Source organism: Lactuca saligna, chromosome 9 (assembly GCF_052625555.1).
Source record: "Lactuca saligna cultivar CGN05327 chromosome 9, ASM5262555v1, whole genome shotgun sequence".
Classification (NCBI taxonomy): Eukaryota; Viridiplantae; Streptophyta; class Magnoliopsida; order Asterales; family Asteraceae; genus Lactuca; species Lactuca saligna.
In genome coordinates, this window is record NC_136425.1 from 9,228,339 (window position 1) to 9,300,427 (window position 72,089).

Here is a 72,089-nt window from a genome sequence, read left to right on the forward strand (position 1 = left end):
TAAAATGATATTGCTTTTAATTCGAGAATATACCAATTTAGTTATTGGCTTAGACACATTAATCCAACAAATGATGGATTGATACTAGAGCCGAGAGACTAAATTACCTGATATTGATGACTAGATGACATGGTAGCCATTAGTTGTTCTTGATGGCTAGACGGCATGAGAGTCGTTAGTCGTCGTTGTTCTGGTGGATCGGCACTGGAGCGAGAGCCTTTGTTTATATGCATTGTATGTGTATTGCAATATGTGGTATTTTGGAAACTCACTAAGTTTTGTGCTTACAATTATTGATTAAAAGTTTTTAAAGTAGTTTCTCTAATCATGAGAATGCTCTAGTTTGACTATCCCTTACGCGCATTGCTTTTGATTTAAGACATAGGCTTCTGATGTTTTATGATGATTTTATACATTTTGATGCTATGGTCTGATGATCTTCGAAACAATTTTCTACTTGATTTCTTATAAAAATATTTTGGATGTTTTACATCTATTTTTTTATAAAACGGTTTGAAAATTGATACGTTACACACCACTGGCAAAGTTAAGGGGCACTACTTCTTAGTATGATAGCAACATAACAATTTGTAGCTTGATGTTTTTACTATCTTCCAACTACATGTCACTAAATCGTTAAGCGGTTTAGGGACATATGTTTCAACTTTCACGTCATTAGCCTACAACACCTACACAACCATCCTCTTCGTCAGATGGAAACTCTTGGTTTGATAAGAACCAAGACATGAAAATTTTGCTTTTAATCATTCCACATTTTGTACTTCGTAATATATATATATATATATATATATATATATATATATTATAAAGCTAGTATTTTTCCTTTCACTACATTCATTTGATATATATATATATATATATATATATATATATATATATATATATATATATATATATATATATATATATATATATATATATATATTATGAAGCTAGCATTTTCCTTTTACCACATTCATTTGAAACTTCTATGCATTTTTCCTTTCACCACATTCATTTGAAACTCCAAATGACTTTTCAATTTCTTGTAATAATGGTTATAAGTTGGTTATAGGGTGGTTAATAAGATTAAATAAATATCAAACATAAAGTGTAATCATATACAAACTAAATTTCAATATTAAAATAATATCTTTACTTCTACTTATAAAGTTTCGTTTTTTTTAACTTCTAACATATTATACTTGATTTATTAGTTTTAATATATTGTTAGGTGTAAACTATTATCATTTTAAAGCTACAAATTTTGAATAATTTGTATAAAATACTTAAATTATAAATTTAAATATAACATTACAGGATCAACTTAAATATAAATTTTAGTTTAACTTAAATAAACTAAATAATATTTTGTAAATAGTTAAAAATGATAAATTGTAGTGTCTTTGTAAAAATGATTATAAGTTAGTTAATAAGGTTAAATAAATATCAAACCAAAAGTGTAATCATAAATAAACTAAATCTCAATATTAAAATAACATCTTACTTTACTTATAAAGTTATGTCTTTAATTTTTTAACAGATTATACTTAATTTATTAGATTAAGTTGTTGTTGTATGTAACTATTATCAGTTTAAAGCTACAATTTTTGAACAGTTTGGACAAAATACTTAAATTGTTAATTTAAATGTAACATTACAATGTCAACTTAAATATAAATTTCAGTTCCACTTAAAAAACCCAATGAATATTTTTCGAATAGTTAAAAATGATAAATTGTAGTGTTAAATGCAAAAACTGAATTATAATCTCAATTTAACTAAAATATTTCCTAAAGATATTTGTATAATCGTTAAAAAAATTCAAATAAGTAGCTTAAAATAACCTACAATAACAATAGTTAAATATAACTCTATATAAATGATTATATTATTACCTTTAAAATCAAAAAACAATGTTTGATGTTTTAAATAATTATAATGACAGAAATTAAAATATTTTAACAAATAAATTTGAAAAATAAATTGACAATAACAATAACTATATATAACATTAAATTATATATTATATTTAATTTTATTCATAAGTAACTCGCGGTTAGAAGTCATTCAGACGGTTGAGATTATGCAGTTATAATAGATGTATATATTATAATATAATTTAAAATAATCAATATATTATATCAATTTACTATACAAATTATTATATCAAATTTAACAAAACGTTATTGTTATATATTTAAAAAAAAAAACACATATTTGTAAAAATTTTAACTATATAGGTTTTTCCGTACAATGCGCAGACATTCGCTTAGTATGTGTGTGTGTGTGTATATATATATATATATATATATATATATATATATATATATATATATATATATATATATATATATATATATATATATATATATATATATATATATATATATATATATATATATATATGGCATCCCACATGGATATATTATCTTCCACACAATATAGGAACAATTTATGAGATTTTGCAAATGGTACGATAAAAACAACAATAAATAGACCCTAGCGAAACATTTGAATTAAAAAACTATCTATCTAATTCGAAATACTAAAAACATTTGTTTTGAAGGAAAAACATCTTTAATACTTATAATAGAGTTTGAAATCCAAGCTGTTATCACGAACAAGTTGAGTAATTGTTTTTCCTAACAAAAATCATGTGGGCAAGGCTAAGTTTGTAACTTGAGCAGTTTTAACTTTTGATCGGAACTTATTGTATTTGTTTATGAAAAATGATTGGTTATTATCCCTACAAATAATCACATTTATAGCTAAATTGTTCGAAATAAAAAACCTTATTTATAACCGTACCTATAGCTAAAATTGACATGTAAAATCGATATAAGTGAAAACAGAAAGTCAATGGTGGCCTCCTCTCCGATGATAAAATGAACGAATGAGAGAGAGAGAGAGAGAGAGAGAGAGAGCACCTTATCTTCTTCCTTCGTGTTGAGCTGCAAACAACTCCCACCCAAGAAAATAGCTTCATGTCCTTTCTGTACTTCAATAACTTCTGAAGCTTTTACAGGTGCAAGTCAAAGTCGGATAGTTGTTGAGATTTATGTGAAGGTTGTTCATGGTCCTAAGCTTTAAATCCAATACTGTTACAGGAACAAGATCAGAAGACTTGTTTAGTTTTGGTGTTCGCAAAGTATCGTTAGACTGAGTTATTTTGTGTTGATTATAGATTTATAATACAAGCTCAATTGAGTTTGTATTTTGTTTTTCGATTTTTGATTAACGCCGGCGTTTCAGAGGATGAATCATTGTGTTCCTGATTTCGAAGTGGACGAAGATTACTTGCTTCCGGCTTCTTCAAGTTTAAAAAGGCACAAGAAATCAGCAATGTAATTTCATTTGTTCGATTCGAATTTCGAATTATGATTTCTTTGTTCATGGTGATTTGAAATTGAAATAAGGATTCTGTATGAATTAAAGGTTGATTTAAAATTTGAATTGTAGGGGCGATGAAGATATAATGGAGTTGCTATGGCAAAACGGTCAGGTCGTAATGCAGAGCCAAAACCAGAGATCCATCGTCGGCAACAAAAAGTCGGAAACGATGCCGTCTGGCGCCACTCGAGAGATCAGATCCGGTGTTATCGAGGAAGAACCGACGCCGTGCAATCTGTTCATGCAAGAAGACGAGATGGTCTCTTGGCTTCATTACCCAACCGATGACAACTCTTTAGACCTCTACCTTCATAATAACGAGATCATGTATCCTGTTCTTCCTTCGTCGGCTCCGGTCACCACCGCGTCTACCTCCTTACCACCGCCGCCACCGGTAGTTACTATTCCATCATCTCGGCCTCCGATTCCTCCGTTGAAACGCGTGGAAGAGGAACCAAGCCAACCTAAGTTTGCAAATTTCTTGCATTTCTCGAGGCCTAGTAAAGGAAATTTAACCGGATCAGCTCCATCGAGTTCGAACAAGATATCGCAGGCGACGGTTGTGGAGTCAAACAATCGGCCGGCGGCTGAAGCTCTCCAATCTAAGGCTTCACACGTAACGGAGAGTGCCGCGTATGTCTCCGGCGCGAACGTAGGGTGCCGCGGTTTTGGTGGTGCAGCAGGTACATCGATCGCCGGACAGGAACCAGAGACGTGTGATCTCAGCGAGTCCTCATCTCCGGTTACAGGCGGCTCAGGAGCAAGTGCGAGCGTGGAGCCGTCGTCTCGGAAGCCACCGCCGGCGACGGATAATCGGAAACGCAAGGGCAGAGACACCGACGACACAGAATGCTACAGCGAGGTAAACGACAATTACCCTTGTGCAATCATAGACTTGTACATTATTAGCATTAATGATGCAATCTCTAACAGTAACTAATATCTATCTGTTGCTATAGATTTAACAATCAAACAAATAAAATTAGTTGTTCCCATACATAAAATCAGTTATAATTAATTTTTTCTTTGATATTAAATTTATATATTAACCTTCAAACATTAATTTTAAATTTTATTTTTTTATTTTTCGAGTTCAAATAGACACATACGACTTTAGATAGTATTTAACCAATAAATTTGATTAGTAAAAAGTGCTTAGAATATTTATAAATATAAAATAAGAGATTTTAAGTCAACTAACGTCTATCAGTATCTTCTAATAATTATCAATGATTGAAGATCTAATTATGCATTAAAATCTTACTTAAAATAGAAAACAGTTTTGCTAACTTTTTTTTGGAGAAGATCGAATAAGTCGAACTTGTTAATCATTTATCAAGTGAAAACATGGGTTTCTTTAATTCCAAACAAAATTAACTATCAGATACTAAAATTAAACTATGTTAAATAAAAATAGCAATTTTTTTTTCTTTGGAAAGAAAGAAAATTTAAATAAGCTATCACTATACTTTGCTAAATGACGCTTTACATAAGTTTTGCTCAACAATCAACATCTCACTTCTTTGATCTCTATAAATTATGTTGCAGAAAGCATAAAGAATTGCATCATTTCCGATATATGCTTGTCACCCGAGTGTTACGAATTAAAGTAATTTACCATATTTGGTTAGGCCAATAAAATTCCGGTTCGCGTAATTTGAATTTCTTGTTGTTGCGTCGTTTAGCAACAGCACTCAGTCGAACCCATGGAATGCAAGTTTCGATGCACCTTCGGGCTGCTGCAAAATAACGCCGTCTTCACACGTGGTTTTTAATATTGACACGTGTGCCATGTGGGCCACCACAAACTTTAAATCACTTTCATACATTTTTTAGAGATAACATGAATCACGATCTTTTATTTTCATCCATAAAAATTTTCTGCACTATGTGTAAGAATTTTTCCCCATTTAACTGTTGTTTTTATTTATAAAAAAATAAAATAAATAAAAGATGCGTTTTACAGACTATTAAAAAAGTCCATGACGCATTATTTTGTTTCGTTTATTTGGCTTATCTATTTTAGGCATGAACAATTATATGTTCTACAACATAAAAAAAACATTCAGCAGTGGCTGTTTGTTTCTTTACAATAATTGCTACAACATACAAGCATGATCATTATCATCTTACATCATCATATATCTTTTTTTATACATAACTTTTTATGGTTAATTAAATTATATCATTAATGTTTAAAACGAACAATGCAATAGTCTTTCTTTATTACTTACCATACGCATAATCATTTTTTCACTTCACGCACATATTATGGAAATGTATAGTACAAGTTCTGCATGTACAGGTTGTACGTTTCTAATTATGGAAATGTATAGTACAAGTTCTGCATGTTTTAACATTCTAGTCTTACGAGTACCATGTACTTGAGTACATACATGCTTAATTTATAGTTCGATCCTTTTTGTCCTCAGTGCTATTATGCATGTTCAATTTTGTATGCTTGAATTTGGGATCTTGAATGTCAAGTCACCTTTTTCAGATTAAGATGCACGATTCACACACACTTGATTTCTCCATCTTGTTGCTGCATATATATATATATATATATATATATATATATATATATATATATATATATATATATATATATATATACAGCAGGTGAGTAATTAAAGTGTGTTTTGGTGGTAATTTTATTTGCAGGATGCGGAGTTTGAGTATCATGATACAAAGAAGCAGTCACGTGGATCAAATATGTCTACCAAGAGGTCACGTGCTGCGGAAGTACACAATCTCTCAGAAAGGGTTTGTAATTGTGTTTCTGTTAGTTGCATTTTAGAGTCTCTCTCGTTTGTTAATTCATGGTATTTTACGTGAGCAAATTCTTTAAAAATATAGAGACGTCGAGATAGAATTAATGAAAAGATGAAGGCCTTGCAAGAACTTATACCCCGCTGCAACAAGGTACCCACCCTAAGCTAGCTTATATACACATGTTTTCTTTGAGTTTAATTAATGTCTATCAAATACTGGTTAATTTTGTTAGTTTTTTACTTTGACAAAAACAAGCTTTTAGCTTATAAGCCATCTCAAATAGCCTATCAAAAAGCTATTTTTGGTGTCTCAACAAACACTAAGTTGCAATAGGCTACAAAAATTAATTAAGGTCCAAACACAGCCTTAATCTGACTTAATCTAAAATATTGTTTAATCTTGTACACATGACACATCGACTGACCTATATAATACTTGTTTATCATTTCTGAATGCTAGTCTGATAAAGCTTCAATGTTGGATGAGGCCATCGAGTATCTGAAATCACTTCAAATGCAAGTGCAGGTATGTATATAAAAAGATTCCATTTGTTTTTTTTTTTTTTTTCCTTCCATCATATATATTATTGGCTCCATTTTTCCTTTCATACTATACTTACAATCTATTTCTGTGAAAGTTCCAATTTTTTATAATCTATATCTGTATTTACAAATAATTTTCATATAGGATAGATGACATAAAATTATATATAATGCAGATGATGTCGATGGGATACAACATGGTTCCAATGATGTTCCCAGGTGTGCAGCGATACATGCCAACAATGGCCCCCATGGGAATGGGAATGGGAATGGGAATGGGAATGGGAATCGGAATGGGAATGGATCAAGCCCAAGTCGGAATGAACCGCCCCATGATTCCATGTCCAACAATGCCACCAAATCAAGGTGCAGCAGCAGCAGCAGGGGTTCATATGGGTGGTCCACGTTTTCCGGTTCCACCACGAGGGTTTCAAATGCTACAGCAGGTCCCTGTCCCTGTCATGGGTCCCACAGCTGCAAGATCAAGTCAAATGGCTAACGTTAACCCCATCATGAACTCGTTTCCTCCAAACCAACCACGCTTTCCATTCCCTGTAGATCCATATCAACAATACATTGGTCTCCCCCAAACACAATTACCACAACCTCCTCAGGTACAATTACAAATACGATTACAATTCAATCAAAATAAAACGTGTAACTGTAATTCATCCACACCAAATTACACAAATAACATTACCACTTTCACCCACTTAACCAAACGGCTTCTTAACCTCTTTCAAACCGTTAATGGTTTAATCACTTTAAAAAATAGTCAAATAGGTTTAGCTAAAACAATAAAATATTAGTTGAGCAAAGGGTACTGTTTGTGCAGAATCTTACATGCACGCCAAACAGCAACAAAGATGTTAGGGAGCCGAGCCGTCAGTGAAGCGGTAATTAAGAAGCCGATGAGCCTTTTGTGGTGTAAGATTGCCATTTGAAGATGAAAGACGTATGTACGTGGGCTATTTTGCCTAATTAGTGGAGAGGTCAGTTTGGGAAATCACAGGCTCTAGTTAGCCGACTAAATTTTGTAGTTAATTAAAAAGGCCAGATGATGCATGCATATTAATGCATATATATGATATATGATACGTGATATATATGTAACATATATAGTTGACGTGTAAATTATACGATGATAGACATGTTTTTTCTGTTCTATCTAGTATATGCATCAAGGAACCAATCAGAGTGATTCCCCACTTCCAACAATTGAGTCATTGAGATAGATTCAATAAGACCAATTTCTCTAAGAAGAACATTGTGTATATTTATATTATTCATGATGGAAGAAACGTTTTGAAATGCTCTAATTATTTAACTACTCTCTTTTGATTTTAGTAATTTTTTAACAGGAATCCGTAAGCCAAGAACAACGTACTGATAGATGATTTTACACGATTTTTCTTGGAATAAAAATAATCAGATTTCTCATGTAAATGAAAAAGCTGATTTCCAAGGCCTAAATGAAGGAATTTGGGTATGAACTCCGTCTTTAGGGTTTGCCGTAACCTTTCGGTTCATCAATAAACCAAAAAGCTTAACAAACCTCTAATACAATAAAATAAAAATAAAAATTTCAATGCTTGTTTATGGTTATACTAATATCAATTTATAGAGTAAATGAACAAAATCGTATGGAAAAAAAAAAAAAAAAAAAAAAAAAAAAAAAAAAAAAAAAAACTTTATCTGTTAAGCTTGTAAATTTACAAACAATGTGAAAAAGCTTTTTTTTTTTTTTGGAAAAGAATCTTCCCTAACGAGGGTTTCCGGACCAGCTTTCGCGCACTGACTAATCCCCCGCTGCAAACATAAAACTTTGCTTCATGCCCTGGAGTCACTGCAGGCGAACCTCCGTGGCCACAAGGGCTGAGTGGTGCCAGGATTTGAACATGGGTCAATAGGTTATCCACCATATCTTCCACATGCCTTACCAAGTCACCACAACCCAAGTGGTGACTTGTAAAAAGCTTTGAATTAAATGAAAAAGCATACACAAGAACTTATTTTGACTTTATATAGTTTATTTGTGTAAATAAGTTGTTGAAAATGCTTATATTGTGGATGCTATTAATAGATTAAAAGTTAGATTCTAATGAGGTTCGATTGCTCTTTTACATTCAATTTTGTTGTCTATTCCTGTGAAAGACGACTTCTTTGTTCTTAAGAATGTAGCCTTTTTTCTTGTGGGTGGTATTACATGCATGTGATTTAAGAATCTGTGTTCACTTTTAATCCCGGAATATATCCCTTTTATATCATTCGATAGCGAAGGTGTACTAGCAAGTTGACAACTTGATTTGGACCTAGGACTACCCATTTTGGGTTAAGAAGATCTAAATGTGATAGATAGCAAACTTTAAACAATAAACATGTTTTAGATTTGTAAATATACACACCAAGTGTGAAAAATAATAAAAACATCGTTCCAAAAAAAATAACATTATTATGTTTTAAATAAAGGGTTACTATTGTTCTTCATCTTCATCGAAGTGTGCTTTTACTTTTTTATAGGGACAACTAATATTTTAAAGTTTAAAATTAAACAAAATAACTTTAAAAGTAATCATGAAAATAGGATTACAAGAAATTGAGAACTACAAAGAAATAGCCTAATTTTTTTGGGATTTACGAAATGATCACTATTTCCAAATATTTCAGATTTAGATAACATAGTTTTTTTTTTTTTTTTTTTTTTTTTTTTTTTTTTTTTTTTTTTTTTTTTTACCAACCACTTATTAAAACAAACAAAAGTTACCACCTCAAATCTAAAATGTTCAATATCAGCGTTTCTCCAACTAAATGACATATTTTATATTCTTGTATTCATAATTTATTTTACTTTTCTTATGTTCTTTAACTTTTCGTCAAATTTTAGTAAAAAAAAAAAACATTTTCTCGACACTTCGAATGTTGGTCACCATTTTCGGATATGTTTTTGAAATTTTTGATTAACTTTTTTTATGTCCGAAATCCAATATCTACAATCCGAACTTGAATCTGAAATATATTTATTTATAGAAAAATGTTATTAGTGAGTAGTGATATAAAGTTGGTATGAAATTAGTCTAAAATGTTCCATTTCAAGCACATTTTAACAAATCCAAAAAAATGATATATTTTCACATGGTGTCAAATTTCATACGGAAATTATTATTATTATTATTATTATTATTATTATTATTATTATTATTATTATTATTATTATTATATGAGTTCCAGAAAACTTAGAATCATGTTTTTTACCTATAATTAAAAATAGCTAAATATTAGAAATCTTAAGAGCCAAAAATGTTGGAAACAGAGTCAAACTAAAGAATTTGAGCTTGACTATTTAGCCAAAATGACATAGCTTGTTGATTATTTGTCAAGACATTGCGATAAATAGGGGTGACAATTTATTACACAACAAAATAAAATTGGGACAAAATTGAAATTTAATCGTATTCGGTGCAAAATCCGACACGAAATTGATACAATTTAACATTTGTTTGTTATGTTTTTCGTGTTGTGTATGATTGATTATCAATTAAATAAACTAATTATTATGTTATGTTATCTTTGTGGTGTCATGTTATGTTTATCATTTTTTAATTGATTCATTTTTATTTTAGTAAAAAAAAAACATGACATCGTGTTGTGTTGTGTTGTGTTCGGGTTACGTAATATATTGACTTGTCGTGTCTTGTCAGACAAAAACACGACATGACTGTCCGATTTATCACCCCTAGTGCTAAGAGACTAAGGCTTTAAATGCCTATGCTTTCTATTTATGCTCGTGAACAAGTACAAGAACACATGGAGAAAAAAGTGAAAAAAAGAAAATCGGAGTGAGAACTAAAATGACAGAGACAAAACATATCTAAGGGTGGAGTGTATACTTTCTATCAACCCACTACTACATTAGTTTTTTTATTTTCTCTCTCTTCCATTTTTCCCAACCCAAACCATATATTTTTTAACTCACTCAATCCATTTGATACATCATTAATTTTTTATTTAATTAAATTAGAAAATATAAAACAAAATAAAAGATAATATTTTTTCTTTAAAAATAAATTTTTGCTATTTTAAAAAAATAAAAAATATATAAAATAACATTATGTAGAAGAAAACTAAACTTCACATGACTAACTACTAAACAATCGATGACTAAAGCGGGTGCGAACTAATAAAAAAAATCAAATGCCTTTTTAGGGGTTGTACATTTGTAACATCCGGTCTCCCATGTATATTATTTATTTATTTACTTTTGAGATCTATTGAGCAACTCGACGAGTTGGTGCCTCAACTCGTCGAGTAGAGACTTATTGACCACATGGGTTTAATAACTTTAACGCCCGTAGATCCGAGCTAGTCAATTTAGAGATAATAGGGGTCGAAAATGACTTTTCGAAAAAAGATTATGTAGAATAAATAATTTTAACCAAGTTGTAGAATATATCTCAAAGGTTCTGTACCATATAAAGAACATCAAAATCCGAGTTATAACGAAGAAGTTATGACCCGTCGAAGTTTCGCGACGGAACCGGCACGATACCGGGAAACGTAAATAGTAAATTTAAGATAGAGCGAGATTTAGCCTTAGCGATCTAAATGAATGTCGTAGAACACGTTAAACCGAAAGCGTCCATAAAAAAGAACGCCCAAATCTGACTTCGTATGAGTAAGTTATGATTTTTCGAAGTTTCAGATTAGGAGTGTACAGTCCGAAATTCGAATATTAGATCGAGCGGTTTTTAGCCGACACAACCTAAACGAGAATCGAAGATCTCGTTATTAGTAGCATAACGATAAAAGGACAGATGAAAATGGACATCGGATGAAGAAGTTATGAGATTTTAACGGACAAATCTTGTCTCGGCATGTTAAAAATATAACTTTAAAAATAAAGTCAAAATTAGCCGACGGAGTGTAAACGAAAGTTGTAAAGTACGTCTTCACCTACGCGTGGATATAAATAACATCAAAAACGGAGTTCGGATGAACGAGTTACAAATTATAATAGCATATTTACGTATTAAAATAAAGTATAAATCACACACACACACACACACACACACACACACACATATATATATATATATATATATATATATATATATATATATATATATATATACACACACACACTAGCCGTTTACCCGCGCAAAGCGGCGGACGACAAATAGTTTGTTTCGACATTTAATTTCTTTTCGATGAAGAATGATTATTTTCAATTCAATGATTAGTTTGTTTTAGGAAACATATCATATTAAAAATAAAAAAATAAAAAATCATGAAATGACCAAATTATAGGGTGTTGAGTATTTATTTGGATGAAAAAAGATCTGGTCAAAACCTTGGAAGAGAAGATTTATAGGAGTTTGTTTAAATTTTAATATTATTTTATTAGTGATTAGTTGTATAATTAGCTTAATCATTTGGACGTCTTAAAAAAATATTATTATTTTATTCAATCTATTTTTAGAAATAGTGGGATTTGTTTTATAAGATAGTATATATATATATATATATATATATATATATATATATATATATATATATATATATATATATATATATATATATCATTAGAAAGGTATCGACGATGCGGTCATTATAAGACTAATGTTGAGTTCTTTCGACATTAGTTTAGTATAAATATCGTTAAATCGATTTAAAATAGTATTATAAAGGGGTGTTTAGTTGTTTATATAACTAAAAGTCATTAAGTAATTATGGAGGGTAGTTTTTGAAAATTTAATTAGTATAAATAAGAGCCTTGGGCTCTCATATTTTTTGCACCATTCTCTTGATTCAATAGTCTTTCTCTTCTTATCCCCCGAGCATTTCGGTCCCTCGTGATTCGACTTCTCTTTCTGTAGTTTTAGTATAGTAAGGTGAGCGTTGAAGCGCTACATGAATCTTTCTTAGAAAGATTCAGCGACGAAGTTCTGCCCCTGCAAAGTCCGACTCCTAGCTAAAATCCCCTTGTAAGTAAGCTATAAAATTAGTATTGTTATTATAAATTTATAATAAATATTTGAGCTATTATTATGAATTATATAAGTGTCGTTATAGTATCTTTTTAACTACTCACGGTACGGGGAATTAAGTTTAAAGGGCCGCATAGGGTTGTTAGATTTCAGAAGTGTTATACGCCAAAATGGTCCTGCCCTCCGGTGTTTTATGTCTGGCCCCTATCTGTACATAGTGGTTGGAAAGTATTGTTTAAACGCTTATATAATAATAATAAGACTAATAATTAGTCTCGGTAAATATTAGTCTAAAATCTAGTGGTAATAATAGTAGGTTTCATCGAAGAAAATTATTTTAAAGTAAACGAAGCGCTGTCCGAGTACCGAGTCACCACCTTCTCAGGTGAGTGCATAGTTACGCTCATCTTACACATAGATATGAAGTATTTTATATAAACTACGTGTTATGTGTGCATATTATCTTAATACTTGTTGTCTATGTTGGATGAACGTTTTTTATATATATGTTTTATATGATTTGAACTGTATATGTATTTTAAATATACAAGTATGTTGGGTATGAGATGGTTAGATGAATGATGAGAGATAAAAGATGATGTGAGTAAACATTGGCAGCTATAGACTTAGTGCCTAACAAATAACATCGGCAGCTATGGACTTAGTGTCTATTGGACAAACACTGGTAGCTATGGACTTAGTACTTGTTAGGAATTGGTAGCTATGGACTTAGTACCTATTAGATAAACACTGGTAGCTATGGATTTAGTACCCAACAGCTATGGAATTAGTGCTTTACGAACAAGCATTGGCAGTTATGGATTTAGTGTCAGTGATATAACTCTGGAAGCAAAGGACTTCAGAATGAACGAATGCAGGATAGATGACTCTTAGGATAGATCCTTAAGAGTAAAGAAGATAATAAGGATGGGTAATTGGGTCGATTGTTTGATTGTTTAAACATAATAATATATTATTGTGGGTTGAAAACCCTATGTACTCACCAAGTTTCCCAACCTGACCCACTCAGTTTATTTATATTACAGGTGTTGAGATGAAGTCACATTACACTGAGAGATTAAAGAGATGTAGATCACTAGTGTAAATAAATGTAAGTTCTGTTTATACTTATGTTTCTGTACTGACGATGACATCCCAAATGTTTTAAAACGAAGTAAAAATACTTTTCTTCGAAAATGATTTGATAACGTATTTATCATGTTTTACTGGGAACAAATTCCGCAACATTTTTATTAAAATAGGTACTCTGATTTTTATAAAGCATAAACAAAATCGGTCTTTCATGGCCGTGAAAATGGGGATGTCACAATAACCGACTTGACGAGTCAGGGAGCAGACTCACTGAGTAGGCATTATGAGATGAAACCCTAAATCCCCAGGTTTGGGGCCTATTTAAGGAAACTTATGTCCTCATTTCCGCCTCACCAGTTGCCCAACTCCCCTGATTGAAAGCCTAATCGGCCATTGAGCTAAGAGAGAGTGTTTGAGCTAATATTGAGTGTTTTGGTGGATCTTTTGGAAGGAAATGAGTAAGATACAAGCCAGGAACGAGGAGAGGCTGTAGGATCTAGCATTTCTTCATGTGGAGCTTCTACGGAAGGTAAAAAGCTTACACCTTTCTCATCTTATTAGTTAGATCTCATGAGTATGGAAGTTAAGGCTTTTACCACCTTTTGTTGGGATAATGAGTGCACGGAGTCTATTAGGAGGTCTAGACTTCAGATCTGGACCTTGTGAAGTCTAGAGAGTCCAAAGGTTCCATCTTTATTCATCCATATAAGAGTTATTGTGCTTAAACACCTTCTTAGAGTTGTATTGGCATTTTGGAGCAAAATATGCCATGCATGAACGTAAAGATCGAAGCTTTACGTGACATTCTAGCCTTAGGAGCCTAGATCTAGAGTTTGGAGTGGTAGATTTGCATTAAAATGTCTGAATGAGAAACAGACTTAAGGGACTCGAAAAGTCAAAGAGTTGACTCAACAAGTCGGCTAGGGTTTTCCCCGATGAGTCTGGATATGGGTAACTCAACGAGTTGATGAGACAACTAGACGAGTTAATTTGGATTTTCGCGATATTTTCAGAAGAAACAAGAGGACTCAACGAGTCAGGTAGATGCACTCGGCGAGTCAGGTCAACTTGGATTGTTGACTTGAGTGTTGAATTTATGGTTTGGTCAAGACAGGGATTATGGGGACAAGGGAGGGGTAAAATGGTCTTTTGCCCATCTTAAGAGTTAGAGAGAGAGAGAGAGAGTAACCTTCAGTTTATTTTGAGTATGAATAGAGTATTGATTAGAGATCATTATCCTATGTGTTAGGCAGAGGCTAGTTCGAAATTCGTGTACGAGGTTGTTACTTGCTTGCTTATGAGGTGAGTCTTCTCACTATACTTACCTAGCATGGTAATCTAAGTTGTGTGATCAGAGGGTCTTATGTGCTTACATTGAGTATTATGATATCTTGCATTATGTCTATGTGATTTATGTTGTGTTACTCTGAGCTTACTGAGTTAGGACCGGAGAGTCCATCTGAGTTGTGGGATTGGAGGGTCCCACTGAGACACATTGACCGGAGTGTCTTATTTGAGTATAGCCATGAGAGGCTAATGAGATGTGTGTGGTATTTTGGGGAACTCACTAAGTGTGACACCCTGTTATTTTCTATCATGTAAAAGTCAATAAAAGTCAACTCAAGTCAAACATATCAAATTAAAGTCAAACTTATTGATTTGTTAATTTAATAAAGTTAAATTAATGTTTTGATACATTTAAACACTTAGTAAAAGTTTTGTTTAATTAGAAGTGAAAATCTAAGAAGAACTGAGGATTCTCGCTAGGACCAAAAACCTTCGCATGCTTTTCCTTCTTTCTTTCCTCGGATCGGAAACCGTTCGCAGCCGCAAATGGTTTGCAGTCACAAATGGCTTTCGATCGTAAACCATTTGGACCACAATCTACGAGGCGGTTTCTAGAAGGCTTATCTCCTCAGTTTCTGCAGCCATATCTTCTCGGGATGAGTTTACGGCCGAGAACACTCGCCTCGGTTTGAGTTCCCAACCGCAAACCTTGCCTCAGGCTGTGTTTATAGCCGAAAACCAATCCCTATATATATATATATATATATATATATATATATATATATATATATATATATATATATATATATATATATATATAAAGTCCGAAATTATCCCTCATTTCTTGACATTCAGCCGAAAACTCTAACTTTTCTCTCAACTTCAGCCGAAAACTCCCCCCTCTCTCCTCAAGAACATGTGAAGCCTCCCCTCTCCTCTTAAGAACATACGAAAATCACTTGATTCTTATTAGAATCTTCCAATTATCCTTCCTTGATCTTGTAAATAGTTCACAAACACCTTCTAATCATCTTATATTGGGCCGAAAACACATAAAAACACTAGTTTTCACGAAAAACGCGAAGAACATGAAAAAAACACAATTAATATTCCAAGTATTATTGTAAGTCTTCTTACGATAATTAAGCGTTGTTTAACACGTTAAACATTATTATAACATTTAATTTATACTTAATTTTGATATTAATATAAATTAAGATTCGAGTTTTGTCACAAGTGCTAACTTGTGGATTTAACTCTACTGCACCGTATCATCAACTGGAAATTCACAAAAGGTGAGTTCATACCCCTATATTTTTATGATTTTTAAATTGTTTTAATAGGAGGGGGATACAAGTAAAACACAAGAAATCTTGTGTTTTAAAATACAAATTGTTTATTATATTTTGCTATAATAAAGTATTGTTAAACATGAAATTTACTAAATACATGAAATTATCGTACTATTGGATTTACAAAACATGTTAAAACACAACATTTTTCACAATGACACGGAAACAAACTGGTAAAGTATAATAGGTATAGTTTATGGAACAACGATACTAGTTTACCAAGTTCAGGATAAACAAACTGATAAAGTATAGTTTACGGAACAGAAAGAACTATTTTACAAAGTACAAATTTAACAGATAAACAAAAAGGGTTTTCAATTATTACTCGTAAAAACGTTGAAGCAAGTTGTGACGTGTAATTATCTAAGTATAGGTAAAAATCTTGATTTATAACCAGAATCTCTTGTAGGGAGAGCGAGATATTTGTATATAGATCTATTCGGGACTTAGAATCTCATATCCCGACTGTTAGCTACAGTCAGGTCGGCAGGCCTGGGGTGACAAATGTTGTTAACATTCCAACGCCTGAAGAATGTTGCGATTAGGTAGTTTGGGTCAGTATGGTTATAAAACTCACAATGAGAAAACAATGACATATTTACATATAATACAATATCAAATAATCTTATTTGATTATAAACTTTATATACGGATTTCATAGCAAATGTACCTTTAATGTTTTATTTAAATGGTGAAACAATATTACATTATTTGCTAGTACAAAATTTCCGGATTTACATATAGTCACATGGAAAGTAAAACATCATATTATTCACTAACATGATACGAACAGAGATCTAGTAAACATACATCGAGTTTCCAATTATTTAAGTTTATGATTACCTACTGTATTCGACAGTATTATATATAATAAAGATCTGATAGATAGTAGAGTGTTGACTTCCGCCTCATTTTGTATTCATTTTTTGGTTGTGGGCTTAGGGCATAATCATTCAGTTGATTGTTTGTTCAATTTTAATTTTATATAGTTAGTATACATTAAACATAACAAACTATCAGAACCTTGAGTCACAAGAGTTTTAAACATAAGAAACTAATACTTTTAGTACCATTACAGTTAACTCTGTAAGTATTTAGTGAATACGGTAGGTTTATTTACAATAAGAATTTGACATGCTGTGGAATGTGTGGCTTTCCGCCTCATTTTTGTTGGATTAGTATCTAAGTCCATAACTATTTTGGTATGTACGTGACCCGATTATGATCATGGTCCTTTTGGGTTGCTTTCACCATAGCAATATGTAGGATGAATTAAGGAGAGAAATGATCAATTATGATTTATTAATATATTATAATAATAATATATTAAAGGATAAATCATAATGTTTAATTAATATTAGTCAAGAATTAATTAAGAATTAATTTTGTGGCTAAAAGAGATTAATTAAACTGAGGGGACTGGAATTGTAATTATGAGATAATTGCAATTGGGTTATGCATTGCCTTGGAATAATAGGTTGGACGAATTCTATGGAGAAGCCCATTAGAAATCGTCCAAGGCAGGTTCCAGAAGGGGTCCATGGGCTGCTTAGGGCTTAAGCAGTCAAGTTAGGGTTTTCTTGTTTGATAACCCTAATTGCCCAAGTATATAAGGAACCCTTGGGCACCAAAACATGGCTAACACTTCCTTTAGGGTTTCCAGTCATTTTTGGTGCCTCCCCTCTCTTCCCTCTTCATCCAAGTTGCTTAATGGTGTTTGTGACTCTATTAGAGGTGCAGCACTTGAGGCACTAAGCTTTCTGAAGCCAAGGATTGATTAATTGAATGAGAAACTGACTTAAGGGACTCGACGAGTCAAAGAGCTAACTCGACGAGTCGGCTAAGGTTTTCCCCGATGAGTTTGGACATGGGTAACTCGGCGAGTTGATGAGACAACTCGACGAGTTAATTTGGATTTTCGCGATATTTTCAAAAGAAACAAAGGGGACTCGACGAGTCACATAGATGCACTCGGTGAGTCAGGTCAACATGGACTGTTGACTTTAGGGTTTGGTCAAGATAGGGATTATGGGGACAAGGGATGGGTAAAATGATATTTTACCCATCTTAAGAGTTAGAAAGAGAGAGAAAGAGAGAGAGAGAGAGAGAGAGAGAGAGACAGAGACAGAGTAACCTTCGGTTTATTTTGAGTATGAATAGAGTATTAATTAGAGATCATTATCCTGTTAGGTGGAGGCTAGTTCGAAATTTGTGTATGAGGTTGTTACTTGCTTGCTTATGAGGTGAGTATTCTCACTATACTTACCTAGCGTGGTAATCTGAGTTGTGTAACCAGAGGGTCTTATGTGCATACATTGAGTATTGTGATATACTGCATTATGTCTATGTTATTTATGTTGTGTTATTTTGAGCTTACATAGTTACGACCAGAGGGTCCATCTGAGTTGTGGGACCGGAGGGTCCCACTGAGACACATTTATCGGATTGTCTTATTTGAGTATAGCCATGAGAGGCTAATGAGATGTGTATGATATTTTGGGGAACTACTAAGCTTCGTGCTTACCATATTATGTGTTATGTGTTTCAGGTTCCTTTCAGAATCATGGGAAGACACCGGCTTGATAGTACACACTGGCAAGAGATTATTTTTATGATTTTGGGATAGTAATTTTTATATGTGGATTTGTTGACATTTGAGATACTTATGGTTTTTGAGAAAATATAATGAGTTTTATTGTGTTTTAAAATGAAAATTTTCTTTGAAAATTTACGGTGTTACACACATTAATGGATCTACTCAACTCAATTTTAACAAGGTTTATAGACATCGGTATGTGGCAAATCTGTCGCTAAAAATATAACCATGAGATTACCAACAGATTATTAAGGAATTACCAATAGATTCACCATTAAATTTACATTTAACAAATTTTTTTGAAAGGTAGTACGTGCTACCATAATATCTATATTAGGTCCACCTGGCCTACAGGCTACAACCTCTCCCGATCTTATGGTTAACAGTCACAAGCTAGCTAACGAAGAATGGTCAAATTTAAGCTATTGGTTGCCTATCATCACATATTCAAGCTTGTTTGATATGGCTGATTTGAAAATGACTTTAAAAAGTCTACCCAACCAACAATTTATGTATAAAAGAAAGTTGGTTGGTCTTTTAAGGAAATATGCCTAATATTGAAAAACACTAATCTATCTCTCTCTCTCTCTCTCTTGGTTGGTCTTTTAAGGAAATATGCCTAATACTGAAAAACACTAATCTCTCTCTCTCTCTCTCTCTCTCTCTCTCTCTCTCAAAATCGACACATACAATCTCTCCCCACCTTGTTATCGACGGTCATAAGCAATCCAAAAGAGAATGACCAGCTTTTGTGTGTTGGTTATCGAGTAACAATTATTTCAGCTTTGTAGATACCCATAGAAATAGTCGATCCTAATTATTGTTGTTCGACATCAAAGGACCCCTACAGTTGAGGTAAAGGATTCCACCAACTTATGGTCGGTTGTTGATTATCTTAGTTCGAACTGGATCCAACTGTACGGGTAACAAAATTTTAAAACTATTATTTGATCACATTAGTATAATTATTTTGACTCTTCTTGACAACGTTGTTCGTGTTCTTGGTTATAGTTAAAATACTCCAGTTTGAAAAAAATATGAATTTTCTTAAAAGTTTTTGTGATTTAAGTAACTTACTTTCTTGAAAAGTATCATTCTCGTCCACACTTGTATGGCCTTTGAAGAGGCTGCGTTTCTTTTTTTTAGAGGCTAATATCAGTAGGGGTCAAAATAGTTTACAAAAGGTTAGAGAATGGTATTTTCAAAACACTTATATAAGTTGAATCAATGATGGGCCAAAAAAAACACAGCCATTTTAGACATGTCATCAAGCCAATGTGGCTGCAAAACCTGGGAAACGGGTTAATCCATGGTATTTTAAAAACAAAACTCAAAGTACATTACCTTCATATACTATATTTTTAGTAGATTGGTATATATGAATAAAACTATAGAATATATATAGTTTGTTATCGTATTATGTCATTATACCTTTGTGTATATTATGATGGAAGAAATGTCTTGAAATGTTCTAATTGTTTAACCAATCTTATTTTGGTTTTAGTAATTGTTTCAGTTATTTATCAAACCAAAATAACCACCAAGTTGCCACCTGAAATATCATGTCAATGATAGACGATTTTAAGCAATTTACTCATGGAACAGAAATAAATAAAATAAAAACGCCCAATTCAAAGTCCTAAATGAAAAAAATACGGGTCCATGTCAAGACTTATAATTACTACCAAAAATATTATATGATGGGTTGAAACTACAAGACCAAAAAAAGATTACATAAATCAACATGTTTAAGCTAACGAGTCAAAGTTCCTATCATACACCTATAGCCGTTGATCCCCGGATCGATTTACCATTGACAAAATCTAGCAATAGAGAACAACAAGAAACATATTAATTCTAAAACAAAAACATATTCGCACCATTTTATCGATTTACCTACTGAACTATTATTTATTTATCGATTTAGCTACTTCATAATTATTAAGATAAGAATCATAGAAAAAATAATAGTTCAGTGGCTAAATCGATAGAATGATGAATTTTCAAAATACAAGGACCTTTTTTTGTATTATTTTTTCCTTAAACTAAACGATGATAAAAGATGATACCTTTTCAGTGAACAGGCGAAACACTTCTTGTTCCATTGCTTTATCAAGTTCCTAAAAGATTTGAAAAACAACAATCAGTGTTGCTTTGATTCCTTGTGTTGTTAATATATATCACTTACAGTTCGAGCGTCTGCAGAAAAATCTATGTTGCGTATGAGTTTCTGCAGATCTTCATCTTTCAGAGCATCACGGATTTCAGTACAAGAAGCTGAAGTAAAAAATCTTATCTTTTTAAGCAATGTATCAATTAGTGGAATTAATAAAGTTAATATGCAATCGAATTTAGAGAGATGTAAACTGACACCGAGTAACATGGTCAACTTTCCAGTCAAAATATACAGAAGAAAGCATGCATACCTATGCACTCTAGTTGGGATTGTGGTAGAACATCATCATCAACATCAACATAACATGGTCTATCCACATCAATTGGAGAAGTACTTGTGCCTATATTTATAAATACAGGGTGGAGAATTGTAACTACCAAATTGCTACTATGTGCAAAGATATGTAAGTGCATTGTTACAATGGGTAAAGAAAATTGAAGTATGTTGCTATGGTGGCTAAAGAAATGTAACTGTGTAAATACATTGCTACTATGAGTAAAAGAAGAGTGCAGTATATTGCTATTTACTGCACTTTGCCCTTTTTAAATTCTACATATCTGAAGGATGAGTTGCAAGATTCGTTTTTAAACTTGCATTTACATGCACACAAATATGTTTATAGAGTTTAGATAATTGTGTGTGTTACTAAATCGAGTAAAGAAAATACAAGTAGCAATGTAACCATACTTGTATCGGTCTCAGGAGTAGGAACTTGTTTAACACATGGAGTTTCTGCAAAAAAAAAAAAAAAAAAAAAACTTCAGAACCTAAACAATAACTGATTTGGCGAGAAAATAAGTTTGATACTAAACACTAGAACAATCCAGAAATGAAGGGGATCGCAATTGGCAGGTAGAAGAGACCGAGTACCTTTGTGTTTCTTAAAACAGACGAGAGAACAACTGTAAAAGAAATCAGTATCAGTGAGAGAATATGATCGAATACGCATAAAAACCCTAAATCGTAGGAACATAAAGTTGAAGTTGAATGTAAGGATGAACTTACTAGGGAATGAGACAGGAAGGACACTTGTATTTGGATACTGCTTTCTCACATACTTTACAGCTTCTTTTAGGTGGTGTACCCGACTCTTTAGGTGAAGGTCCTTTCTTTGGCTTCCCCATTCCGATCAGACCTAAGCAGATGACGTTATATCTATTCTATATCGATAGTCCGGACTCCGGCAGTGGTAGCGGCAGTTGGTGCAAGGCAAACCAGGGGGGGAATGAGATATAGTAGTAGGCGCGGCCGATGGAGCCGGGAACATGTATATGAAGAACAGAAGGGTTGTCTGCGGTTTTAGCGTTTTTAGGATAAATAATAATTACGAATAATATAAAAAGATAACGAATAATATAAAAAGATAATGTTTAACAGAAGGTAACTTGAGTTTGTTTGTGTTATACTTACGAACTTTTTTTTTTTTTTTTTTTTTCATCGTAACCTTTTTGATCGGTTATATACATAACAAGTTCAATGATATATTAGATAACAAAAAAAAAAAAAAACCAAATATCAACGGTTGGTTGAGTCATTTTTCCTACAGAAAATCTCATGATTATCTTTCTAAGTCATTTTCACTTTACTTAATTACATAAAATATCATGTCATCTTCCACTCATATTAATGATTTTTTTAAAAAATCATTCTTGTTTTTCTTTAAAATATAACACATAAAAAGAGCATTATTTATACATGTACAATTTAATAATGCACGTACATATTTATTTGAGAAATCTTGATTGAGCAAGTGCATTTCATGAATATATTTATATTTCCAATCAAATAATTAATTTATCATATCATGGATACTAAATAGGTCTACAAACAAATTGAATCACAAGTACTACGATTTTTGAGCTTACTTGGATTTAAGATCAAATTCATGGGATAAGATACAATATCAATATGTATAAGATCATGCAGTTTTTGCAAACATAACACCATAATATATAATGAGCTAAACGTTTATGTTAATAAAGATACTCCCATACACAGTAATATTCTTTTTGTAGAGAGTTGTTGACCACTTATTTTCATTTAGTTTTTGTGTGTTTTTATTAACCATTCAGATATATATTAAGTGGACAATATACTATAAAGCTTTGGACATCTAGCCCTTTAGATTTTTTGTCATATTTTATTTTTATCCCTTAATTATATTTTAGTTTTAAATATTTTTTATTTCTACAACTACATAATTATTTATTGCATAGTTTTTCATTTATGATATGTTTATATATTAATGACTTAATTTAAAATATTTATATTAAGATATAATATGTTCAAAAAACAACTAATTAAATGAAAATGTTTTATGCAACATTTTTAATAGATTATAATCAATAAAAAGACTATTGAAAAAGTTTAACTATTGGGATTATTAAAATAGTGAGGTGCCAAAAATATAATGTGATAGTATATTTTTACTATTGGAGATGCTTTAAAATCAACCAACTAATTTTAAAAAACCAACAAAATTTAAAAGTCAACTGCTTCAAAAAAAAAACCTAAGAAAGATTAAAAATCAACTAGTTAAAAAAAAAACTAAAAAAGATTTAAGTTAAACTAGTTGATGGATTTTGGGTTTAAACCCATGGATTTAGGTCGGTTTTCAACAATTGGTCCGGTTCTTAATGAGCAAACCGAACCCAAACAACCCAAAACCACCTGTTTGGATTCGGTTTCGTTTTTATCAGTTTTAGCCCCTAGGTTTTTATAATGATCAAATAATATACATAGAGCAACGAAATACAAAAACAATTATTAAGCGAGATAGGCTGTAACGAGAGTAATATGAGTTATCATCGAATAAACATAAACAATCAAAAAAGAATATGGTGTCGAGCATTTTTCACATATATAATCCTTCAGGTACACCCTCTTTCTTCTTGAACATAACCTTATCCTTCGCCTTCTTAAAATCCCCATGTGTCACCTAATTTAACCAAAACACCACCACAAATTTAGTCCATATAAAAACATACCATTTTAAACCCATTCACACTAACCTTCATTCTACGTTCTCTTAAAGCAAGCAATCCAGCCTCAGTACATATAGCCTTGATATCTGCTCCCGAGAACTCATCTTTCGTCATAACAAATTCTTCCAAATTTACATCATCCGCCAAAGTCATTCTTGATGTGTGTATCTAAAGTAACAAAATCATTAATACACATAAACTAAAATATATATATATATATATATATATATATATATATATATATATATATATATATATATATATTAAAACACACGATTATCGTTCAGATTTACCTGAAAAATTCGTCTCCTGGTTTTAGTGTCGGGAAGGGGAAACTCTATCTTTCGATCAATCCGACCCGGCCTAAGCAAAGCCGGGTCAAGGCTTTCGATTTTATTAGTCGCCAAAATCACTTTAACATCACCTCTTGAATCAAAACCATCCAATTGGTTCAATAATTCCAACATTGTCCTTTGGATTTCACGTTCCCCTCCAGAGTGTGCATCATACCTGCATAACAAACCAACCATGGTTACACAGGTTGCACTGTGTTTGACTGAGACTGATGTCAATAGGACAAAACTCTTGTCTATGTAAAAGACATGAATGCCCTCCTGGTCATTGAAAATAACCCTAGAAAGTTTGTTAAATACCTTTTTGTACCAACGGCATCAATTTCATCGATGAATACGATAGATGGGGAGAGATCGTCCGCAACTCGGAAGAGTTCTCTCACCAATTTAGGACCTTCTCCAAGGTACTTTTGAATCAATTCGCTTCCAACAACACGCAAGAAAGTTGCTGACGTGGAGTTTGCCACTGCCTAAAAAAAAAACAATTAGTGCTTACTGGATTAAGATGTAAGTAAAAAAGAAACGGTATCTTAGATTGACACAATAAGATAAGTTGAAGAGCAAACCTTTGCAAGCAAAGTCTTGCCTGTTCCAGGCTCGCCATACAATATAACCCCTTTAGGAGGTTTGATTCCAATGTCTTCATATAGTTCTGGGTGAGTCAATGGGAGCTCTACTGCCTCCTTTATTTCTTGTATCTGGGCATCTAATCCACCAATATCGGCATATGATTCCAAAGGAGCCTTTTCAACCTTCATCACTGACACCATGGGGTCAACATCATCTTGTAGGAGCCCAACAACAGAAAGAACCTGAAAATGTATAAAAAGACCCCATTACCACATTCATATAGCTTAATTTGCTTTGGGGAAATCACAGGTAACTGAAAGATCCTTTCGTTCCATTTCCATATATGGGATCGCAATCAATCATGGAATGTAATCGTTTCATTATCAAACGCTATAGTAAAAATTACTTATACACTCTTTCAATTACCAATATTTGATCTATTACTTCTCATCAGAACACTATTCCTGTTGCGGTCACATTAATCGCTTTCAATTCCAAGCAACTCAAACCCAATTCAATTATAAATGAAGGCTGTATATAACTGGAATCAATTGAAAAGCTAATGTGAAGGCTAAAATAATCTCAATGCAATTGAAAAGAAGAATGTTACCTTATTGTGCATCAAAATCGCACATCCAGGCTCCAATTGATCCTTGTCAACAAACGATAAAATACCAACGTAATACTCCGGTCCGACCGACGATGACACGATGGCGTGATTCTCATCAATAAGCTCCTCTAGATTACCAACGCTCATTGGTGTTCCACGAAGATCATCAACCTTAGACCTGTCTTCTTCAGTCTTCTCTTCCTGAGGCTTCAACCTCTCCTGATTGGCCACGAACTCCTCTTCCATTAGCAGATAATCTTTGATTCGCTCGAGCTTTAAGAGCCGTAGCCTACATTTTGAATGTGGCGTAACCGTCGGTAACCGAGCGGCTGCCTCAGGTCCCTTCTGCTTACGTTGTTTCCGGCCAACTCGAGCAGGCGGCGCTGCCGGTTCGAATTTCTTCTCCTTTTTGTCGCTTTCGTTCTTGCGATCACCTGGCAAGCCTTGTCGGTTTAAACCGCCTGGAGTTCCTTGACCCATGGTGGTTTGCTCGTCACCGATAGGGAAATACGGATCGGAAATTGGGTTTCTGAAGGTTCTGCAACGTCTTTCTTTGCAAGAAAGCACAGAGAATGGGAAATCACCGTCTAATGGAATATGTAGATCCAGTCACGAGTGACGATTGTGTAAAATTCGGGTCGGTTTACATCCTACCGAATATTTTTCGAGTTGTGGGCTTTCATTTCGAAACACTTGCTTCTATTCCAGGCCTTCCAGGCTTATTGAACCGTTTTTTTTTTTGGTAAGAAAAAGAGTGGTAACATATTTTTTTTCATTGAATTTATTTAGACCGTTTAATTTGTTTTTTTATACACGTTCATACCAGCTCTTCAAGTCAAACAAAAAATAATAATAATAATAATAACAGTGTAATATAATTTTCAGTTTGTATACGTTTAATCCTTAATGTTTTTATATACATTCAGTCTTTATGAACATATTCTTCAAATTATGCTCACATATAACATGAGACAATCATTAATAGAGTGTTCTCATACGTGATTCATCTTCTACTTATATCAGTAACCTAATTTACAAATCGGTCAAATAATATTGTATTTTAAGAGCTGACATATTTATAATTATAGAAACCATAGTTATCTAAATTATAAATTAGTCTTTTGTAAAAATATCAATATGTGGATCTAAATGTCATAAGTTGGATTATTCGGGGGTTAAAGTATTAATTCGAGATTTAGTTTGTAAAGATTTTAGAAGGCGGGGGGATATTTGGTAAGTCTTAGACTTAAATTGTAAAGGATTTCAGGAGGCAGGGTTAAAAAAGGTAATTGTTGGATTTATTTTGTAAAAGATTATGAAGTGGAGGGCTGTTTGGTAAAAGATGGGACATGAATCGAAGAGGATTTTAATGTTGGGGGCTGAAAGGGTAAGTTTTGGATCTACTTTGAAAGAAAAGGGAAGGGAAGTGCCAAACGTGGCATTATGGGATAGATTATATGGGGCTCAGGTTATAAAACTCGTCACCCCGGTAAACCCTAGCCCTACGCTCGGATAAAGCAGCCGCCATCTCTCCCTTCGCTGTCAAGGATGTGATCAGTGTACCGGAAAACACGTTTCGCTACGGTCTCATGGCCGCCGATGGCGACAAACCTCGATTGTTGCTATTACCGTTCGTCTTCAAAGGAGTGAGCCTCTCCCATCTTCTTTCCGTTTCTATTCTGGTGGTACGTTACCGCCACCGATCTCAAGGTCAGTACCTTCTCCGCCATCGGTTGCTATGCTACTGGTCGTGCTCCATCGCCAACATAGCTTCAAGAGGCCACCTGTTGCGGTGCTCCGGTCGCGTATGCCACCCGGAGATGGTGGAGTTAGGTGGATGTTTTCGGTTACATCTCGTAGTTGTAGTGGTGCTACAGTTTATGTGACATCCCCAAAATCTCGGCCACTAAAGACCAATTTTCATTTATGCTTTTAAAATACTTTCAGAGTAAATCCTTTTGATTTGAAAGAGTTGCGGAATTTGTTCCCAAAAACAAAACATGATAAAACAATGTTTACCAAAGCATTTCATAAAAGAAATGTATTTTCATTATATAATCAAAACTCGGGGTGTCATGTTCCGATACAGACCAATAAGCATAAACGATAACATTACAAGTCATTCAACAAATATACACATATACAGACCTGTAAACAAAACAACTTGATGGTTCATCCATCTTACGCCCTTGCGCCACTTCCTGTAATACAAATAAAACTGAGTGGGTCAGGCTTGGGAGCCTAATGAGCATATAGGGTTTTCAACCCATAATAAATAATTATTATATTCAATCATCAAACAATAACCCAATTACTCATTCCCGTTATTCTCACTTTATGTCCCTAAAATAACTAACACAAGGGACCTAGTCTAAGAATATTTCATCGGGGTGACAACACATGCTTCGGGGGTTCCTCAGCAATATAAGTCAAATAAGGCAACCATGAGGGGGGTTGGAATACAACGAATGAACACCTAAGTTCATTAACACCTACAGGTTATGAGCCTGCTAGCGTTCCACTGGACTGTCTAGAAAAGTCCGTTGTCGTCATCTAAATTCCGCTATATGACTGGATCAAAACAACATCGAGGCCTCTCATCTGTTTATTACACACCAACTATCTACCCATGTTCTACCCAGCATATTAGTAGATAAAACATACATTTTTATACATAGTTTCAAAACCTGTATAGCATGCTCAATCAATACATTTTCCACATAACACATGAGGCACACACACATAACATGTATTTCATAGAGAAATAATTAGATGTATAAGATAGAAGAAAGTGAATATACATTCACACACATAACAACAAAATATACACATAACACGTATTTTGTATAAAATACTTCATAATTATGCGTTAGAAGAAAGTAACAACACATTCACACATATAAACAACAATATACTTAATACACTCAAATCATACTTGTATTATTATCGTGTTTATGAAAGGTAGTATACACTCACTTGATCAGAAGATGATCGGACAGCACTACAACTTGCAAAAGTAGTAATCCTCAGCAGATCTGGAAGATCTCTTCAAAAATCGAACTTCTCGCGGGCAGAGCTTCGGCTCGGAAACCGCACTTATCGGGATCTTCGGGATCTCGGGACTTGCTTCGGGACTCGAGAATATTACCGGGGCTTCGGGTATTTCTGGCACGCAAAACGATGCAAAACGGGAGAGATAAGGGAGAAAAATGGCAAAAGATCCGACTGCCCTCGCATCCTATTTATAGGAGGCTGAGGCATCACCGTATGCGGGGCGTACTGCTCCGAGTTCGTAAGCACATGCGTCATCCTTAGTCCTCGAGTGCGAGTGTCGACATCCTTCGCCGTACGCGGGGCGTACACGAGTACGCGAGGCGTACTCCGAATGAGTCCGGTGACTTGTCCTCGGATAATACCAGAATTAATAATTAAATTTAATTATTAATTATTTAATAAACTTCGAAAATTCATATATTCTTCATACGAACTCTGTTTTCGACGTTCTTTATATCCACGCGAAGGTGAGACTACGCTCTACAACTTTCGTTTAGACTCCGTCGGCTAATTTTGACTTTATTTTTATTATTTATTTTTAATACGCCGGGACAGAAAATTTCGTTATAAATTCATAACTTCTTCGTTTGACGTCCGTTCTCGCCTAACTTTTTATCGCTTCGATACTAACAACGAGATCTTCGAATCTCATTTAGATCATTAAGGCTAAATATCGCTCTAACGTAAATTGCACTTTTTACGTCATTCAGCGTTGCCAGTTCTGTCGCGAAATTTCGACAGGTCATAACTTCTTCGTTATAACTCGGATTTCGGCATTCTTTATATCTTCGGAAACCTTGTTTCAACTACTACAACATTATTTAAAGATATCAAGTTTATTTTATACTTAAATTTTGATGCTTATTTTTATTCTTAATTAATCAAACCACATAATTAAGCAATTAAGCACAAAACACATAATACTCAAATAATACACTTCTATTATTTCAAAACGGGTTACAAAGGTTAACCTAGACTATTACATTGCTAAAATTGCAAGCCCAGAAACACAGGCGTTACAGTTTCCAAGATGGTATGCACGTGTGTTTGTTGGCGATAGCCGAGAAGAACCACCATGGCCGCCAGCCATGGTGGCTGCCGCTTTTATCCTGTCATTAGTCGTTGTTGCCGCCTTAGTGAGAGTCTGTCGTCCGTTGAACGCCACCAGGCGGGTGGCTGCTTTCGGATTCCGAGCAACACGCATAGGGGTCGTTACCCTAATCTGCCGCCACTAGCCACCGTGGAAGGTGGATGTGCGTGCTTTGGTGTTTTTTGTTTATTGCTATAGTGGAGTGGGTGTTGTGATTGTTTGATGGCCGGAAAATGTAAAAGATACCCATCATGGCCACCAGCCATGGTGGCTGCCACCATGTGTGTGTGTTTATGTTAGTTAAGGTGGGTGTTACTTTTGGTATTTCATGTAAATTGTAAAAGAAAAATGGAATAATGAGAAAGAAACCCTAACCACCACCGTAAGGTGGTGGTTGCCGCCACCGGTCGCCGTGTTTGGTGGCGGTGTGCCTTGTTTGGTTTGTGACTCGTTTGGAATGTTTGGACAAGGGACTAAAACCCTAATGGGCCTAATAAACCTTAGTGGGCCCAATGAAACCCTAATGGGCCCAATGAATCCCGAAAATGGCCTAAAAGCCCAAACATGTGACTAATGGGCCTAATGAACCCTAATTGATCAAAAGACCTAGCCACTTCGGTTCCTTCATACATATAGGGATCATGTCATAAAAAAATATTCTTTTTTTTTCAACTCATTTATATTTAATCCATTTTTCTGGCTTGGTTTGGCGGGATAGCCGAGCCACTCCCCTTTCTTTATGATAATGAAACCACCCGGTCAAAACCAATCCAATAAAGAAACAAATTTATTTAACAAGCAAAAAAGGAGAGAGAGGGATTCGAACCCTCGATAGTAAACTATACCGGTTTTCAGGACCGGGGCTTTCAACCACTCAGCCATCTCTCCGAAAGACAATTTTATTTTATTCCTCCGAATAGAACATGGCCATGTGAGTGGATACCGCCACTATCAAAGATCTCGGGTGTGATGGTCAATCTATCTATCCCGATATATGGATAGATATATGATCCAGCATGCCGATTTGTAAAATAAAAAAACCAAATTCCATTCTCCCCGGACTCTATGTACGGATAAAGTGGTAAAGGGGTAGTAATATAATAAATCATATTAAATCAATGGATTCGTGGTAAAATCCATGTATGATGTATTTTAGTACAATTTTTGGCTGATATAGGGATCAAATGGTATAGTTCATTTGTTGGTAGCTTGGAGGATTGGGCCTATTAGGCTAAGATAGAGCTGGAAACCCTAATTAGGGTTTAGAAAACCCTAATATTGAATTTATGGGCTTAGACTTATCGGGACCCACTTTTGGGCCATTGGAATGGAGTTGTAAATTACACTCAATCACACCATATGACTTATCTAATAAAGATATGGACTTAGTGGATTAAGTCCTTATGGGTTAAGTGAGAAACACTCAACCCTAATCGTCATTTTATGTGAAACCCTAATTTCACTTGGGTTTATTGTTGGGCCTTTCTTTTGAGCCTTGATGATTGGGTTATTAATGGGCCATCCAAGATAAAACAAATGGACTAGAATAATTAATGGGCTTTGAGGTAAGGCCCATATGAGGAGTTGGACCCAATTTTGAAAATTAGGCCATAGTTTGGGGCTTTATGATTATGTGATATTGGGTCATTAGAATGTTGAATGTTGGACTGGACTAAATAATGGGGCCTTATGGTAAGACCTTATAAAGGTTTGTGCCCAATTTGGAAAATTGGGCCATGTGTTGGGCTTTGACCCATAGTTAACTTTTAGGCCTTTGGTTTGGGCCTTGGGCTTGAATCAAGCCAAGATAGGGGTAAAACAGTCTTTTACCCCAACATGGATTTATGGACATGTGTTAGGACCCAATTATTAATTGGGATGTTGACAGTTCGAGAACCTGTCATCCATCAGCTGGGATTGTGTCTACGGGACTTCAATAGTGTGAGGTGAGTTACTCTCCAGTAGAGGTGTGTCTAAGGCATTAACGCCGACCCACCAGTAAGTGATTGTGTATGAGATGATTGTATTTGTGATCATTGTCTGGTTTGCTACTACCTGGTATGTTTATGTGATAGCATGATATGTATATGTCATAGTGGTAATAGGAGGGGAATAGTCCCCAAGTTCGGTTTTTAGGACCGAAGGGTAGTTCAGGCACCCTAGATATGCTTAACAATATCATTATGTTATGATATATGTGGCAGTAGTAGTAAGGGGTGAAATAGTCCCTGAAGTTCGGTTGTTAGGACTGAAGGGTAGGTCAGCACCCCAGAATGGCTTGACACGGGTAGGTTGGCACCCCATAATGGCCTGTCCGGGTAGGTCGGGAACCCTAGAATTGCGCGACATTATGTATGCTATGTGGTATGATGGGGGAACTCACTAAGCTTCGTGCTTACAGTTTTCAGTTTTGGTTTCAGGTACTTCGTTTTCAAAGGAAAGGAGTCGGCTCGATCGCAGCGCATCACACTATGGTTTTTCCGCACATGAGATCTTTGGGATTACACTCTGATATTGTTTATGATAACATGTTTTGATTATTTCTACTTTGGTTTTGTCATGACATGATATTATGGATGTTTTCTTATACTTTTGGTTTTATAATAACTTATTTAAAAATGAAACTTTTGACCTTGGATTTTGGGATGTTACACAATCCATTTTGACTCGTTTTTACAGTTTACACATTTTTGTATTGGTGCTTCTTATTGTCTTATTTATATTAATGCACTTCCCGCTGATATGTAAACAAGATATTTCTGGCTCATTATAAATAGGAGATATCATAAATATTTTGAATTCATCATTTATCACTCGGGGTAAGAACACTAGTATTTTATTTTGAGCTCATCGTTTATCACTCGGGGTAAGAACACTAGTATTGTCTGAACAAATGCAACTGAACTAATCCTTATAATAATTTAATATTTTGTAGAGTAAATTATAAAAATTATAAACATGTTTGTGTAAACTTGCCCTCTGGACTAAATTTTAGTAACTGAACTTTGTAGTCTGGGTTTTTAACACCAAAAAATCAGAATCAAATGGTTTTCAACCCCTAAAAATCCCAACATAGAATTGTTTTTCAATTTTCGGTTACAACTAGTAATTAAGAACGATATTAAATATAATGTCGGTTATGAATTACGTTTTAATGACAATTTAATTGTTTGTTGGTTATTGTTTGTAGTATAAATACAATCATTTCTCAACTATTTGAGACACACCAAGAATGCAACCAAAATCTCTTCTTGTCCATTTTTATCTTCTTCATTTTCTTGTTATATTGAATGTATAATCTAGGTCTATTGAAGGTTTGGGTGGTCTTGAAGAGCCACTTCAAACTGTTGTATCCTGGAAAAAAAACACCCGTCAACGGACGATTTTGTTTTAAGGACAAAATGTTAATCACATGTATCAGTTTTTTCTGTTTTCTTGTTTGTTTTCATACATTATCGGAATATTATTCCTATAATCTTAAAACAAATTTGTTGTATGGAACAAACTAGAATTATGAAAATCGAAAAAAAAAACATTTTCTTTATGTGTTTTTGTTGATGTTTGGTTTTAACGATAAAAGAAAAGAAAAAAACATTTTCTATGGTTCTTTCTCTCCATTGCTCGTTTACAGCAAGTAATACATATATATATATATATATATATATATATATATATATATATATATATATATATATATATATAGATAGATAGATAGATAGATAGATAGATAGATAGATAGATAGATAGGGAAAAGTGAATATACCCTTAAAGGTATATAACCTTAGGTACCCAAACTAACTATATTACATCGTTTTGTATTATATATTTAAATTGTAATTGTCTAATTGTTCTTATAATTCAACTTATAACTTGATTACTTTTAAGATTTTTATAAATTTTACATTTATCTTCCTCTTACATACTTTTCATTTTCAACTATAATATATATAGCCTAGTAGGTATTCGACAAAAAGATATGATATACGAGGAAGATAATAGTGAAATTTCAAAAATCTTCAATGTAAATCAAGTTAGTGGTTGAAGTTTAAGAACATTATAATAAATATATATCTAACAAAAAATTACTAATTATTATGAGTTTGGGTATCTAAGCTTATATACCCTTAAGGGTATATTCACTTTTCCCATATATATATATATATATATATATATATATATATATATATATATATATATATATATATATATATATATATATATATATATATATATAGTTAGGTTATAATATGGATGTCATATATTGTGTGGTCGTAGGTATACTTTTAAACCACTGGATGAAAATAATGAAACACTATGATTGAGAGTCCATGATATTACAATGGATTAACATGTACCATATTATCACTTAAAATTAATGAGAATGATATTTTAGTCAATTAAACTATATTTAAAAAAAGAAATTTAAGGAATTTAAGGAATAATTTTGATTTTTTTTAATTAATTCAATTTCTATTATAATATAATTTTTGATCGTAACAGATTATAACTTATTTTATTCCTTCGGAATGATGATATTCTGTTAGAATTATAGTTAATGATATTATGTGAGAATTATAGTTTATGACATTCTTTAAGAAAACATAAATAAGAATAAAACATGAATAAGTACACTATGAAAGAATACCTAAAATCCATTCTTGAACTAAAAATATATTAAATAATTACATTGTATGATTTTTGAATAATAATAACATTAGAATAATAACAATATTCTAAAAGAATAATAAGTGTAATTCTTAAATAAATAACAATAATCCTAAACTGTTAGTGCGATTATTCTTTGATTCATTTTCAAGTCATTCTTATTAGGACTTCAGGCCATTCAGATTAGGTACACATTGCCAAATATTTTGTGGTGATACATGTGTAAAAAATGCATATTAAACAAATAAATAATTAACTAAAATTCTATCAGAATGCAACAATAATATTCTTAAATTTTTTTATCATAATGCATTACTCGTTAGAACTATCAATTAAGAAAACCACTTGACTAAACCAAACTAGCATCAGACAATTACTCATTACTATTGTGTAACTAATATATATATATATATATATATATATATATATATATATATATATATATATATATATATATTATAATAACTTTAACATTCTTAAAGAATCATTAAAAATAAATAAAAATAAAGTGAAATTACCATTTTAAATTCTAACTAATTGTATTTTAACATAATACACTATATAAAACTTAATGTATTCTTACATAATACACTATATTATGTATTTGAGTTTCCTAGAAAAATAATAGTATGTCAGAATTGATTGAGAAATAAAGAAACCGAATAACATAATCGGATAAGAAAAATAGGGTTATGTCCAAATCGAAACACTATTTCAAATTGTAAGAACCTCATGGTGGTGTCATTCCACCAGTTCCAATACATAGCCGCTCAGAAATCATTTTTATATGTATTCTTAAAGAATAAATTTCTGATAAAACAATTATATTTGATATTATTATAAAAAATTACAAGCACATTCTATTAGATTTATTTCTTTTTAAGCTTAAAATTCTAATAGAAGGTCAAAAGATAGTAACTTACAGGATGTAAATAAGAAAAGTAAACCAAATTCTTAAGAACACTACATTTAGCATCACTTATTAAAAAAATCAAGAATTTTTTATTTTTAATTAAAATCCTTCGACTATAAACTCTTTTACTAAAAACTCAAGCATTAGTAAATTTGTATGTATTCATAGAAAATACCTTTTTATTCTTTAATAATGTATATCATTGAGACGTAACAAATGCATTAAAATAGTATATATTCATTAAGAATAGATTTATATTTTTTAAGAATGTATCTCTTGACAGATTAGGAATAAACAAGGGTTGCGATAATATATAGTGTTTTGGATTTTAAAAAAAAAGAACTACTTTATTGGCAGATTACTTGGAGATTGGATGCTTGTACATATGGTTGATTGTGTTTTGATAAGTAAATTAAAAGAAAATTTTATATCAAGTTAGAATATGAAAAGGACAAACTTGAATTGGGTAAAACGAAAAACATAAAATGGTCATACCTTGTTGACTTGTACAACGAGAGCACAAATGAGAATCGACCATGGATGCAACAAATATTGGCCTTTCTTCTTTCACTAGAATAGAATATGATCGTCGTTTTGCACCATTCTTTTTGGCGTATTTGAGTAATGAAACTAGTAGGGGTTGGTATGTGTAGGGTTATGAAACTAATTTCCCTAATTTAAAGGGATACTAAAAGCGTGGAAACCACCATGACAGCGGCCATGGTGGCCATTACCTTGTTGTCGCCGCCTTATGCCACAAAGTGGATGGTTGGCTTCCCTCTCTGAGTAAAGGAATGAAGAAGTGCATGTTTCAGTCAATGTGTGTGTGGGTGTATGGTCGGAGTCCTCGAAAAAGGCATCACCACCACCATAGGGTGGTGGCTGCCACCATCTACCGCCGCCGGCCACCACAAGGTGGTTGTGTGTGTGTGTGTTTATTTTGATATTTTGCATTGTAAAATGTAAATCACAGCTTGGAATAATAAAAGAAATTGTAAACCACCACCTTAGGGTGGTGGCTGCCGCCACCAGCCGCTGTGTCGAGTGGCGGTGTACTTGCCTTGTGAGTTTGATTCATTTGGGGTTATTGAAACCCTAATGGGCCTTGTAAACCCTAATGGGCTTAATGAAAAAACCCTAATGGGCTTGATGACATTCTAGTGGGTTTAATAGGCCTAATAAAGCTCTAATTGACCTAAAAGCCCAAAAAAAAGTAAATAATGGGCTAGTATTTGGGTTGGAAACCCTAATTAGGATTTGGAAAACTCCAATGCCAATAAAACCCTAATTTGGGGAATTAATCGGGACACGTGAGAATTATTTAATAACTGGTAATATTAAATAATAATCATTGGCAAGAGTAATCTAAATAATATTAGACTTAATGAATTAAGTCCTTAGAGGATTAAGTCCTTGATGGGTTAAGTAGGAAACTTAACCCATATAAGGGGGTTGGGTCCAATTTGGAAAATTAGACCATATGTTGGGCCTTGATTCCTAGTTGGAAATTGGTCCTATGGATCGGGCATTGGGCTTGAATAAAGCCAACCTTGGGTAATGTAGTAATTAACCAAGTATGAATTTATGGATATGTGTTGTGACCCAATTATTAATTGGGTGTTATTTTGTTGTTGACAGTTTGGGAATCTGTCATCCAGCAGCTGGGGTTGAAGTTTGTGGGACTTCAGCAGTGTGGGATTGTGTCTACGGGACTTCAACAGTGTGAGGTGAGTTACCTTCCAGCAGGGGTGGGTCTAAGGCCACAATGCCTTCCCACCAATAGGGGTAGTTAGTAGATAATTGTCTTTGTGATAATTATCTAGGTATGTTTATGTGATATGCTCATGAGATATGCTTATGTGATGTGCTTATGAGATATGTTTATGTGATATGCTATGTGTGTTAGTGGTAATAGCAGGGAATAGTTTTTCCCTGACTCGATCGTTAGGATCGAAGGGTAGCTTAGTACCCCATAAATGCCTATCTGTATGATTATATCATGATATTATATGATAGTGGTAGGGGGTGAAATAGTCCCCGGTTACCGGTTGAAAGATACCGATGGCGGATACCGGTTGAAAGATACCGATGGCAGTTACTGGTTGAAAGATACCGAAGGGGTATACATAACCCATGAAATGCTTATTTATATGTTTATGATATGTTAGTATGTGATCTGTATGTTTATGATATGTTAGTATGTGATTAGTATGTTTATGATATGTTAGTATGTGATCAGCCTGTTTATGATGTTAGTAAGTGATCAGCATGTTTATGACATATTATTATGTGATAGTGGTAGGGGTGAAATAGTCCCCGGTTACCGGTTGAAAGATACTGATGGCAGTTACCGGTTGAGAGATACCGATGGTGTTATGTGGTATGTGGTATGATGGGGGAACTCACTAAACTTCGTGCTTACGGTTTACAGTTTTGGTTTCAGGTACTTTGTTTCAAAGGAAAGGAGCCGGCTTGGTCGCAACGTATCACACTATGTTTTCCATACACGAGATCCTTGGGATTATTCTCTGATATGGTTTCATAATATTATATTTTGATTATTCACACTTTGGTTTTATGTAATAACCTAATTAAAAATGAAAATTTTGGCCTTGAATTTTGGGATGTTTCAGTTTTTCCACAAAGAAAAGGTTGTGTTTGTCGTTTACGAAAGTCTCTCTATGTTCTCAGACAGGCTTCTCGAAACTGGTATAAAAATTCATCTCTTCTCAGTCTTAGTTTCATATCATCCAAGGCAGATCATTCCCTGTTTCTCTACAAAAATGGCGATACTTTCCTTTCTATTCTCATATATGTCGATGACGTCATCATTGTTGGAAACAATTCTCAGAAGATACATGAAGTCAAACAATGTTTACATGACAAATTCAATATTAAAGATCTTGGTGAATTGAAATATTTTCTTGGGATAGAGGTGGCCAGGACTTCTCGTGGTCTTGTCTTAAGTCAACGGAAGTACACTCTTGATATTTTGAAGGACAGTGGCATGGAAGGATGTTGTACGATTTCATTTCCTATTGAACAAAGTATCAAGCTCTTTATAGATGATCAAGAACCCAAGGTTGATGCTACTACATATCGACGTCTCATTGGACGTCTTCTTTACCTCCAAGCTACTCGTCAAGACATAGCATATTCGGTTAATACTCTTGGTCAGTTTGTCTTGGATCCCCGTCAGAATCATATGAATGCCTTGCTTAGAGTTCTTCGATATCTCAAGGCCACTCTCGGCCAAGGCATACCTTTACCAAAAGAAGGTGGCACGGATTTGGTTGCATATGCTGATTCAGACTGGCTTGGTTGTCCTCTTACTAGGCGTTCTCGAACCAGTTACCTGGTTCTTCTCGGTGGTGCCCCCATCTCATGGAAAACCAAAAGGCAGTCTGCTGTCTCACGCTCATATGCTGAATCTGAATATCGTGCCATGGTTGCAGTTGTTAGTGAAATCATCTTGTTGTGATGGCTTTTGCTAGAGTTGGGTTTCCCACAATTTGGTTTCACAACTCTTTTTGCGACAACCAAGCAGCTCGACATATTGCCAATAATCCGGTTTTTCATGAATGCACTAAACATGTTGAAATTGACTGTTTCTATGTTCGTGTATGTGTAGAATGAAAAGAAATTTATCCTATGATGATCGGCTCAAAACCTCAACTTGCTTATCTCCTCACAAAGGGGCTTGGAGCTTCACAAGTTCGTTTTTTACTAGACAAGTTGGGCGTTATCAATTTACAGGCCTCAACTTGAGGGGGAGTATTGGTTTTCGTATTTTTGTCCCATATTCTCTTGTGATTCTCTCCATATTTACCTTCCTGTTTTAGTGGACTTTCTCTTTATGCTTTCTTGTTATATATCTTGTGGTTTTCTTTATAATACATTGACAAAATTGATAATCAACAACAGTTTATATTTTTGAATTTATAATACTTAATATAAAATCATAATATATATATATATATATATATATATATATATATATATATATATATATATATATATATATATATATATATATATATATATAGGGTTAGGTTCATGTGAGACGATCTAATTTTGTGAGACCGTGAGACGTATTTTTTAAATTTTTTTTAGTTAATTCAAGTTCCGAAAATAATATTTAAAAAAAGAATTTTTGGATTTTTCCATTTATTTTGCATTTTAAAATTATTTTTTAGAATATGTCAGTATAACAAGAAACTTGTGTTAATATACAAACTATCGTTTTATGTTTTATTACGTTTAAGTATCTTTTACGTAGAAATATCAAACATGCTGCATAAAGTTATTATCAAATTTGAAAATGGTTACATGCAAAATATATTAAAACGAAACAGTTATCATTTTTAATGAAACAATGCCTTTTAAACTATAATATGTATAGTTTACAAAACATTCACATTATTTTACCCTTTCATGACGAAGAAATGATTATATAAAAATACAGTTATATATATATATATATATATATATATATATATATATATATATATATATATATATATATTAAATATGATGAAATGGGTAACAATTTCATGCACGAAAATTTCATTACAAAAACACGTATATCGTTGGATACTTGTGAGCCATTCGTCTTCATTTACCAAAGGTATCCATGGAAGTTATGTTTTATAACCTGAGTCTCCTCTCGGAGTGCGTGATATTTGTGTATAGATCTATACGAGGCTGATGATCCCACACACTGTTGTTAGCTACAACACGACCGGCAGGTTAGGGGTGATAAATGTCATATCTTTTCGACGTCTGAAGAACGTCGAGGCAGACAAATCATTTTCAACACGGTCATGCGAACTCACATGATAAATGACAATACGTTATTTTTACGTGAAATCGATAGTACGTTTATTTTACGTAAACACACAACTCTTCAAACGATTTTATTTTCGAATAAAACTGCATGTTATAAAACTAAGTATGACATATATACTTGTACTTTTCGGTCTTGGTATGTATAAGATTACAGTTCAGTTTATGGAAAATATATGATTTTTCGGGATAAATACAATTACTTTACAAATATACAGTTTACAATTCATCTTTATGGAAAATATAGGATTTTTTGGGATAAATACAATTACTCTACAAACAAACAGTCTACAATTCAGCTTTATGGAAAATATAGGATTTTCTAGAATAAACACTCTCATTTTATAAACAAACGGATTATAACTCATTTTATAGAAAATATCAAATTTTCTAGAAACAAACGTGATTTCATCTCATTAAATGACATATATTTATTCATACAAATGCTTTTAGACTCACCAACTTAAATGTTGATATTTTTTTTCTCAAATAACTTATATTCGGAAACCAATAAAACAGGTTATTAACAGCTTTTGAAGATTTGACGCTAAGACGTTAAGAAAATCTTTTGTCATCATAATGTAATTGACATTTTAGAAACATGTAACGTGTACAATGATTTAACTTTTTCAATTACGTATATGATGGTTGTGTTTGCTTTATTTACTATTCAATTGTTATAATATTGCACATAACGTCTTCCGCCTCCGAACGTTTCCGCCGTTCAGGTTTGGGGGTGTGACACATTATGGAGAGAAAAACTTGAGCTTTACTTTAATACATTTATGTTCTAAAATGAATATAATGAACAAAAATTATATGCTTACCGTATGCTTCATGAAGTCGATTTCATCCATAGATGCTCTAATCTTCCATCTAACCATCATTGCTTGGGAGAGGGTTTTGACGTGAGGAAGACAACGGTCGGAATGGTAAAAGATTAGAGTCTATTTCATATTAGACGTCATGTTTAAAAAGACAAAAATACCCCTGACATGCTAGACACGTAGGAATGGCAATGGGGCGGGTTCGGGGCGGGGCATGGATTCCCAAACCCGTCCCGATAACTTTCGGGTATCTTATCGGGGCGCCCCATTGGGTTTCGGGTTTCCCCGTCGGGTTTCGGGTATCTTATCGGGTTTACAACAACTGATAATGAAATCTTTATTCTCTTTTAGGGTACCCCAATGTCTTATAAAATATACATGTTCTAGCAACTGTTTTAAATTAAAAACATGATGCATCACTTTAATAAAATAAACTGGACGTTATATAAAAAATTATTTGATTTAAGGTTTGTTTAATACGTCAAAACACATAAAAATGATCATTAACACCAGATTGTTAATAACTAAAAAAATTGTCCACGATAAGTATTTTATATTTGAACGTGTACAATTAACAGCAAAATTTTTTGAACATATATATATATATATATATATATATATATATATATATATATATATATATATATATATATATAATCGGGGCGGGGCGGGTCGGGGCGAGGATAACCCACTCCCTGCCCCGAACCCGATAAAAAACCTGATAACGACCCGTTACCCGACCCGAAATGATCGGGTTTCGGGTTTCCCAGTCGGGTTCGGGTTTTTTTGCCATCCCTATAGACACGTGGGGTGTATTAACTGAAAGAGCTAACGGCAGACAGACGTAGGGACCAAACGCGTATTAAAAAACAAATGTTAGGGATAACAAACGTACCAAATAAACTATAGGGACCAATGCAAAATTTGTGCAAACTACAAAGACCATTTCAAAAAATATATTTGGCCTTTTCAAAAAATAATTTGCAAGGCTTACTTGAATGCCCATATGTGTATGTGGCAAATTCAATTGCAATCACCCGAATGTGGGTGCTCTCACAGCAAAATAAATGTAAAAAGTAATAATTAATCTTGCTATCATTTATTATCTCAAATGAAAGGCAACAACTAAAAGCCTGAGCTTTAAATATTTTATTTATGGTGATTTAACTAAGTTGGTTGTCGTTTCTTGGTCCTAGTTAGATATAGAATAGTAAGAACTATAAATCTGTTTATTATTTGACAGTTACCAGATTTGTTATGGTAAATTTTGTTTAAAATAATATTAGATCAAGTTGAAGAGATAACCGAACACAAGCCAAATTGGGGAGAACGACACCATGTCCTATATCCATCTCGATGTCTTACTTAATCATATATATGATTTTGTTGAAATTAATCAAAAGTATTTTCAAATCACCATATAGCTTATAAGGTTGAACATGTTTCTGTTCGATTTTCAGTTAAATCAAAATCGAACTAGAAGTTTAATTTTCTACTTTCAATATGCTAAAGCTTATTTATTTATTTATTTTTTATCATTAATCATCTGGTCATCCAACTAAAAGTTTTTTTTTTTTTTTTTTTTTTTTTTTTTTTTTTTTAAAGTAATTTCTAAACAGTATATAGAAAAATGAACTTATAAAAACGAATTGTAAAAAACATATAAAAAGTAAAATTGTAAAAAAACATGTAAATACGAGATAAAAAAAAAAAATTAAATTTAAAAATAATTTTGGGAAAAAGACGTAAAAATAAATTAAAAAGATAAAGTTGTAAAAACTAATTAAAAGATGAAGTTGTAAAAACAAATTGTGTGAAAAAAAACATATAAAACGAATTAAGAAAAGTTATAAAAAGAAATTGTACAAAAAACAAAAACAAAAGTTCGATGCCAAAAAAATAAAGTTCAGTGACCTTAAAAAAAATATAACATGAAATTTGTTGTTGTCGGTGATAAAAATTAGGTTAAATAATTTTAAAACTTAAATCAAATTAAATGAACAAACCGTATATAATCTTAACCATTAAGGTTAAAGGGAGTCCTTATAATAATTAATGACTACCTTTTACATGACGACCACTCGGTGCTCTTTAACAGTTATTCTGCAAATGTGGAATTCATTATATTTTGTGTATATGCATATTTTGTTAAAGAAATAGCTCGGTAGTGAGTAATTTCACAAAAAACCTAAGATTAGTTTTTGATAGTTTTCAAAAAATATGATTATTTGGTCTCCACATAGGCAGACACCTCTCTCAATTCGGTCATTTTAGTAATTATCTATTAGTTTTTACCTCCAAGGCTCAAACTAAATTTATATTTGTATGTTAAAAAAAGAATAATAAATAAAAATTCATTAAATTGTTTAACAACTACCATAGACTTGTGTTCATTGGCATAATGACATTACTCCTGTCAAAATGATGAAGTTGTTTTCATCACGTATAATGTGCATGCACAACCACGTAAGTAACTATACACCATATATAAAATTTTCTTTTTGTTTCCTTTTATATTTTCACATATGGTTAAGATTTATGTACATGAATTTTGAAATACTTCAGTTATATCTCAAGTTTTAGCCCTGAATTAATTATATTCGTCGAACAGCATTATATATGTTTAGTATATTGTCGTAAACGAATTGAAAGACACACGGTATTACCCAAACTATTTATGGATACTTTGACATTAATAGAAGAAATTACGTTTAAATAAACCTATAACATTCAACAAATACGCCACATAGGAAATGACAAAAATAGCCTTACATGCAGTTACAACTAAAAGAACAATGTTCTCTTGTTTAGGTAGCTAGTAACAAAACGACATGGTTCACGAAGCAACAAATAAACCAACAATACCTTCTCGAAACACAAACTAACACAGTTATGGTTACTACAACCATTTTCAAGGAAGTGGAACTGCACCAGAATCATCTCCGGCACCAGGTCCACCACCACCAATTCCACCGCCACCTAGAGCCGGCAAGCCAGCAAAACCATTAGCAAGACCTCCAAAAGTTCCTACACCACCAGCAGCTGCACCAGGTCCACCAAATTGGTAACCAGCACCTACACCTCCGATCCCATTGGAGGTGCCTATGCCAAGTCCGGCGCCACCACCACCAATGGGTTGGCCGTTGTTATCAAAGCCAGAAAAGCCACCCAATCCACCAAAACTGACAATGTTCTTTTGTTCAGTTAGACCGACAGCAGCTTTGTTGGTGTCACTAGGAAGGTCTCTGGCAATAGTACTTTCTACTACTACTGCTGTTAAAACAACCAGTAACATGAAACGCCAGTTTGCCATATTCTTTTTTTTATATTTGTTTACCTGGCTATAAGCGTATGTGTCGGATGCAAGATTTTTGAATATGGGAATGCCCTTTTTAAAGCCAAAATTGGGCAGTTGGACAGAGTAAATGGCCTTAATTTCTAGGGGTGTTTGGTCAATTGGTAGGGCAAAAAATAATATTCACCCATAAACCTTCAATTTAGCTGTCCTTTTTTTTTTTTTGGTACCATGAACGCCAATTATTTATTTCGATTGTATTTTATTTATTATCTAGATGGTGAAATCTGACGAACCACATGCTCAAATCTCTATTTCAGTTGCAGGAATATCCACTCTTTAAATGGGAAAATCCATCAGAAAATGGTATGAATTCATATATTGAGTGTAAAACAATCGGTCAGAATGATCTAAATCCATTACAAAAAAACAGAAGTTTTAGGCAAAATCCGTCGCTAATCTAATTTAGGGCAGTGGCAAATTTTATTGTGGCTAACGTAGCGATGGAATTTTCCAATTAGTGACCACGTTATATGTCGCTAATCAGATGCATGTTACTCTTCACCAACTTCGAAGCCAAAGTATAAACAACCAAATAATGATTTGTAGTGCATTGAACTATTACATACTAGACGAATATGTTAAAAATATATTGTTAGAATATAATTTTCAAATACTTTTTAGTTAATTCGATTCATCATTTAGATTAAAAGGTTTTTGGTGCTTACCTGACCTCACAATGCTGTTGACCATACCGATTAGTCTAACGGTCAGTTTTTCAATAATAATAATAATAATAATAATAATAATTTATAAAATTGTGGAGATTAAAAGATTCTTAATATTTTGTTACCTATAAAATACATATAGTCTACCTCATTTTTATTCACAACATGCTCTTATCTTTCTCTATATTTTATAAAATTTCAATACTTCTCCAAAAAAATGGATGTGTTCGACCCGTCCAACGATGATGATGAAGATGATAATTATTTTGGTCAGTACGATGTAGAATGTGCTTTTGGAGTTATAAAGTCGAAATGACACATAGTTGAGCATTTGACATGACCATATGAGATAGGCACTCCACAAGATATTATGTATGCATGTATTATAATGCATAGCATGATGATTGAATATAAATGAAGAAATATTGTAGAGTATATGTCTAACGAACTAAGACATATGCAATTTTAACCAGGGACAACAATATATTTACATAGAGTCGTTGATATTCAAGATACACGAAAACACATGCAACTTCGAGAAGACTTGGCAAATTATGTAACACTCATTCTACGAATGTTTCTTTCGGGATTATATCATTTTTAGACTCTCAAAATATGAGATTTTTGGTGAACACAACGTGGTGACGGAGGAGCACCATGACATAGTCACATCAGAACAGAAACGCGCATCTTGTATTCACCATGATATGGCAACGGTTGGAGTGTAAAACCCAAATTATCGGGCCTAAAGTTCTATTTAAAGGATGTGAAGGCTAGGGTTTGTCCACCCCCAGCCTCCATCATTCCCCAAAGACCGTAAACCAACCCTAGTCTCTTTGTGTTCATCTTGAAGCTCATTTGAGGTGTTTTGTGGCCTCGAGGCATCTGGATAAACATTTGTGTAATTCCAGACTCAAACTATGGATTTGAAAAATATTTTTGCAACCATTTTCAATAATAATAAAAAGGAGGATGCGATGTATACAGTCAGTCATGGATCAAGATAAAATTATTCCCCAAGATACCTACACTTATTATATGTATATTGTTGGTATGTTAAGTGTTAGAACTGCATGTTAGTTCATAGACAAGGGATCCTCATAAATTGCATGATATAACTGCATGATTTGTGATATCGGATAGCCTAGGGGATTGTTTAATTGTGTTATATGAAACTAACATCATTGCTGCTAGTAACTAAGTGTATGCATCATGATTGTACATAATTAGGATTTTATAGCCTTAGAATGCCTGCGTTAGCCTTACTTCCCGTTCCTTGTTTGTAAGGTCCCAAAAACCATAGTAAATTTTTTTCGTTTTTCAAAAGACATTTTCATAATACCCATGAAGTAATCAACAATTATTTCAAAACATAGTCATAAAAATCAGACTATCAATATCATCTCTCAAACATAAATCAGCAAGAGGATGTGTACGATCACGCATTCGCCTTGCCCCAATCATCTGAAGTACCTGAAACATTTAAATCCACAACTATAAGCCAAAGCTTAGTAAGTCCCCCCTCCTCCCCCCCCCCCCTAAAAAAATACCCATACAACAATACACATACAATGCATGCACACATAAGCCTTCAGTCTGTCTGGACCACCTCGCGAGGCCTACAAGATTTTTGGACCGCTCTACTGAGCCTACAGTCTACTGGACCGCCTCGTAAGGCCTACGGTAGCTGGATCGCTCCCCTGGTCCTATAGTCTGAGTGGACCGCCTCGTAAGGCCTATAGTACACTGGACCGCCCGAGTATCTTGGCTTACAACACAAAGCAGGACCACCTCATCCCTACCATAATATGTCGACATAAGCAAACAAACAAACAATAACCAATAATACATGTAATCATACAGATCTACTAATCTAACAGATCACTAAAACATATCACCATCCTACACATAAGGATGCATATTGCAGTATAATGTATGGTGAGAAAACTCACCTTGCAGTCTAGCAGATAAACAACACAACTCACATAATCCAAGAAATGGTTCTACGATTCACATATATAATAATCAAGGACCAGTTCTTAATCTACATCCCAAATCCATCAAATTGACCTAAAGTCAAACTTGTTCAAAAAGTCAAAAGTCAACGACCAAAAGTCTTTCACCTGGTCACCACGTAGTGGCTAAGCATTTTCCACGCCGTGGTGACCCCACGACAAAGCAATTGCGAAGATCACTTAACGCCACGTCTTGGAAGCTAAATCTCCACGTCGTGGGAACTGTCATAACCAGCTTAATGCATTAAGATCTTAATCCTTCAAGCTACTTATCTCTACTTTCCAGAAGGCTTTCTCTCACCTAATGATCATAAAAATCGATGCTTTATAGACATGCATTTCCAATGCATCTTTTGAACTCCGACTATGTCAAAAATGATGAAAATAAGGTCAAAACCTCATTCAAGGAATCGAAAATCAATCATATATTACCTAAAGGGGACCTCAAGGATCCATAATTTTTCCAACTTTATGATATCCCACCACACTAACTAACCCAAACATGAAGAATAAAGAATAAAAGTCTAGATCTAGAAACATGACAAATAACGATTAGATCTTGAAGACTCACAATGGTCCATAATATGTGTTAGAATATGGAGGAGGAGTTTGTTTGTTGGATCTACACTCAATGAACCTCTTCTTCTCCTTCAAAGCACCAAAATCACCACACCAAAGCTTTAAAAACTCAACAATGCATGCTAGAGTTTGTTTGGGGTAAAAGGGAGGTGATGGGGGCTGAGGGTGTGTAAACCCTAGCCATCACATCCCTTAAATGGGGTTTATAGCCTAAAAAATTAGGCTTTTTTCGTGCAGAAGGATGCCACATCGTGGCCAATATCTTGCTACGCCATGACACTCAAGAAAAATACGCGTTTCACTTAGGCGACACCACGTAGTGGTGCTATCATCACCACGTCGTGCCTTTAACAAGCCTTATATATAAGCCTTAAATGTTTACTTCCATAAAAGTAATTATACTTGGAACTTGGTGCTACATTGTTTGTTAGTGGGCTTAGGGTAAAATCAATTATTCGACTGTCTATCGAATTCGAAATTATGTACGCTTAACATACGTAAGGAGACCGCAGTACTAATGGAGGTTTCTTGAGTTATGGGAGTGTGGCTAAGAGAATCCTATAGGAAACTAGGAGTTGGTAGTCACTCTAGTCTTTGGAGTGTGTATTGGGGCGTGATAGTATGTCTAGTCATAGTGGGCCTAGTGGCTAGGGACTTTGTGGTGATCCTTGAGAGAAATACGAGTAGATACGGAAAGCTGTTTGGGCCTATACTACCGAAAGCACACGACCCATACGTGTGTCATGGAAGGTTACATAATTCTGATGAGTAAGTAGTTGAGCACATAGTGTGTTATGATATGTTTTGATTTTAACACGTCCCATGTTTATTTTAAGTATGGTGATGACGAGAGGTTCTAGTTCAGGTGCTGATGGCTCAGAGAGGTCAGGGTTGAGTGACGATGATATCCAAGATTTGATCAGTACGCAAGTGACTCTGGCAGTCATGGAGGAAATTCTGGATATGTTTGGGTCTATGAAGACCACGATGATCGAGATTTTCAACGAGTGTTGTGTTGTTGTCACTGATGTTGTTGATGCCGCAACCACTCAAGCTGTCACCACAACATGACTTCAAGGAGGAGGGTTGATGTAATACCGAGAGTTCAGTAACATGAAGCTCCTGAGGTTTGATAGGGTTAAGGACCCGATTGTTGCTATAAGGTGGATATCCGACTTTAAGGGGTATTTCTACATATGTCCGTGTTTGGAGAATGTGACATCCCCAAATTTACGGTCATTTTAAAACTTTTTGTTTGTGCTTATTTAAAACAGAGTTTAGTTATAAATGCGGAATTTGGTCCCATAAAAGTATTTCCGAAGAAATGTTTTTCATTGTGTAGCACCTGAGTCTCCAGGTATGAAATTTGTTATTCAATTTGATTCATTTTTAAAGGTGGTTAAGGGTTTGTGAGTGTGTTGGGCGTACATTAGGTATGCATGGCCTACTCATTGCATGCCCTTCATTAGGGTGATCCCAACATATGATGGGCGTACCCATGCGTATAATCAAGCCAAGGGAAAACCCTAATTTTTAGGGTTGGAACCCTATTTAAGATCCTTAAGTCCTTCAAGTGCATCACCCTTTTAGCCTCCATTTCCTTTTAGTGCTAATCTCGAAACCCTAGCCATCTTGAGTGCATTTTTGATCTTACATAGAGTGTTTAGGTGTTCTTTTGTGGTTTTGAAGAAGAAGGAAGCTTGAGGAGAAGCAAAGGAGAAGAAAGAGCTTGTAGATCCAGAGTTTGTGCACCATTTCTAGCCTATTGAAGGTATAAAGTCTAAAGCTTGTTCATTATAAGCTTAGATCTAGGTTTAGGGAATATTTTAGCATCTTTTGGTCACATAACTTGGTCTTTTGGAGTATGGGCTACTCTAGGCCATTTGAGTTGTCCTTTTGGACTCTTAGGAGCGATGAAGTCATAAAAATCATATCTTGAAGGTTAAGATTCAACCATGCATGTGTTAGTGACCACCTAAGAGAGTTAGAGGGTTTAATTCATGGTTTGAGTCCCAATAAGGCATGCAAGAGCATAAAGTTTGCAACTTTATGGCTTAAGACAATTTTATGAGCTTGGATCTAAGTTTTGGACGTTAGAGCTTAATGGACTAAGACATGGGAGAACTTGTGGGTTGACTGACCAGTACGTCGGGTGTACTCTAGAGTACGCTGCACATACTAGGCCAGTGCCCTGATTGAGAATCATCAGCATATGTCGGGCGTACGAGCCATGTACGTCGCACGTACGCAGTCTGTGGACTTAGGAGATTTTTAGGCTCAAGTCTTGTTGGGATTTTGACTTGTTTAGGATTAGGCTTCATGCCTACTTGTTGTAACAAGACATTTTTGGGATTTAGGGCATGTTAGGTGCTCTTGGGCCATATTAGGCCTTAAAGGCCTTGTAGTTGGGATTGGATGCCTTTTTGGACTAGTATAGATTCGGGCCTTGGTGGGGGGAGGCCTAATGAGGCAAGGGCAAAGAAACCCTTTTTTCCTTAAGGCGAGAACTAAGGTTTGGACTTTCGGTTTAGAATATTGGCCTAATTTCTAATTAGGGTTTTATACTTGTGCCTTAAGCAGAGGATTCTGTGAGTGATCCATTGAGCGTGATTTGATACCTTAAGTCTGAGGTGAGTTTCCTTCACTATATCTGTGGGTCGAAGGCACCAATGTCGACTTACTAGTTTATATCATAGTATGATGGTTGACTTTCTGACAACTGTCAGTTATGCATGTATTTGCTTGATGACTCTGTGATTATTTGTTATGATATTATATGTCAGTGGTAAGGGTGAAATTAACCCGATATCCGGTTGAAATAGACAGAAGGGATTGCAAGAACCCATATATGCTTGATAGTATATGGTTGAAATAGACTGAAGGGGATTGCAAGCACCAAGATATGCTTGACAATATCCGACTGAAATAGATCAAATGGGATTGCAAGCACCCATATATGATTGACAGTATCCGATTGAAATAGACCGAAGGGGATTGCAAGAAACGATATATGTTTGGCTGTATGTTTGTATGGTATGAGGTATTTTGGGGGAACTCACTAAGCTTTGTGCTTAAAGTTTTTAGTTTATGTTTCAGGTACTTCTATTTTGAAGGGGAAGGGCCCGACCTGATCACACCGCATCACCTTACAATTTCCATATTTTGAGATTTTGGGATTTTGTACTTTGATAACATGAAAAGCTTGGGATGTGATAACTGATACAAGAAACATAAGCATAAATGGAGAATTACACTATCTCAATATATTAATGGTTTACATCTCCTTGAATCTCTCAACAGATACATACATCATTATCTAAGTATCATTATTTAATAACCCGTGATTCAAATAAATTGAGTTGGTCAGGTTGGGAAACCTGGTGCATACATAGTGTTTTTAACCCACAATAATATAGTTAATATGTTTAATTATCAAGAAATTAACCCAATATCTCATCCCTACTATCTTCTTTATTCCTAAGGATCTATCATAAGGATCATCTATGCTGACAATACTAGTTCAAGGATTTCTCCGCAATACATGTCAGTAGGTTTCTTTCTAGGGATTTGTCCTAAGGAATAGGCGCAAAGTCCATCGCTGCAAGTGTTTAGGCACAAAGTCCATCACTACTAGTGTTTATCTACTAGGCGCTAAGTCCGTAGCTACCAATATCTATATCATAGGCACTAAATCCCTAGGAAACTTATATATCATACGATTTACGGACGATTCAATTGATTTTTCCTATTTTTCTTAATAGGAAACTTATATTATATCTTAAATCCATAGCCTGAATTTGTGTGTGTTACAGAAAATTTTAAGGTTAAGTTTGCATTGAACCTTCTTCGATTGGAGGCAAAGTACCGGTGGAAGTTTGCGACTCATACCCTTTCTATTGTGGAGTAAGATGCAGTGACTTGGAAGCAGTTCACAAAGATGTTTCGTACCGAGTATGTCTCACTGGTATGGAGAGAGATTGATTAAGGAGTATCTGTCACTCAAACAGAAGACAAATTGGTGACAGAGATCACTAATATGTTTACAGTGAGACCCTTATTATGCCCTGAGTATGCTACTTTGGAGAAGTTACAGATGTCACGATACTTGAGTATGCTAAAGATCGAGATTTTGGGAGTTTGTGTCGACCCAGCAGTGTTGGACCCTAACAGAGCTACATTAATTTGCGCGGAGGAGGGAGATTGAGATTGAGATACAAGCGAGAGAGAAGAGGCATGAACCAGTTCAGGCCCATCCTATAGCTAAGCGGTTCAAGCCTGTTGATTCCCGATCTGGAAGTCAAAAGGGTCACACTTGCAGCAAGTACGAGAAGTTGCATGAGGGTTCTAGTTAGTCAGGGACCAGGTGCCACAAGTGTGGCTAGGAGGGCTAATATGCGAGAGATTGTTTTAAGTTGCAGCCCCCGCAACAAAGTATGTACATTGTGATCAGGTTGGCCATGTTAAGGCCAAATGTTCATTTCTTGTTGCTAGGACAGTGCAAGCACCAACTCCTACAACTCTTCGAATCACAAATGGACACTAGGGGAGGGATGAGGCCCCAAAGGCCAGATGTCACACTTTTTTAGTTGACTGCCGAAGAGGCTAGGGCGACACCCGACATTGTTACTGGTATGTGTTCATTTATATTCCAGTCAAGTCATTTTCCTGTATGATTATATTTATGTTTATTTTAGGTACCTTCTTAGTGAATTCACTGCCAGTGTTAGTGCTATTCGAATTGGATGCGATATAACACCCACAACTTCAGGCTAGACAATTAAGATATAATAAGTGATAATTATTATAATTTGAATCCTCGAATAGGGAAATCGCTAGTCTCGTGCGTCGCAGACTACATATAATAATTATTTTAGGGAATTTATCGATAAGCAATAAATTGACATTTTTATATAAGGTTATTTATGATAAATAATTTTAACCAAAGTTATAGTATATGTGAAAAGGATTTCGTACATATACAGAACTCTAAAGTCCAAATTTATATGAAGAAGTTATGCTTCTTCAAAGTTTCACGATTAAACCGTATGAAAAATTTATACCGCTACATGTTATGGCGGTAAAGACCTATCAGTCATGAATACTATTTGAAGGTATTCTCTTAATCTAAATACCGCTACATGTGATACATATAAAATGAGTGGCTCTATTTGGTAAACCTGGTGAGATACCTAGGGATTTCAATCCCACAATTTTTTAATATTATATACTTCAAACCTACAAAACCAAATGTCATCATCAACGCAGACAAACCATATCTATAAGAAAATCTACCCCCATCCCATCAATCCTCACATACTGATCCTATACAACGACCCTATGAGATCTAACAAAGGATCAATGTGAACAACAAGTTAGCCAATATTTCTTCGGGGATTCCTTAGAAACAATCAAGTATCAATAAAGACACCAAAATTAGGGAAATGGTATAAGTTATACCATGAACTTATGTTCGTAAAAAGACCACAAGATAATTAAGTCAGGGGTGATTATCTAGATAATTGTGCCTAGTTGTGGTATTGGCGTATATTTGAAAACGATGTTCTGCCCACAAACTCACCTTGTCTGGAAAAATAACATCTCTAACATGTATAGTAGTGGTCTATTACCAATGCACCCTATTTGGCATTGTCACGAAGTTCCCTTAACTACTTTGTGAATTTATATGCTGACACACGAAGCTCGTCCGATTACTTCATAAAAAGTAATGAGGACTCCAAAGCTCATCAAAAGAAAAGTATGAGGAATATTAATATAGTACTCTCGTACACTCCCGTACTCTGACATATAACAGTGTAAAAAAAGACTTAGTACATGATACTACTTTTTGTATATTATAGTACCTTGGTAGGAGTAGGTGAAGGGTTTTGAGCACTATAACAACCTTATGGTGCACATGCAACCCTAGATGCTTTGGATCTAAGTTAATTATACACACAAATTTGATTTTCCAAAGCATACTTCCTAACTAGCATACATATCATAGGTAATTGAATAACATAACTAGTTAGATAACTTACCTCTTGTTGTAGCTACTTAACTTTGACCTTTAAGAGCCTAGCACCCCAAATGTGATACCTCTAATGCTTCACAAAACACCACTAACAATGGAGGACTTGAGAGAAATGACTACCTAACACAAAATCGGCTATGACTCTTCTAAAGAACACATGGGGCCGATTTTGGAGGCTAAGGGGCATCTTTTATAGTGTGGTAAAACTAAGGTTACATCCATGCAACCCTATGGGTTAGACCTCCATGGACTATCCATGGACTATCATATTGGTTTAGCCCACTCCTAAATAACTATCGACCCACACTATAAGAATAACTGATTTACTAAATCAGTCCACATATATTTAATTAGTCTCTTTTGATCAGTAAATTAATTTCAAATTAATTCTTCATCAATACTATTTAAATAATATGATTTCATATTAATATATTAGAACTTATAATATATTAATAAATCATAAATACCCTCTTCTCAAAAGTCCATTCTATTAGATTGTTCTAGTGAAATGCAACCCAAATGGACCATGCTATTTTCGATTCAAGTACATCCCAAATATAGTTATGGACTTAGACACCTTATCCAACAGTATCCCACTTGGATAAGTCTAATAAATATAGTTGCAAGTATGACTACAGGAGCTGACTATCAATCATAACTCTTAAAAGCCTCTGTTGAACTCTGACATACCATTTAGATAAGGAATCATAGATGTAACGCCCATTCCTGGTACGTATTAATTCATTAAATGTCTTTAATAAAGAGATACTCGACGAGTAGTAGACCTAATTCGTATAGTAGATGCCAAGTTGGACGCGGGTTTTAAGTGGTCTACTCGGCGAGTCCGCGCCTGGACTCGACGAGTAGGCTAGTCTGGAGGAAACCCTAATCTTTAGGGTTTGTACCCGATTTAAACCATGTTATGAGCCCCAAACTCGCCTCCTTCACCCTCAGATCCTCATTTATCAAACCCTAACCATTCCTTGAGCATTTCTTGTGTGAATCTTGAAGTTTTGAAGAGAAGAAGGAAGCTAGATCCAAAGAAGTAGAAGGAGATCCAAGATCTTGCACCCACTACAGAGTTCATTGAGGTACTAATCGGATTCCTTTTGTTTCTATGATTAATTCTCCATTATAAATCACATTTAGGACATTTTATCCATTTCTTAGGTTGATTATAGTAGAGAGATCGCATTGGGTTGAATAGCCTTCGGATCTTGCCATGCATGGTTCAGTTCCAAAAACTTAGATCTTACACCTTTTATGGAGCCATTTTGCATGAAAGCCCCAGATCTACTCTTTTAAGTGCCTTTTGAGCCTTTAAATTCCTTTTCATGCATATGTACATGTAAAGTTGGAAACTTTACGTGGTAACCAAGCTTTAAGAACCCAAATCTATAAGTTGTATGCATTGGTTTTGAGCAGAATCAACTGTTTAGAAGTTGCATGCAACCGACTCGGCGAGTCGTTCTTCAGACTCGGCGAGTCGAGTCGTGAGCTCCCGAGTTTTCCCCCTTTCATGTATTATACCGAGTGGAACCAGTGACTTATAGGTGGACTCAGTGAGTCGGAGATCAGACTCATTCATGGAGGGACTCGGAGAGTCAATGCCCTGACTCGGCAAGTCCAAGGCAATCTTCATATCTCAAGAACAGACTCGGCGAGTTGTTCATACAACTCGGTGAGTCACAGTCGGAATGTTCATATGTTGAAGGAGAACTCGACGAGTTTTTCATACAACTCAGCGAGTCGGATGCAGATTGACTAAGTGTTAGTATCAAAGAGGAACTCGTTGAGTCTATGCCAAAATCGACGAGTAGTAGCGAGCAGAATTGAGAAATGAGAGTAGGGACTCGACGAGTTGGTGGCCCAACTCGACGAGTCAGGTCAATTGTATGTTGACTTTGACCAGGGGTAAAATAGTCATTTTACCCTCAATATAGTTATCAGTATTTGATTGAGTGTACTTATGGAAATTGTAGCCGGGGAGATACCAAAGCAGCAATAGACAGTTTCCAGAGCAGTTCATTCAGTAGCCAGACTACGAGGTGAGTTTTCCTTCCAGTAGGAACGGGTCTACGGACACAATGCCAGCCCCTTTAGTTAGCAGTAGTTCCAGACCTCGGTCCGTTACAGTAGTTAGATTGCTTGATGTCTTTGTGATTCAAGCATGTTTTGTGTTATGTGTTCTGGACTTCGGTCCGATGTAGTATGTGATGGGTTTTGTACATAAGAACATTCCTAAGTGCGCATACAAACCCTAATGCTTGGATCTAGGTTTCTCTATTAAACATGCTTTGAATCCAAGGCTTCTAATGACTTATTAGGTATAAGAACAACACAAAATCGGATCTAGAAACATACCTTTGATTCTCTTGTTTGATCTTGTTGTCTTGGAGCTCTAGAGTCACAATTGTCACTCCTCTAATGGCTTACAAACACCAACTATCAAAGAGGATGATTTGAGAGAGAGGAGAGGGGATGGAATTCGAACAGAGTATCCTTAATTTTTAAGATGTGTCGAATTCTCTACCCCATAGGGTCTATTTACACTTGTAGACTCCTTAAGGGTTACAGCTTAAACCCTAGTTGGATAACTATTACTCAAAGCAATCCAAATCCTTCCAAGATAATGCCTTGGATGAATTTAGGACTTATCCTAGCCTAGAATTCATCCAACCCTTTATCCAATAAGGATTTACAGTCTAAAGTTTAACTATCAAACAATTGACAATTTATACCCTCTTATTTAATTAATCTCCTTAAGTCACCAAATTAATACTAATTAATCTATGACTTACATTAATCAAATAACTATATTATTATTCCTTATATTATTCTCATAATATATTAATAATATCTATTCTCTCATAATAAATCATCCTACCAAGTTGCTATGGTGAAGGCAACCCAAAAGGACCATGCACAATCGGGTCAAATACTTACCTAATATAGTTGCAGCCTTAGACACTATTCCAACAGTATGCAGTATATGTGCTTATGCTAGTTGATATGTTTATGATATGCTATGTTATGCTTAGTCAGTTTCCAGACTTCAGTCTGATGCAGGGGACAAGGTCCCAGTCAGTTTTGGATTTCGGTCCGATGCAGTTAGTTCCGGACTTCGGTCCGATGCAGGGGACAAGGTCCCAGTCAGTTCCGGACTTCGGTCCGATGCAATTACCAGACTTCGGTCCGATGTAGAAGGCAAGGCCCTAGTTAGTTCCGGACTTCGGTCTAATGCAGTTTTCGGACTTCAGTCTGATGCAGTGGGCAAGGCCCAGTATGTGTTTATATGTTATTGTATGGTATGTGGTAGTTTGGGGGAGCTCATTAAGCTTTGTGCTTATAGTTTCAGTTTTGGTTTCAGGTACTTCCGCAAGTAAAGGGAAGAGCTCGGGATGATGGCATCGCACACACCACAGCTTCAATTTTTGTCCTGAGAGTTGATTTAGCTTTTCACAGATATTATTTGATACAGTCTTGATACAGTTTTCTAGTGATACTTTGTTATGGTTTTGAGATATTGACGTATGGGTTTTTATTTTATGGTATTGATCTAATGATTTTAGTAATGATTAAACAAAAATTTTTGGGTCGTATTTTGGGATGTTACAATAGAATCCTCTATTCTCAAGATATCAGTCGGACAAATACATGGTACATAGTCATTCTTATTGTCCAAAATTTGTTTCCCGATTTCCGATTTGTTTGACATAGAACTTAATCGAACACATCAATTGAGTTCTGATCGGGCCCGACACATAAGTCAAAACAAAATCATCGAGGGGCCCAAGATATCGCATTTAATCCTCCAAGGACTAAAAGGAACAAATAAAATTCGACTCATATGCTTGTACTAACTACTCGTTAAATTGTACATAATAACACATTTTATAGCATCAAGTTATTGATGCGGTTTCGCACTATTAATGTACAATCAACTCATAGTCAACAACTCATATCTCTTGGTTTGAAGACTATATGATATTATTGTCTCACAATCACTCGTGATAAATTCCATGAAGTGATTCATGTGAGCGTGGGTTTAATCTAATACTCAGACCTTATGAGCACTCATGAATGTTGTAGCAATCCTTTGCTATATCTAAACAATTCAGACATCTACAAGCCAAATTCATGACAGTCTTGCCTCAGTACCTACTTCCAAAGTACGATCGATTGTGGATAATTTGAATGATTTAATTATTGTGGAAGTCAAAACATGCAAAATGAAACAATAGTAAATAATTGACACAAGACAGTAGCTTTACTTATAAATAAAACACCTTTTATTTAATCATCAAATGTCAATTACAATATACCTATTACAAGTTTCTAAACAACTATCTAATCATTAAAACTAATATCGTCCTTCAACCCGATGCGCCTCGCATGTTGCAAGTGCTTTACCCTACTCAGTCCTTTCATGAGGGGATTTGTTGGGTTCTCCTTTGACGATACCCTATTTGCTACGAGGAGTCCCTCTTCTATCCGGTGTCTTAAGAAGTGATATTTTCTATCGATGTGCTTAGATCTGCCATGATCCCTTGGTTCCTTGGCTATGGTAACTGCACTCTCGTTGTCACAGAAAATATCCATAGTCTCCTTTATAGCTGGTACAACTTAAAGGTCTCCAATGAAGTTCATCATCTATATTTCCTCCTTCTCCGCTTCGATCGCTGCTATGTACTCTGATTCACACATTGAATCAGCTACAATCTCCTGTTGGAACTTTTCCAAGTGATTACTCCTCCATTTAGGGTAAATACCCAGCCCGACTGATAGCAGAAATTATCTATGTCAGTGTGAAATCTAGCGTCACTATACCCCGCCATCCTCACGTCATCACTCCCACCAAGGGTAAGGACCCAGTCCTTAGTCCTTTGAAGGTACTTGAGGATGTTCTTTACCATAGTCCAGTGAGCCTTACTAGGATTTCCTTCATATATGCTGACCATGCTCAAAGCAAAAGCCACATCAAGGCGAGTACAAGTCATAACATACATGATCAATCTAGCAACGGAAGCATGTGGTATTCGACTCATCTCAACTATCTCAGCCTCTATACTTGGACTCTAAGTCTTACTCAGTTTAGTATTGCTTTGGATTGGTAAGTCACCTTTTTGGAATCCATCATGTTGAAACTTTTCAACACCTTATCCAAGTAGGTACTTTGACTAAGTCCAATTAGTCTTTTACTCCTGTGTCTCAAAATCCTTATCTATAGGATATAGGCAACTTCCCCAATGCCCTTCATAGCGAAACACTTCCCAAGCCAGGAATTTACCTCCTTCAAGGTTGGGATGTCATTTCCTATGAGAAGTATGTCATCCACATACAACACAATAGAAAGCTCACTATGCTCCTACTAGCTTTGACATATACACAGGACTCATCCTCTCATCTTGAAAATCCAAACTCTTTGAATTTCTCATCAAAACAAAGATTCCATCTGTGAGATGCTTGTTTCAATCCAAAAATGGAATTCTCAATCTTACACACTCTATTAGGTACTTTGCATTACAAAACCCTCTGGTTGACTCATGTAAACATCCTCAGTCAACTTTCCATTAAGGAAAGCGGTTTTTACATCCATTTGCCATATTTCATAATCATGAAATGCAGCTATGGCTAGCATAACCCTAATTGACTTAATCTTCGCTACTGGCGAGAAGGTCTCATCATAGTCAACTCTCGGAGTTTGAGTAAAGCACTTCGCAACCAGTCGCGTCTTGTATGTGTGTACTTTCCCATCCATGTCAGTCTTCTTCTTGAAGATCCATTTGCACCCGACTTTCTTACGACCTGATACATTGTCAACCAAGTTCCAAAATTGATTGTCATACAAGGACTGAATCTCGTTGTCCATCGCCTCTTTCCATTTAGCAGAATCGGGGCCTGTCATGGCTTCCTTATAGTTGTTAGGTTCCTCCAAATTTATTAGTGTGCTATCACTAATAAATGTATCACCCTCAGATCTTATATGGAAACCATATAACACGGGTGGAACACTAACTCTACTGGAATGCCTAAGAGGTAGGGACTCTTCAATCGGCTCAACAGGAGTTTGCTCCTCAGGTTGATTGCTAGTGTTTGAGGTTCCTTCACCACTTGACTCATGAAGCTCTTCAAGGTAAATTTTCCTCCCACTGTCCTCTTGGCATATGAGCTCTCTCTCACGAAAGACTCCTCTCCTCGCAACGAAGACAACATTGTCACTCAGTCTGTAACAAATTGAGAACTCTCAGAACTCATATGCAATTCCAACTTTAACTGGAATGGGCACAAAAATAGGAATATGTCAAAACGATAGGTTATAAACCTCAAGTCATGAGCTAGTAATAAACTATAGGTTTTATTCTTGATTAGATCTTGAAATTCTTTCAGGATCGTTTAGACTCCACTATCCTCTTGACATGTAAGACTCTTTTGCCATGAAATTCAAGAGATAGTGCGGATTCTTATCAAGACAAACACTTCACACAAGAATGTACTCTCCCATCATTAAGATGATCATAAAGCATGATACTAAAGTACTCTCCCATCTTTTTAGATTTGAGAAACATTTATCTTTCTGCCTAATTTGAATCTTCTCATTCGTTCTGCCATACATCGAAACTTTTCCAATGTTTCAGAATTATACTTAAACTTGTAAGTATAACCATATTTTCTAAACTTTAGTAAATCATGACAAATAGTATTATCGATCTTTTGTGGTGGACTTGACCAGTGCACAAGAATGTGTACTCGATCCCTTTAGTTCTTCACTTGACTCACATATACATGTGAACAAGGAATTAATCTTAATTTTCCAAAGAAGAAAATTCTCACTCATCATACTATACAACTTGCATGATTCCAAGTTTCGGTCCAATTGAAACTTGAGTGATGAAAATCTTTCCTTATTTGGTAAATTTTGACATTACCACAAATGAAAGAATCAAATTCACATTTCCATTATTGCTAGAAACATACAAATATCAATTTTTTCAATAAAAGCCATTGCAAGGAGATATAAAATAAAATAAAATCAAATTTTCATTTATTTATAAAATGCAGAAAAAACTTTTTCCTTACAATGCAACTTTAAATGAAAAACACATGCTATTACATGTTTCCTAGAAATTTATCATAACTCTTACGTAGTAGCTCAAGAATCCAATCTTCGAACCATGCGATTGAAATCCGTCTTCGTGATCAGATTCAACATACTCTTCTTTTAAGCATCCTTCCCTTTGCTTGATCCTATCACATCATGTACCAAGAATCAACACTTAGGAACTTAACAGAGTTAGATAGTGGATTTTACCCAAAGTAGAGTCAAACCTTTTGACTTTGCCATCCTTATGCTCTTTTAGGTAAATTTTGCAGCTTCGCAACCAATACCCCTTCATTTGGCAATAGAAACATATGGATCCTTTGGGAATGTTACATGGGATAATCTTAGACTTAGCCTTTCTCTTTACCATTTGGTCACCTGAGTTGACTATGGCCGATCCCTTTCCATTGGGAAGAGAAAGCTTTTCTGGATATCCAATGTTACCATTGTCAATGTCCATGGAAGCTTGGGAAGTTGATCTTCCAATCAAATTTGCTTAACAAGAGCTCAAAATCATTGATGATTCAGCAGCATCAAGCAAATAAATAAGATAATTAGGGTCATGTCATATTCTGTTACGTAGTCCCAAAGGGAACTCACTATGTGACTTAGAAAGTGACTGAAGAACCAACTTTCTCAAGATTTTGACACCCAACTCTCTCGGCTTGTAAATATGTGACTTCATCTCCAAGATGTGAGCACACATAGACCTTGCTTGCCAATAGGGCTTGAGTGACCTTAAACTTTGTGGGTTAGGGAGAACAATTGGAGGAAGTGGAGGAAGAGAAATATGATTTCCAGTATCCAACCATGGAACATCATCTTCATTATGAAAGCTTGTTCCAAGGGATTTGGGATGATCATAGATGTCTAACACTCAATATGAAATATTAAGGCTAGGAACCAACACAATATTTTATAACTTGGAAGAGGGATGCCGTAATCCAAGCTATAAAATATTTGAAGGTAAGTGAATGACGATTCACCAATTTCCACCATGAAAAACGAAATAATTTATTAGGTTTTAATTAGATTTGAAACTCCTAGATCTTTTGAGATTCATTGAACTTTTCAATGGCATGTATCAATCTCGATTGCCCTCTCAAGTTTTGTGACTGGGATACCGAGGATCACAAAACAAGGTGTGAATAACCATGCAAATATACTTGGTACCCTTAATATTTATCACTCAATCGATGTGCCGGTTAACCACACGCGCTCCACCTATACTATGATAAACAGTAAGTTACCGTTTGCCTACCTTGTTAAATCATGTTAGTGTGCCGGTTAACCACACGTGCTCCATTAATCGACTTAAGCAAAGTGCAAAGTGTAATTTCATAGGTTAGCACCAGATTCACATTTTCCTAAGTAACTAAGATTGGGAATTCATAATAGTTTAGTAACTTAGTATTTATCATTAATATTTTTAATGAAGGGAAAATTCTAGTCCTTGTACTACCCGTTCGGCTAACAACCCTCCAGCATTCAAGGAAGCGGTGGGTGAGAGTGGATAGCCATTAAACTACCATTTTATGGGCACTAACCTTATACCCCCCCCCCCCCCCTTTATAGACCAGCTTCGTGAATGAGGCCTACTAACGGTAAGACTAACTTTGTTTTTATACATACATATATATATATATATATATACATATATATATATATATATATATATATATATATATATAACTATTAACTATTAATATTATAATAGTATAAGGGTTGAATTTTAACTTTTAAAGTTATAAGGGCTTAACTTGGAATTAAAGTATTCATGAGGGGAAACTTTACAAATTCCAAAACTTAAGGGCAAGTTTTGAACAATTCAAAAACTTTTCAATTCCATAACTTATGAGTTTAAAGTAGTTTCAATGAAAAACTCTTCAAGTTCCATAACTTGAGAACAAGTTATGGAAGACTTTAAAACATTTAAAAATGAGACTCTCCATGTTTCATAACTTATGGAAATCTTAAGAATCATAAATGTGACTTTTCATATAACTCGAGGACAAGTTACAAAAACACATTTTATGAATAACATTTAGATCAATTTGGATTGAAAACACATTATCACATAATTTTTCTATTAATCTAAGTAAACTCATAAGAACAAGATAATTCAAATCAAACAATTTTCATGTAATTAGCCTAATCATTAAACTAATACAAAACATGAATCTATTCACAATTATCTTTTGAATTGGATTAGAATGGACATTATCATATCAAAAACAGGTTTATTGGTTCAAAAACCGCTTTGGGTAATGATTCTAGTCCAATTCCAGCCTTAAAAGTCAAAAATATGTTGTCATGGGCTGCTACTCGTCGAGTGTATGAACCTACTCGACGAGTAGAATGATTTTCTTCATGGACTCGGCGAGTCTAGTGCCCAGACAACCAAAAAATCGATTTTTTCAGTTTTTTCAGTAATATGCATCAAGTATAATTGAAAACTAGCCTAGGCTCTCATACCGCCGAAGGGTTTTACGCATTCTAACACTCCTAAGGTGTACATGAAACCCTAAATACATTGGATCTATGTTTTCTCTATTATACATGTAAATATCAATTTTTCCAAGGTATTATCCTAACTAACATATAATGAAGTACAAGTAATATAAAATATAGTAAAATAACATACCTATTTGTTGTAGCTTTATTCCATGGAGCTTAAGAGCCTAGTGCCTCAAGCGTGACACCTCAAATGGTTCACACAACATCAAGAACACTTGGAATAACATGAGAATAAGGATACTTATACAAAATTCGGTTTTTCCCTCTTGTGTACACACACTAGTCACACTAGTTCCACTAGTGTCATTTCATGAACCATAGACCTCTTTATATAGTGTGGAGGATTAGGGTTACATTCATGTAAACCTTAATACCCATGACCTTTTATTTCCATAGGATCCATGGGTTAAACACTCCATGTACTATCCATGAAAGCATAGCCCATCCTAAATGAACTTGGCCCACCAACTATATATAAGAGCCCATATTTAATTAGTTCCTTTTTATCACTAAATTAATTCTTAATCAATACTAATTAACTAATAATATTTCATATTAATATATTAGAACTTATAATATATTAATATACATCACTAATACCATTTTTCTCATTTTGTCTATCCAATTGTTCTAATGCCATGCAACCCAAATGGACCATGCCAAGTTAGGTCGAATACACACCAATAATAATTTGGGCTTTAGACATCTAATCCAACGTCCAACATATTGACTATCGGGTGCTGTAACAGTTGGTGTCGTGGCAGCATGAACCACTACCATCTATTGTCCATTTGAGGGTTCTTGTGTTGACTGTCTTTTCTTCTTGCACCCAGATTTTTGCTTATCGTCACTCCCCTTGGATGACTCCAGAATGGGGGTCATTATGCCTTGGTGGACTCCATGGTCCACCAGTGTTCGAGCCAGACGTTTGGCACTGTCGAACGTAAGGGGTTTCGCAGCTATCACGTTCCCTTGGATTTGAGGAGATAGTCCCCAAATGTATCTCTCTACCTTCCTGCTCTCCGTGGTAACCATCCCAATGCATAGTGCAGTTAAATCGTTGAATCTATCGGTTTAGGCGACTATGTCCGAGCGTGTCATGGTAAGGTTCCATGGCTGTTGCTCTAGTTTTTGTATTTTTTCCCTCAGGCAGTACTCTTCCAGCATCATCTCTTTTAGATTTTCCCACTCCATCGCGTTTGCCACTGGTAGAGTCAGTGACTTGACATGGCTATTCCACAATGTAAGTGCTCTGTCAGAGAAGGTGCATGCAACAAACTTCACTTTGCTCCCTTTTGGGCATGCACATATCTAAAAAATCGACTCTATTTTCTCGAACCATCACATTAGGGCGATGACTTCCCAACTTCCATCGAAGAATTTGGGTCCACAATTCATGAAGTATTTGTACGAACACTCCCTTGGGTGTCCGCAGCTTTCTCTGTGGTTAGAGTTGTTATTACCACTACCTGGTCCGCTGGCACCACTTACGTGGATTTGTGTCATGGCGGCTGCCAATGCGGCTGTTACAGCAGCCTGAAAGACAAACGTATCATATTGTGGAGGTGGTGGTGGTGGTGCATTATTTTAGTTTTTATTCGACTTCTTCAGTGGCATCTTTCTGCCATAAGGTTTAAAAGATGAAACGAGGGTAAGTCTTTAGTGATGGTTACAAGTTGAGTGCTATTTGAATCAGAGTTATCTTAATTCTGAGCGAGTTATGTTCCGACTTTCATAGTGTTCTGAAACAATTCATAACAGAGGTCTATGCAAAACAGACTTATGAATTTTTGATAGTGACCACCTTCTTAGTGAAGTTTTGTGACCCGATTTACTATTACTAGTTGTTATGAAAAAGGCGATCAGCCTAACACATAGTGTGAGTAGTGTAATCACTAACTCACTAGGTTATAATTAGTTTATTAGTTCCCAGTATGGCGCATTAGGTGCTTTGCCTTCTCGCATGATTCGTGAGTGATTCCTTTTCGGAATCCTCCTTATGAATTCCCCCTTGTTCTTCCTCGTTTCTTCTGTTGACTATTACAGTAGAGTGGCTATACATATCTAGGTTGTTCGTGCGAGAATAGGAATTTCTAAAGAATCTTATGAGATTAAGTAAAATCATTTCTAAAGAAAATTTTATGGTGATCCTTACCGAGTCCTCCTATAATCATGCAGTGTATGCAAGTTGTATATAATCAAGATCAAATAGACCTTCGAATAAGTGATCCTACTCCAAAACCACAACCAAACAAGGAACAGGTAGTAGAGCGAAGATCACAAATTCTAAGTCTATAAGATCCTAATTATATATAACCCTGGAAGCATACACTTCACAGTTATAGACCTGCCAGTAAGGGTCTTTTAGTTTTCACATAAGTTGTACATAATCAAGATCAAATAGACCTTTGAATAAGTGATCCTACTCCAAAACCACAACCAAACAAGGAACAGGTAGTAGAGCGATGATCAAAAATTCTAAGTCTATAAGATCCCAATTATATATAACTTTGGAAGCATACACTTTGCAATTATAGACCTGCCAGTATGGGTCTTTTAGTTTTCACATAAGGTTGTTATAGTGCCTAAAATACTCCTATAGTATTTTAATTGTATGATTGTTTCTAAAGTTTCTTGGTATATGGACTTGGTAAGTTTTCAGACTTGTTGTTGTCTTATAGTACCATAAAATACTCCTATAGTATTTTAACTTTATGTATGTTCTAGAGATCCGTTGTATATAGGGTTGGTAAGTTTTAGACTCGTTGCAACACCATTATCACTCCCAAACACATGTTGGTCGTATCTCAAATAAATATAGTTGATCAGGCTATATTTATCCCATATATGATTACATAACTGCCTAGGTTTGACTGTAGTATCTAACATCTAAATACTTTTGTTTTGTCCTTCTTGTGATACTTGTTCTAGTATGTATGCTTGTTTGTATACTTCTTGTAAAATACTTATATTTTAAAAGTATAATTTTATTTAGAGCACTTCGGACCCATTGTATTTATAGTTATATATCTTTTATAGGTTGATATACTGAGTTCACTAAAAACAATGCTCCGATACCAATCTGTCACATCCCTAAACCGAGACAACGGAAACGTTCGACGGTGGAGGACATCATGTATAGTATCACAACAATTGAATAATAGCAATCAAAGCAACAACAACCATTGTATTGATATTAAAATATTTACATTGTATTCAAATCATATTAGATTGACACCAAAAGTACATAGCAAAATAAAGGCTTGAAGTTACTATACTCCGTCTTCTAGGAACCTCGGCGTGTACCTGTCTCCTAGTGTCCCGAGAATACAGGTGGTTTGAAAAAGTGTCAACATTAAAGTTGGTGAGTTCATAAGGTTTTTGTTTTAGAAAGTAGGTTCTTTGTTCTTTGTAAAACATGATGTGTTTCTCCAGAAAATCATATATTTCTTGATGTAATGATTGATAAGTAAAAATGATCCGTACTAGTTCCTTCTACTAGTACTTAGTGTATACAAGTTAAATACAATCCAGATCGAATAGACAATCAATTGTGTGGTTCTGCCCCAAGAACACAACCAAACAAGGAATAGGAAATGAGGCGGAAGGCACACATCCCACTGTTTGTCGGATCCTCATTGTACATAACCCCGACATATTCATTAGGTACTTACAGAGTTAACTGTATTAGTCCTTTAAGTTGTGATGAGTCTGTTCCTTAAGAAAATCCTATAAGAAATATGATAATACCAGTTCCTTCTACGACTACTTAGTTTATACTAGCTATGTATAAACCAATATCGAACGGACAGTTGATTGTGTGGATCTGCCCTAAGCCCAAAACCAAACAAGGAACAGGAAATGAGGCAGAAACCACACATTCCACTATCTATCAGATATTTTTCATACATAACCCTGATGCATAAACTAAGGAATTATAGAATGAACAATAGTTGCTCGTTAGCTGAATGGTAAACCGTTTGCTTGTAAACTACTGATGTTTGTCCTGGAAAATCCTATATTTTCCATAAAAGTGAGTTGTTGTCTTAAATGTTCCAAAACTGAAAAGTACAAGTATTTCCCCATACTTAAGTTGTTAAAGTGTAGCTTTATTATTAAATAAAACTAGCCGAAAATGTGTTTGTTCTGCAAACTGGAAGTGATGTTAATACCCTCCCGTGATCACTTAGTACATACGAGTTATATAAATCTAGATCGAACAGACATTCAATTGGGTGATTCTGCCCCAAACCCACAACCAAACAAGGAACAAGAAATGAGGCGGAAGTTATACATCCCACTGCATGTTGGATGTTAATTTAATATTACCCTAATGTATATATATTAAATAATCACATAGTTATTAACCCTGATGATTGTTTGTTAAGTATATTATTACGTGAACGAGTCGTTGTTTTATCCATGTGAGTTCTTATAACCATATTGATGGATGTTAAACCCTACGATGTACTTCATACGTCGTAAACGTTAATGACATTTATCACCAAGAACGACTGTAGCTAATAGTCAGGGCGCGAGATTGTCAGACCCGTATAGATCTTATACACAAACTCACGCTCTCCCTCTAGGAGACTCTGGTTCCTAATGATAGACTTCCCTTGGTACTTAGATTAGTACTCGAAGACGTGTCTCACAAATTGGTTCCCTCAATGAATTCACGAATAATACAATGAAAACCCCTTTTTGTTAATAACATGTAACTTTGGAAAAGTAGTTCGTTCATCCATAAACTATACTTAAAATAGTTTACAAGTTTGTTTCCGTGTTAAAATTTTTACTTGTAAAATAGTTGTGTCTTAACATGTTTTGTAAATTGTTCGTAAGCCTAGTAGTTATAATGTTTGCCATGCTTAATAAGTTTCACGTTCAAATGCTTGTTAATGGTAAGAAAATATAATAAACAAAATTATATTTTTAAACACAAGATTACTTGTGTTTTACTTGTATCACCCCCCACCCCTAAAAACATTGAAAAAGCTTGGAAAATATGAGGGTATGAACTCACCTTGAATGTGTGTGTTTGGTTGAGTTGCGAAGTGCTAATAGTAAAGCCTCATATTAGATTACGTGACAGCAGTCGTATCCTAAAATTAATTATGTTTGACGTTGCATTTAAATTAATAATATATTAATTTAAATAAAGGGATTAATAATAATTTAATTATATAAGGAGACTTACAATTAAATTGGGATTTTAATTGGAAAATGTTGAAAATGGGGTTTACGGTTTGAAAATGGAGTTTTCGGTTGGGGTTAAAGTGTTTACGGTTGGATCTTGGCAATTCCTTGAAGATTTGAAGATGGAGTGTATGTTCTTGAGAATTTGGTTGAAGATTTGAAGATTTTGGGTGAAAACTATGAAGTTTTGAAGGTTCACGGATGATAGTTGGGAGAAAACGTGGGAGGGTTTTCAGATGTAATTGTGGGAAATAGGGTTGTTTTCATAAATAAACAAATATATAGGGGGTGTTTACGATTCATAATGGGAGAAGGCTATTGGTTTTTCGATCCTTGATGGATCCTTAATGGTTTTTCGACCCAAAAGTCAACAAAAGGGGGGGGGGGGGGGTCAGATTTAATTCAAAGGGGGAAAAGTTTTTTCAGCTATAAAGCATCCGAAAACACCATTTGGTGTCATTCCCAAACCGTAAACCCCTTTTGTATTGATTAGTTTGGACGAAAACACCTTCCTTCGTTATTACTTTGGGCGCAAACTCCTTAAATGCATTGATTTCTTAGTGAAAACTCATTTAATGATTATATTTATGTTTTAAACCCTTAGTCTTTTAACTTATGTTTATTTATAACACCCTAACTTAGCTTAAGTTTTCAATTCAAACCTCTTTGTTAACTTTGTAAACAAGCCCTAAGGCTATAGAGGATAAAATGCAACAAGAATTGCAATGCAGTTTCACATGAACTTGGTTAGGGTTTAGGCTTTATTTGATCTAGAAATTTCGAGTTGTGACGTAATGATTCTCATTTGACACAAGGTATGTGTTCATTAAGTCCCTAACTCACTTGAATCTTTACCACATTTCAAAAAACACTTTCATGGTTCCACCAAGATTAAGTATGTATCATATGTTTATAATATTACGGGCCTTATACTATTATACTCACATCATACATAATAGACCTAGACTTCACCACTTAAAGACTTTGATCCATTAGTCTAGACTGTCCATCACTCACTTTAAAGGAACTCAATAAAGCATTCTACAAGTCCACTTAACTTATCTACAGCTTCATAAACATCCAACATGGAAATTTATTTCTATCACTTTTTACATAAGACTCTACCTAAATTAAGGCATAGCAATATTATGACTCATTCACATTTTTTCATAACCAAAGTCTAAGCCTAGCAGTGGAATGATTCAATCCTGATTCCTTTAAATTCAGGCTCTAATACCAAACTGTAACACCCTAAAATTTTCAAACTTTAAAATGCTATGGTTTTAAAATCTTTTCGGATACTGTAATGCTTGGTCAAGGTAAAAAAACGATTCTCCTTATTTTTCTAGAGTTTGGAATGAAACTCGACGGGTTGGGGAGCTCCAACTCGTCGTGTTGGAACTTTTCTAGCCACGAATTTTAAGTGGCCAACTCGACGAGTTTGGGAGCCCCAACTCGACGAGTTCGTGTAGGGGGTCAAAACCCTAAATTTTAGGGGTTGCACCCTTTATAAAGGACATAACTCTTGTGGCTGGCCTCCCTACTAGCCTCCCTTGTCCAAAGAAACCGTAGATTCATATTGAATCTTGAGTGTGGTGAGCTTAAAAGAGTGGTTTTTGGTGATTCCTGAAAGGAGCTTAGTGGTGGGAAGCATCTAGCTTGAAGGAGGGGCTTTAGATCCAGAAACTCTTCTTCAAGGGCAGCATCTTTGAGGTATAAAGTCGAAACATTGACATGTAGTTATCTATATCTCCTTACTTGAAGTTGAACTTTGATTTTTGGGTCTTTGGTTGAGTTGTCCAAGAAGAAGAGGATTCCCAGGGTTGATAGGGTAGAAATGACCCCTTCATGATCTCTTAAAGCTTAGAGTTGCAATAAAAATGAGCATAATCATAAAAATTTGAAAAAAAATATATTTTTTTATTTTTTATATTTATAAAAATAACCCAGAAACACAAATTCTCCAAAAATTATAAAAATACAAGGAATACTTCTACCCACTATTCTAATGACTTTGTAAAAATAATTTTTTTAAAATAAGGCGTTTTAGATACCGAACTTGATTTTAAAAGATTAAAAAATTTTAAAAAATATTGAACATAATATGATGCAAATAGAGATGGTTCAAAATAATTATGATTTAAAAATATTATGATTCAATATGTTTATGATTCTTAATTTGTTATGATCTGAAAATATTTTGATTCAAATATTTAGTGATTCTTAATTTTTATATTTTTTATGATTCAAAGTTAAATAATTCAAATGTTGTATTGAACAAAAACTTTATTTAATTCAATATATTATGATCCAAAAATGTATGATTCATAATATCGTTATATATATATATATATATATATATATATATATATATATATATATATATATATATATATATATATATATATATATATATACTTAGGTTATTATATTTCTACTAACTATTGTGTGCTACAATGCACAGATCTGGACCAACAGATGGAATTAATCAATGAACATGATTTGAGAGTGTATCTATTACAATGGGATATCATATACCATATAATCACATAAATTTTAGCAAAATGGTATTTTGGACGTTTAACTACATTTATAAAAGGAAAATTTTGGATTTTTAGGGATAATTAATTCTTCTAATTTTAAAAATCTGAATTTTTATAATTAATATAATTTTAATTCTAACGTAATTTATAAACATAACCGATTTTATTTTGTCAGAATATTTTTTATTAGAATGATATTCTTTCATAATTTTATTATATTAGAATATTATTGAAAAATAAAAAAACTCTTGAATCCGAGGTTGAAAAATAACAACATTCTAATATATTCATATACATCCGAACTTAAATACAAATTCTTACAAACTAAAAGCCTTTTACATTTTAATATAGTTATACATATTCTAAAAGAATATCAACAAAAATGAATAAAATTCTTAAAAAATAACAACATTTTGCTAGAATACTTTCATTCTCCATGTTTTCTTTATTTTTCACATCAATGATAGCCTCTTCAAAACCTAAATCCAAAAAACAAACATAATCAACTTTAAAAATATTATAACTTTCAGTATATTCTAAAAGAATAAAACTATAATTCTAACAGAATGTGTTAAACATTAAAGACTTTTAATTTATTCTAACAGAATGTAATACTCGAATCACTTGATCAAGTATTCCCCGAATCACCTGATCCAAATAATCGACTTAATCTAATTACAATGATTTTAGAGCCTACATTGTAGCTATCACAGAGGACCAAGGTTCTAAAAGGTGTGAGGTGTGGCGTGGCGGCGAGGCCAAACCTTAAGCTTAACAAGTTATGGCGAGCCATGGCGTTTTTCAAAGCGTGATGTAAGGCGACGATTTTGTATTAATTTATAATTATATTACCGCATAAATATAAATTTATATCAAATATACCTAGTTTTTAGAAGTGTTATATCAACAACTAATAATAGAAAGTTAATAAAAAAACACAATACTTGTATGTCCGATTAGAAAAGATATAAA

General features: G+C 34.3%; 4 protein-coding genes and 1 non-coding gene across 7 annotated transcripts; 1 reads left to right on the forward strand and 4 right to left on the reverse strand.

The window, feature by feature from the left end:
• Positions 1–2,821: 2,821 nt before the first annotated feature.
• Positions 2,822–8,037, forward strand: LOC145014534 (transcription factor PIF1-like). 2 transcript variants are annotated; one of them, XM_078972924.1, is made up of 8 exons: positions 2,822–3,069; positions 3,256–3,347; positions 3,463–4,255; positions 6,058–6,159; positions 6,253–6,318; positions 6,628–6,693; positions 6,887–7,324; positions 7,546–8,037. In XM_078972924.1, the coding sequence occupies exons 2-8, from the start codon at positions 3,259–3,261 to the stop codon at positions 7,600–7,602; spliced, it is 1,611 nt and encodes a 536-aa protein (XP_078829050.1). In that variant the 5' UTR covers positions 2,822–3,069; positions 3,256–3,258; the 3' UTR covers positions 7,603–8,037. The 2 variants fall into 2 exon arrangements, with proteins under 2 accessions (XP_078829050.1, XP_078829049.1); XM_078972923.1 differs by having other exon boundaries at positions 2,823–3,347.
• Positions 8,038–20,665: 12,628 nt separating this feature from the next.
• On the reverse strand, positions 20,666–22,502 carry LOC145014176 (HIT-type Zinc finger family protein). Of its 2 annotated transcripts, XM_078972547.1 has the most exons (7): positions 22,203–22,500; positions 22,068–22,099; positions 21,885–21,929; positions 21,448–21,537; positions 21,210–21,298; positions 21,091–21,141; positions 20,666–20,844 (listed from the first exon to the last, which is right to left on the reverse strand). In XM_078972547.1, exons 1-7 carry the CDS (start codon positions 22,319–22,321, stop codon positions 20,803–20,805), a joined length of 468 nt encoding a protein of 155 aa, XP_078828673.1. In that variant the 5' UTR covers positions 22,322–22,500; the 3' UTR covers positions 20,666–20,802. The 2 variants fall into 2 exon arrangements, with proteins under 2 accessions (XP_078828673.1, XP_078828674.1); XM_078972548.1 differs by lacking the exon at positions 21,448–21,537 and having other exon boundaries at positions 22,203–22,502.
• Positions 22,503–23,949: 1,447 nt separating this feature from the next.
• LOC145015602 (26S proteasome regulatory subunit 4 homolog A-like) lies at positions 23,950–26,303 on the reverse strand. Its single transcript, XM_078974070.1, has 6 exons — positions 25,715–26,303; positions 25,101–25,346; positions 24,835–25,004; positions 24,475–24,691; positions 24,209–24,349; positions 23,950–24,135 (listed from the first exon to the last, which is right to left on the reverse strand). Exons 1-6 carry the CDS (start codon positions 26,192–26,194, stop codon positions 24,052–24,054), a joined length of 1,338 nt encoding a protein of 445 aa, XP_078830196.1. The 5' UTR covers positions 26,195–26,303; the 3' UTR covers positions 23,950–24,051.
• A 4,360-nt stretch (positions 26,304–30,663) lies between these two features.
• On the reverse strand, positions 30,664–30,746 carry TRNAS-UGA (transfer RNA serine (anticodon UGA)). Its single transcript has one exon. It is a non-coding gene; the product is annotated as a tRNA-Ser (tRNA).
• A 13,067-nt stretch (positions 30,747–43,813) lies between these two features.
• On the reverse strand, positions 43,814–44,484 carry LOC145013916 (uncharacterized). The gene has a single exon (XM_078972268.1). It carries the CDS (start codon positions 44,419–44,421, stop codon positions 44,020–44,022), a length of 402 nt encoding a protein of 133 aa, XP_078828394.1. The 5' UTR covers positions 44,422–44,484; the 3' UTR covers positions 43,814–44,019.
• Positions 44,485–72,089: the final 27,605 nt, after the last annotated feature.

Excerpts from the sequence above, each read along its gene's own strand:
- LOC145014534 (XM_078972924.1), top strand. The coding sequence starts at position 3,259 with ATGAATCATTGTGTTCCTGATTTCGAAGTGGACGAAGATTACTTGCTT. Across the intron at positions 4,256-6,057 it reads ACACAGAATGCTACAGCGAG|GATGCGGAGTTTGAGTATCA; the intron begins GTAAACGACAAT and ends TTTTATTTGCAG. Across the intron at positions 7,325-7,545 it reads AATTACCACAACCTCCTCAG|AATCTTACATGCACGCCAAA; the intron begins GTACAATTACAA and ends CTGTTTGTGCAG.
- LOC145015602 (XM_078974070.1), bottom strand. The coding sequence starts at position 26,194 with ATGGGTCAAGGAACTCCAGGCGGTTTAAACCGACAAGGCTTGCCAGGT. Across the intron at positions 24,692-24,834 it reads GATGCCGTTGGTACAAAAAG|GTATGATGCACACTCTGGAG; the intron begins GTATTTAACAAA and ends TTTGTTATGCAG. Across the intron at positions 24,136-24,208 it reads TAAGAGAACGTAGAATGAAG|GTGACACATGGGGATTTTAA; the intron begins GTTAGTGTGAAT and ends TGGTTAAATTAG.
- LOC145014176 (XM_078972547.1), bottom strand. The coding sequence starts at position 22,321 with ATGGGGAAGCCAAAGAAAGGACCTTCACCTAAAGAGTCGGGTACACCA. Across the intron at positions 21,930-22,067 it reads CTGTTTTAAGAAACACAAAG|AAACTCCATGTGTTAAACAA; the intron begins GTACTCGGTCTC and ends TTTTTTTTGCAG. Across the intron at positions 21,142-21,209 it reads TTTCTGCAGACGCTCGAACT|GAACTTGATAAAGCAATGGA; the intron begins GTAAGTGATATA and ends CAAATCTTTTAG.
- LOC145013916 (XM_078972268.1), bottom strand. The coding sequence starts at position 44,421 with ATGGCAAACTGGCGTTTCATGTTACTGGTTGTTTTAACAGCAGTAGTA.